The sequence below is a fragment of the Quercus suber genome, unplaced genomic scaffold (assembly GCF_002906115.3).
Source record: "Quercus suber isolate HL8 unplaced genomic scaffold, Cork oak 2.0 scaffold_425, whole genome shotgun sequence".
Classification (NCBI taxonomy): Eukaryota; Viridiplantae; Streptophyta; class Magnoliopsida; order Fagales; family Fagaceae; genus Quercus; species Quercus suber.
Window position 1 is genome coordinate 81,880 of NW_027069876.1, and position 72,089 is coordinate 153,968.

At 37.5% G+C, this 72,089-nt stretch overlaps 6 protein-coding genes across 6 annotated transcripts; 4 read left to right on the top strand and 2 right to left on the bottom strand.

The window, feature by feature from the left end:
- Window positions 1-212: 212 nt before the first annotated feature.
- On the top strand, window positions 213-11,284 carry LOC112039156 (aspartyl protease family protein At5g10770). The gene is made up of 3 exons (XM_065761670.1): window positions 213-994; window positions 9,312-9,749; window positions 10,247-11,284. Exons 1-3 carry the CDS (start codon window positions 814-816, stop codon window positions 11,071-11,073), a joined length of 1,446 nt encoding a protein of 481 aa, XP_065617742.1. The 5' UTR covers window positions 213-813; the 3' UTR covers window positions 11,074-11,284.
- A 4,207-nt stretch (window positions 11,285-15,491) lies between these two features.
- On the top strand, window positions 15,492-17,363 carry LOC111990629 (uncharacterized). The gene is made up of 4 exons (XM_065761671.1): window positions 15,492-15,779; window positions 15,862-16,033; window positions 16,123-16,553; window positions 16,644-17,363. The coding sequence occupies exons 3-4, from the start codon at window positions 16,125-16,127 to the stop codon at window positions 17,154-17,156; spliced, it is 942 nt and encodes a 313-aa protein (XP_065617743.1). The 5' UTR covers window positions 15,492-15,779; window positions 15,862-16,033; window positions 16,123-16,124; the 3' UTR covers window positions 17,157-17,363.
- Window positions 17,364-22,260: 4,897 nt separating this feature from the next.
- Window positions 22,261-23,175, bottom strand: LOC136062542 (uncharacterized). Its single transcript, XM_065761701.1, has one exon. The coding sequence runs from the start codon at window positions 23,173-23,175 to the stop codon at window positions 22,261-22,263; it is 915 nt and encodes a 304-aa protein (XP_065617773.1).
- A 17,215-nt stretch (window positions 23,176-40,390) lies between these two features.
- On the bottom strand, window positions 40,391-41,350 carry LOC111990628 (uncharacterized). Its single transcript, XM_024022414.1, has one exon. It carries the CDS (start codon window positions 41,348-41,350, stop codon window positions 40,391-40,393), a length of 960 nt encoding a protein of 319 aa, XP_023878182.1.
- A 3,325-nt stretch (window positions 41,351-44,675) lies between these two features.
- Window positions 44,676-46,721, top strand: LOC111990627 (putative disease resistance protein RGA4). The gene has a single exon (XM_065761715.1). It carries the CDS (start codon window positions 44,856-44,858, stop codon window positions 46,719-46,721), a length of 1,866 nt encoding a protein of 621 aa, XP_065617787.1. The 5' UTR covers window positions 44,676-44,855.
- A 16,303-nt stretch (window positions 46,722-63,024) lies between these two features.
- Window positions 63,025-67,388, top strand: LOC112026291 (putative disease resistance protein RGA4). Its single transcript, XM_065761654.1, has 4 exons — window positions 63,025-66,746; window positions 66,842-66,961; window positions 67,133-67,210; window positions 67,374-67,388. The coding sequence occupies exons 1-2, from the start codon at window positions 63,182-63,184 to the stop codon at window positions 66,928-66,930; spliced, it is 3,654 nt and encodes a 1,217-aa protein (XP_065617726.1). The 5' UTR covers window positions 63,025-63,181; the 3' UTR covers window positions 66,931-66,961; window positions 67,133-67,210; window positions 67,374-67,388.
- Window positions 67,389-72,089: the final 4,701 nt, after the last annotated feature.

Sequence of the window (72,089 nt, forward strand, 5' to 3'; positions counted from 1 at the left end):
AGACTCCACTATCAATGTCAATCGAGCATAAAGAGAATTAGATGCAAGCTGTCATGCATGATTGGTACTATTAAATTGTATCACCTTTTTTTATTATTATTAACTATATTAAATTGTATGATGATAAGCAATTAACCCATCAAATCTCTCTCTCTCTCGCACTTTCTCCAGAAAAATCTCTCTCTCTCTCTCTCTCTCTCTCTCTCTCTCACAGACACAGAAACACACACCATGTCTCATTTCCAACTTTATTGTAATCACAATTCTCCCTCTCTCTCTCTCTCTGCGATTTCATTAATAGTCGCTTTAAAGTATCAGAAGTGAAAACTTTAAAAAAAAAAAAAAATCAGAAGTGAAAACTTAAAAAAAAAAAAAAATATCATGCGACCAAATTAAACTCAGTTAAACCCAATGACTTAACCGATGGTATACGATCTATGTCACTTGGTTTGAGTTTACTACTTAGGCGTTTGGATTTGTTCTTTAGAACTAAAGTTTACTATCTACGCATTTGAATTTATTCTACTGAGTCAGGCTTTACTACTTAGACGTTTGGATTGGTTCTATCAAAGCCAAAGTTCGTTATCTAAGCATTTGCAATCCCCACTTGTCTAAGCAAACATGTTATAAACTAATAATTACAATAACAAACAAGAAATAGAAAAAAGAAAAAGGAAATCCAGTATCAGTTAAGAGCCAAAAAGTTAGATGTACTAATCAACCCTAGCAGTAGCAGAATGTGAACCCATTCATTAGGCCAACCACAATAGATAGGACTGAAGGAGTACGTGGTTTTGAGCTAAAAGCTAATCCATGGCCATGGCCATCTCCTCCTTCCTCAGGTGTATCCTCTATATCTATTATTTCTCTGCTTTTCTATGCCTTTATGCCGATGAAGTTAGAGAGACTACAGAAATCCACCACCTTCATCATACTCAAATTGTTCAACTCAGCTCTCTACTGCCATCAACTACTTGCAGTGCTTCTACCAAAGGTTAATTTATCTCTCTCTCTCTCTAGAATAAATTCAGTTCTCATGATTGTTTCATAATTATATCATCATCATTATTATCACCGTCATTATTCTCGTCATCTCTTTACTATTATTTTCATTATCATTAATCCTCATAAAAAAGTAAGAAGCAAAAACAAGAAAAAAAAAATGCTTTAATTGTTTCAGCACCTGTAAAACTATAAATGTATGCAATGCATTATTTTGAGAAACCTACCCATAAAAGAACATAAACAAAAGAATGTTACCAAATAATGCAATAAGTCAAAGGAAATGACATTTTTTACAATTTTTTTTTTTTCACAACTCTTAACATAGTAAAACAACTTCACAGGTTGTAAAAAGCTGTTGTGAAAAATGTTTTGTCATATCATTACTGAAAACAATGGCCTAACTAAGATTTGATTTAAGTGGATAAGATTGAAACGCGAAAAAAGAATATCCAGAAAAAATAAGAAACTCATTATAAGCATTTTATATAAGATTAGAAGTGCACAATTATGAAATAGAATGATTTGAAATTATTATGTAGAATAAATCAATCCCATAATATCAGATATTGTAAAAACATATCTAATATATCTTCCATCAAAAATTTCATGCGGTCTTTCTAACTATATAATGAAGCCTCTGTTAGATTTTTCTTTTCTTTTCCCTTTTTAACCTTTCATCTGTTATTCTTCTTACATATATATTAAAACCTTTGTCTCTTTCATGTGTAATAAGATATAAACAGAATCTGTTTTATTTAAATTGTCTAATTAGTAATTATTATAGGAAAAAGTTTAAATGATTTTTTTTTATTTTTTTATTATGCAATGATTAGAGAAACAGCTGTCAGATAATAAACGTTTTATGTGATGTTGTCTTATCAGTTTTGCATGCAATTTGTCCATATATGATATACGCAGTGTTGTGTATTCCATCCACTAGCTCAATAATTGACACAATCCAACCTAATTTTGATGTATCAGGTTGGTTTTTAGTGGGTTGATGGATTGGGTTTGGTTATGATTTTTACCTTTTTTTTTCAAAGTTGGGTTGAGTTGGAAATTTTTTTTATTCAAGTAATTAAACAATTGTGCCATGCTATTAATGATTATAATTCTTTTTTCAAATTTATTAGTTTGGTTTATTTTGGATTTTGAGACTTTGTTAAAATTTATTACTTTAATTTAGTTTATATTCTGAGTATTAATTTGATAAAATTGGAATATTATGCTCAATTTTATAAATTGTAATCATTTATTCGATAATGAGTTTAAATAGTTGAATGAAAACTCAATTTTTTTAACACACATGATAAAATGACCTAATGCCGACAACCCAACCAAACTCAACTTGACTCTACGAGTAACCCTATAGGCTAGGTTGGATTAGTTTAAAATTATGATGGATTAGGTTGGGTTGAAAATTTTCAATCTAAAAATGTGAGGATAGATTGAAAATACATCAAATCCAACTCTATACAAACCCTAAATATAAGATATATTGGAGGATATGTTAATTTTTAGGGTAAAATATCATTTTCGTCCCTAAACTATCACAAAAGTTCATTTTTCGTCCTTAAACTTTCAAAAGTTCTATTTTCGTCCCTAAACTTCCAAAAGTTCTGACGGAGTGCTGACGTGGCTTGACAGAGTGCTGATGTGGGAGGGACAAAAATCAATACGTTTGGAAAAGTTTAGGAATGAAAATAGAACTTTTGAAAGTTTAAGGACAAAAAACGAACTTTTGTAATAGTTTAGGGACGAATATAAAACTTTTGAAAGTTTAGGGACGAAAAACAAACTTTTGTGATAGTTTAGGGACGAAAATGATATTTTACCCTAATTTTTATAACCTAACAAAATGAGCCCCATGAATTTTATATTTTAAACTTTAAAATAATACTAACCTCACAAAAGTTTGGACATGAGTAGAAATTGCTTTTGTCCATAGGGTTGTTTGGGTTATGCCGTTATGATGGCATGGTCCATCATTATTAAGGGGGTACATATATAATTAATAATTCATCCACGTTCCATTGATGATGGATGCCCCCTGCCAACGACATTTCATAATTACGACAAAATTTCTAAGTAGAAGACGCCAAGTTAGCTCGTTTTCCTACTCATTTTTAATTAATTAATCTAAAAGAAAGAGTGGGAGGAAAGTTTCTTTTTATTTACTACATTACAATTCAAAAGACCATTCAAGTATATTTTTAGTCAAATGATGCAATTTGTTTAAATAATTTAATGAATTATGTGATTTAATAGTTAATACACGTGGTTGAACAGTCTTATTAAGAGAAAAAATTTATGAGTTATAAAAGATTCATTCTACCTAATTAAGAGCAAAAATTTATCCCAAAGGATATAAAAAAAAAAAGTAAAATAGGTTTATTTTATTTTATTTTTTTATTATTCACAAGGGGAAGCTCAAGTTCTCTTAATTAGGTACATCTTTGATAATGTCATTCAACCATAAACCCCTAACAAATTGTAAATTAGGTTTTCTCTCTTAAAAAATGCGTAACTATTTTATCGATTTGTCACTGGTACATCTTTGAGCAACATAGATGCTCTACTAGTGAGGACCTACTACATAGCCTTCCACTTGGAATGTGTGTCGTGGTCGACGATTATGGGCCACCTTGTTGCCTTATTGCTTTAATTAAACCATTTTAAGACATATTGTATGTTACCCATATAAACTGTACATTTTACCCATTTATATATCTGAAGGTGACACTTTAAAATTTTTTTTTTTTTTTTAGAATACTAAAAAATTTATTAGTTTGGTTTATTTTGGATTTTGAGACTTTGTTAAAATTTATTACTTTAATTTAGTTTATATTCTGAGTATTAATTTGATAAAATTGGAATATTATGCTCAATTTTATAAATTGTAATCATTTATTCGATAATGAGTTTAAATAGTTGAATGAAAACTCAATTTTTTTAACACACATGATAAAATGACCTAATGCCGACAACCCAACCAAACTCAACTTGACTCTACGAGTAACCCTATAGGCTAGGTTGGATTAGTTTAAAATTATGATGGATTAGGTTGGGTTGAAAATTTTCAATCTAAAAATGTGAGGATAGATTGAAAATACATCAAATCCAACTCTATACAAACCCTAAATATAAGATATATTGGAGGATATGTTAATTTTTAGGGTAAAATATCATTTTCGTCCCTAAACTATCACAAAAGTTCATTTTTCGTCCTTAAACTTTCAAAAGTTCTATTTTCGTCCCTAAACTTCCAAAAGTTCTGACGGAGTGCTGACGTGGCTTGACAGAGTGCTGATGTGGGAGGGACAAAAATCAATACGTTTGGAAAAGTTTAGGAATGAAAATAGAACTTTTGAAAGTTTAAGGACAAAAAACGAACTTTTGTAATAGTTTAGGGACGAATATAAAACTTTTGAAAGTTTAGGGACGAAAAACAAACTTTTGTGATAGTTTAGGGACGAAAATGATATTTTACCCTAATTTTTATAACCTAACAAAATGAGCCCCATGAATTTTATATTTTAAACTTTAAAATAATACTAACCTCACAAAAGTTTGGACATGAGTAGAAATTGCTTTTGTCCATAGGGTTGTTTGGGTTATGCCGTTATGATGGCATGGTCCATCATTATTAAGGGGGTACATATATAATTAATAATTCATCCACGTTCCATTGATGATGGATGCCCCCTGCCAACGACATTTCATAATTACGACAAAATTTCTAAGTAGAAGACGCCAAGTTAGCTCGTTTTCCTACTCATTTTTAATTAATTAATCTAAAAGAAAGAGTGGGAGGAAAGTTTCTTTTTATTTACTACATTACAATTCAAAAGACCATTCAAGTATATTTTTAGTCAAATGATGCAATTTGTTTAAATAATTTAATGAATTATGTGATTTAATAGTTAATACACGTGGTTGAACAGTCTTATTAAGAGAAAAAATTTATGAGTTATAAAAGATTCATTCTACCTAATTAAGAGCAAAAATTTATCCCAAAGGATATAAAAAAAAAAAGTAAAATAGGTTTATTTTATTTTATTTTTTTATTATTCACAAGGGGAAGCTCAAGTTCTCTTAATTAGGTACATCTTTGATAATGTCATTCAACCATAAACCCCTAACAAATTGTAAATTAGGTTTTCTCTCTTAAAAAATGCGTAACTATTTTATCGATTTGTCACTGGTACATCTTTGAGCAACATAGATGCTCTACTAGTGAGGACCTACTACATAGCCTTCCACTTGGAATGTGTGTCGTGGTCGACGATTATGGGCCACCTTGTTGCCTTATTGCTTTAATTAAACCATTTTAAGACATATTGTATGTTACCCATATACACTGTACATTTTACCCATTTATATATCTGAAGGTGACACTTTAAATTTTTTTTTTTTTTTAGAATATTAAATATTTTAACACATATACACAGAAAGATTGAAAAATGTCTTAAAGAAATTAACAATGATATATATTTAAAATAACCTAACTTTGAACACGACACTTTATCCTTAATGTAAGCCTCAATAATGTCTATTATATGTTAGCGTCAAACGTACTATTCAACCAACAATCATAAACATGATTGATCGTAGGTAGAATGTCATATTTTTTAAAATCATTAGACAGATGAAGTGCTCATTTTCTAGGCCATAAGTGTCACATAAAGTTTTCATTGAAAATACTAAATAATGCTATTAAGCTATAAATTTTCCCTTTAAAAGTATGAATTTTCATGTTGTTAAAAAATATTGGAGTTAATCATATTTCATTGTCTTTATCTTATATTATAGGTTAAAATGCAAAACTGACTTTCTAAGTTTCACCAAAACTCATTTTAGTCCTCTAATTTTACATTCGGTCAATTCAGTCTATAAGTTTAAAAAAATGTTCAATCAAGTCCTTCCATTTGATTCTGTCAACTACACCATTAGTTTCATATTTTTTTTATTTAATTTTTTTGTTAATTTCTCCATTTAAAAAAATCCATAAGAAATTCTAATCTATCTCGGTTCTCATCTTCTCCTCTCTCTTCTCTTTCTATAATCTCTCACTCTCTCTCTCTAGGCCGGACCCAAGGAGCTCCTTTGCAAGCTTCATTCATGGCTGACCACCAAGGTCAGTCGCTCTCCACTCCTCCCCGATCACTGTCAATTGTCGTTTTTTGGCAGTGGTCGTCTTTCCCTTAGCTCGGTTTGACTAGGCCAATCTCCCTTTCTCTGCGTTTTCACTTTTCACGTCAAACCCTCATCGAAGTTTCAACCCAAGCTGGGTTGTTGTGTTTTGGTTGGTTTCAGAGTTTTTTGGATTTGGTAAACAATTTGATTAAGCTCTCTCTCTATGATTTGCTTTGGATATTTGGATTCTTTCTTTCCAATCTAATTTGGGTCTCCTTGAATTCTCTCTCTCTAATTTGATTTGATCTGATATCTACTTCTGATTTTGTTTGTAAACCACAAAAAAGAAAAACTCAGAAACATTGTTTCGTACTTTCATTGTTGAATGAATAATCATTGTTTGTGGGTAGCGAATTTGTAAATTATATGTATGTGGTTCTGATGGTTGATGTTGATCATCTTGTTCTAGTTGTTGCGCTTTGTTCTGAATTTGCGTATTGAAATTTTTTATTTGGATGCCATTTTTGGTTGTGATCAACGTAAAGAAATTTTTTGTTGTTCAGGTGTAGGGTTTGTTGTGTGTTCTGGGACTTTTTAAAAAAAAATGAATTAGTTTTTTGCATTTTTCTAATATAAAAATCTGGGAAAAAAATAAAAAATAAAAACCTTAACGGTAGAGCATTAACGGAAGTTAGGGAAATGTCTGAATTGAATACTTTTAAACTTAGAGAACTGAATTGACCAAAAGTAAAGTTAGATGACTAAAATAAATTTTGGTAAAACTTAGAGGGCCAGTTTTCTATTTTAACCTATATTATATATTCATATGTATGCACTCCAAATTCCACTTGATGATTTGTTTTAAGTTCAGGTTCTAAAAGGAAGGCATCCTTAACAGTGATACACAAGTATGGTCCATGCTTTCAAAGCAAGGAAGACCAAGTACAGGTTCTCAATCACACTGAAATCCTTCTTCAAGACCAATCAAGAGTGAACTCAATCCACTACAAGCTCTCCAACTACTCCAATGGCAACAAGTTAAGGGAATCTAAGGCCTCCACCCTTCCTGTTAAATCGGGTCTCATCCTTGGCACTAGTAACTACATTGTCACCGTTGGCCTTGGCAAATTTTGTCGTCGGCTTCGTCGATCGATAGCGCTTCCTTATTGAAGCGTGTTATGTAGGATCTCAGCGTCTCGTCCTCTCGTTGCTTGATACTCATCAAGCATGCCGTGGACTTCTTATACCTATGTCCCCCAATAAAGTGTGTAGTGAACTGAGCGCTTAGCTCCTTGAAAGTGCTGATGGAGTTCGGCGTCAGTCGGCTGAACCATACCCTTGCAGGGCCCTTCAGCGTTGTAGGGAAGGCCCTACACATGATTTCGTCCGCTACCCCTTGAAGGTGCATCAAGGTCTTGAAGGTTTCTAGGTGATCCAGAGGGTCATTCACTCCGTCGTAACTGTCTATATGCGGCATGCGAAATTTATGTGGTAGGGGGAAGGAATTGACAGCTACAGTGAACGGCGAGTCGGTGCGATTTACCAGATCGTCAAGGTCGCTGGATACTCGTCCTTTGAGGGCATTCATCATGACCTCCATTTGTTCCTTTATTTTTTGTATCTCCGTGGCAATGTGTGGTTGAGTTGCATCCGTGAAGGATGGCATGATTAGATTTTGACGCTCCGGTCTACTAGGAGCATTACTGCACTCCAGCCTTTCTCGTTCTCTTCTATCGGCACTGGTGCCTTCTTGGTCCTGCTCTTGAGTGCCGTGACCTGCATTTTTCTGGCATAACTATTCCTCCAGATCGTTGTTTTGCTTAGTGAGGCGTTCCACGGTTGCAATGAGAGTCTGCACCTGTCTCTCGAGTGCAGTTGGGCGTGGTTCGTCTCCTTGAACGTTGTTGGTGGTCGCCATCGAGCGAGTAAGTACCATGCAACTCTTTGTCCGGGAAATGATAATATGGCTTACAAGTCGTAAAAATCTTTCCCACAGATGGCGCCAACTGATGATGCCGAAAATCTCACCAGTGAGTTGCACGATGCTTGTATGCTCAAAACAACACCTACACAACAAAGAGAAATGACCTCACAGAGAGCACCAGTGTGGTGCTGGCCAAATACCCTCCGAAGGTCAAGTTAGAACTTCTTTCAACTCTAGAGTGCTAGAGAGGGGTTAATTATGCGTACCTCGGCTTATGAGGGTATTGGGGTTTTTATAGTAGTAGAAGGTGGACCTCTCTTCCTTGGAGTAGAAGTCTTTTCCTTATAGGAATCCTCATAAGCGTAGATTGCGGGATCCTTTCCTTATAGGACTCTGATACTGGGCGTGGAATACAAGCAACTTCCCATGCGTGGCGGCCAAGTCTTATCTTTTATAGAGCCGTCGGCCTTGAAACCGTAAGCCTTCTTTCTCCCCTTCAGCCAAGTTGACGTCAGCTTCTCGCTATACGAGCAACCAAGGAGTTTTGAATAACCGTCGGTTAGAACTGGAGCCTTCAACCCCAGTTTATCTTGGTCCCGTCAGCATGACTCTGTCCGTTACCCGTAATTGGCCCGTCAGCCGAAGCTCGTGCTGACGGGTTAAGCCCATGACACCTATGATTATTCTTCCATATCATTTGTAAACCACAAAAAAGAAAAACTCAGAAACATTGTTTCGTACTTTCATTGTTGAATGAATAATCATTGTTTGTGGGTAGCGAATTTGTAAATTATATGTATGTGGTTCTGATGGTTGATGTTGATCATCTTGTTCTAGTTGTTGCGCTTTGTTCTGAATTTGCGTATTGAAATTTTTTATTTGGATGCCATTTTTGGTTGTGATCAACGTAAAGAAATTTTTTGTTGTTCGGGTGTAGGGTTTGTTGTGTGTTCTGGGACTTTTTTAAAAAAAAAAAAATGAATTAGTTTTTTGCATTTTTCTAATATAAAAATCTGGGAAAAAAATAAAAAATAAAAACCTTAACAGTAGAGCATTAACGGAAGTTAGGGAAATGCCTGAATTGAATACTTTTAAAACTTAGAGAACTAAATTGACCAAAAGTAAAGTTAGATGACTAAAATGAATTTTGGTAAAACTTAGAGAGCCAATTTTCTATTTTAACCTATATTATATATTCATATGTATGCACTCCAAATTCCACTTGATGATTTGTTTTTGAGTTCAGGTTCTAAAAGGAAGGCATCCTTAACAGTGATACACAAGTATGGTCCATGCTTTCAAAGCAAGGAAGACCAAGTACAGGTTCTCAATCACACTGAAATCCTTCTTCAAGACCAATCAAGAGTGAACTCAATCCGCTACAAGCTCTCCAACTACTCCAATGGCAACAAGTTAAGGGAATCTAAGGCCTCCACCCTTCCTGTTAAATCGGGTCTCATCCTTGGCACTAGTAACTACATTGTCACCGTTGGCCTTGGCACTCCCAAAAGAGATTTGAAACTCGCATTCGACACTGGTAGCGACCTTACATGGACACAGTGTAAACCATGCACAGGACAGTGCTATAAGCAAGTAGACCCAATCTTTGACCCATCCAAATCAACATCATACGCCAACATTACGTGTCCTACACCCTTGTGCTTTCAACTCAGTTCTGCCACAGGTAAACCATATAATACAATCTCACTCACCAAAATAGATAAGGGTATTGCTACTATTACTACCTACTTAATTAGTTTTAATTAATACTATAGATCCCACGTAAATGTATTTTTTATGTAAATGAAACATGGTAGTGAAGGAATGATTAATTTAGACATTTTTCAAAATTTGGGATTAATTTGATTTTGACCTAAATTTGATGAGATTTTGTTTTTCATTTTTCACAGCATTTAATGTAATTTTGTTTACTCAGAGTTTAGAAAAATAATATTATTAACTCACTAAATAGGACTTCTCTAGTGAAATTAGTAGCATCCCAAGTATTTTAGAAAAATAAAAATAAATTGGAGAAGTTCTAGCCCAATTATTGAAAAATATATATATATATATATTGTTCAAAGATTAGGGATACTTTCACACAAACTTTTTTTAAGCAATTGTAAATTTGATAATTTGGAAGAATAATGTCAACTTTTTTTTTTTTTTTTCACAATGTAGGAATGTCACAACAGTGCTCTACCTCTAAGAAGTGCATATACCTTGTAGAATATGGTGATGGTTCGTTTACAACTGGATATTTCAGCAAAGAAAGGCTAACCATAACATCAGACGTGATGGACAATTTCATATTCGGTTGTGGCCAAGACAATGAAGGCCTCTTAAATGGCATTGCTGGGTTGCTAAGTCTTGGTCGCGCCCAAGTTTCCCTAGTGAAACAAACAGCTCAAAAGTATGGCCAATTCTTCTCATATTGTCTACCTTCCACAACTAGCTCAACAGGTCACCTTACTTTCGGAAAAGGCAATGGAGTTTCCAATACCATAAAGTTCACACCTATGTTAAAGCTTCCTCAAGGGCCAACATTCTATGGCCTTAACTTGATTGGAATAAGTGTGGGTGGGCGTAAATTATCAATTCCCACATCAGTTTTTTCGACTGTGGGTACTATCATTGACTCAGGGACGGTCATAACACGTTTGCCTCCTACAGCATACAATGCATTGCGAACAACATTTCGAAAACTGATGCGTAATTATCCGATGACAAGCCCAATTTCACTACTTGATACATGTTATGACCTTAGTAAGAGCAAGTCTGTTTCGATTCCACACATAAGCTTTTTGTTCGGTGGTGATGTGAGCGTAGATTTGGACAAAGTGGGAATATTTTACATGTTGAGCCCAACGCAAGCTTGTTTAGCCTTTGCTGGAAATAGTGATCCAAGCAACATTGCCATTTTTGGGAATGTTCAACAAAAAGGATTAGAGGTGTTGTATGATGTTGCTAGAGGGAGGATTGGGTTTCGCCCGGGTGGTTGTAACTAATGTAGTCAAATATATCAAATATGTATACTTATTATATAAGCTCAACCTGAGATCTTGCCATGTGTGATATTATAATTTGGAGCTTTCCATTCTTGACATATGGCAGATTCCTCAATAACTTCAAGCTGATATGGATTAATAATGCCACATGGCAACTCACAATTTGCACACGTCTTTGATATTTGACATGAATAAAGTTTATTGCCTATTAGGTACCATGTGTCAAGACATTTCATTACAGTATACATTTTTATTTTCTTACATTACTCCTCAAATAATTAGAGTTAAAAAAATGCAATGTTAATTTACCTCGAGAATGAATGTCAAATTCTATTCTAACAAATTATTGATTTAAAATGTATTGAGAACTTTTTTTTTTTTTTTTGCTTGGGTGTGAATGAATGCCTAGTATCTTGAATTTTATTATGTTTTCTCATTCTTGAATTAAACTTTCATTTTATTTATTTATTTATTTATTTATTTTCATGTTTTGGCCTCCTTAAACCTAAAATCTTGGCTCATTTGTGTGTCACTAATCACCGAAAAGTCATTCATGTACATATGCTTGTATGCAAGAGAGAACTTTAAGAGACTGTGAAGAATGAAATTGAGCAGTGTGTGTGTGCAAAAGAGTTGGTTGCTGATGACTTGACTGACTTACCATAATGGGTCAATGGATGACTTGACTAACTTATGGGTCAATGGATGCCCATGTCCTACACAAACGCAAATGGCGGAGCCATGCGGACTTGTGAAGCCTGCGGGGGCCATCCTTCCCCACAAGTTTGAAAAAACACAGAGGTAGCACGTTCTTTTGTAAAAATCGTGTCTAGCATTCCTCCCCCAATCATATACTATCGCCCGTTTGGTAAGGTGATTGAAAAGCAGTTTTGTGTGATTTATATGCTCAAATACGTAGGCCTTATTTTGGAATCGTGTGTTTGGTAAGAGAACTCTCAGTAGAATATTTAGATAACCGCTCTCACATTAGAGGATTCAAAACATGTGCTTTAAAAAACACTTTAAGAGATGTTTTCAGAACTCAAAAAACAGTTTTCAATGGCATTTTTGTAAAAATTTTAATAAATGTGCACTCCACATTGGGTCACAAAAAATAACTTTTGACAAGTCAAATTAATATTACCCCCTCCCCAAAAATTATTATTGGTGAGTAATGCTACAAATCTACTCCTTCCGTCCTATTTTTTTTTATCCTGTTTGAAAAGTTGAGCTTTTTAAGGAAACATCATTTATTGTCTTGTTTATCTTTTAAAAATGTATAAGTTTCCAAAACTACCCTTAAAAAAATTTATCAAAAAATTGAATTAATAAATTAGTAGGGGTATAATAGGAACATTAATAAATTAATGACTTTTATTTTTAAAAACATGACAATATTTTGGGACATCTCAAAATAGAATAGAAGACAAAAAAAATGGGACGGAAGTAGTAATAATTTTCCTAATATTTTTCATAACAGTTAAATTAGTAAGTATTTAATGTTTCTCATGTGGACTAATCTTTGGTATAATTTTTTTTACCTGCCAATATTAATTTGCTATCTTGACAATTATAAATTTTGTTGTGTATATTTTGTACTTTTAAACTTATTGGGGCAAATTATATGCTCACAATATGAAATTGGCCAAAGTTTTTAATAGTTTTCATATGGGGCTTATCATTGACACTACCTTTTCACTTACCAATAATAATTTGACGTCTTGACAGCTGTGAAATTTTTTTGTGAGGAAAATTATATGCTTACAAAATGAAGATTGGCCAACCCTTACATATTTCTTTCTTTGTTTATTTTTCATTTTGGTAAAAAATAATAATAATAATAACTTAATTTCTTATTCCAAATCATTAGATTAGTTAGGACGAGATTCTGACTACCTTGATTTTATACTGCAAATGAAATGCCAAAATATTTTTCGAAGATTATTGCGTTCAAGGCCGCGAGGTTGAGAGTTGAGGCTTGAGAAGAATCATTAGGTAAGACATACTCGGAAAGGTGAATTTCTATTTTTACTTTTAGCGTTTCGTAAGTTTCAATAAAAATTATATTCTTCAGTATAATATGTATTATGTGATTTAAACTTTTAATGCATTGAGGTTAGCTTAAGCTTTGCTATGTGTGATGAAAAGTGACAAACACTACTGGAGTTCACAAGTTAGTGGCTTTGATATCATGTTAAAAAACATAAATAGGGACACATTATGATAACTCTTAACTTGCCTTGCCTTGCCGTGAGAAGAGTCATCTATGGGAAGCAAAGAAACACTAAAGTGGAGCCAGTAATTAATATGGGAGGTTTTTAAATTCTAATTTCCTTCCAGACTTGCATAACCATATACAACTGTTGCTGCTGTGACAAAAGTTGATAGGGATGAGATCTTAAAAGCTTGGGCTAAACAACAAGAATAATGTGATTCTATTGACTATTGAGGCAAAGGTCGCTGCATTCACTTGGGCGTTAAAGTTAGCTTCTTAGGTAGAGGTTGCTGCATTCATGATTGAAAGTGCCTCGAAACTTTGTATAGATGCATTAATTGGTGACAATGAGAATAATTGCGGGAGCATTAAAACCTTGCTTGAAAATGTAGGAAAATTATTAAATACTCCTAAAGTACCATAAATGTATACTCTCTCCTCTCACATGAATTGTGGTTTCACCATAAATTTAATTAGTGAGATTCACAGTTATGTGAAAATGTGGGGTACACATTTATGGTACTCTGGGAGTACTCAATAATTACCCGAAAATGCATTATATCGATCTTAGGGGTTCTTTTCTTAGAGCATGTTTGGTAGACTGTAATAGCCTAATAGGCATCGTAATATAATAGTTATTCTTAAGATTTAGATTTAGTTTGGTTATATTTTTATTACAAGGAATAGTTATTCTTTATGAATAGTTATTCTTTAAAATGAAGAATAACTATTGATGAGTTCTAAAGGATCAGTGGGCTGAAAAATCTTCGGATGCTCTTGATCTTGAAGAATGAGTCTTGCAAAACCAAAGAAAATCAGAGAAGACCGGTTGAAGCCAGCCTTTAATTCTCCGATGGTAAAGTTAGTAGATTAAAGGAGAAAGAAGAGCCCTCAAAGACTTAACTTTTTATCTAGAATTCCAAAAGAGAGGAAAAGGTCCCCTTACCTCTGCGTAGAAGGGTCTTTATATAGTGTTAGAAATCAGTTATTTCTCCTAATCGTCGTAGAGTTTGGAGGATTCAGAGGGTAACTTCCTTAACTGTCATAAGAGTCACCTCATCGAGACTTATGTTGAGATTCAATCAATATGACTCTTGGTTGGAAGTGTGTCAAGTGTAACTCTTGGTGAACCTCACCCATCCATCATTAAGGAAGGACGAGGTTCATTGCTCACTCATCCTTCATTGGACGAGCAAATGGAGAATGAAAGAGGACGGTTATGGAAGGACGAGTATACCAACCATTCGTTCTCCGCTCTGTACATTGCTATGGACGACCATATGGACGAGTAATTGACTTGGTGTTTTTCTTGCACCATCAGTTACCCCCTTGTCCATGTGTCGTCCAAGAAAATATAGTAATTTACTCCTTTGGATAGATGAGCTTTTCTAACGATCAGAGATGCCACGTGTCACAATCTAATTGATGATTCATTTCGTAGATTCATTTTTTCGAGACGAAGACCACGTGTCAGCGTCTGATTGGTCGTGTCGTTTCATATGCTCAGGTCAACCATCTATAAATAGTGGAATGCCCCCATTACCCTCTTACTTCTGAGATTTTTCCTCCTTGACATTCATCGTCTAAAGCCTTGTCCATAGTTTCAGTGCGTCCTAAAGCCAGGTATTCCCTCTCTCCTCGTCTTTTAGGTTTTCAAAATTTTCTTTTTAGAAAATGTCAGGAATCACCATTTCCTTGTCTAGCGATAGTACAGAAAAAGCCATAGACGAGTATTATGACGAAAGTAGTGATAACTCTAGTGATACTAGTAGTAGTAGCAGTAGGGGAAACACTACTGACGAGAAGTATGTCTCAGGGGTCCCTGGGCTTCCTTTAGAAGAAGTACAAAAACAACTTAGGAAAACTATAGGGTCCCAGGTAGGTACCTCGTCTTCCATCCCTCCGTCCAGTCCTTTGGACGAGACGGAGGTAACTGTATATAGCTGTGCTGTAGATATTCCTTCAAAGACGGACGAGGAAAGATTAAATAACTTTAGGGAGTGATACCAAATCCCAGACGAGTTTAATCCTAGATTACCCGTCCGTGGAGAGTGGTGTTGCAACCCTCATTTTGGGATAGGTGTATACGAGGCCTACCTTCTTGGAGGTCTTAGATTTCCTTTAAATTCTTTTAGCAGAGAGCTGTTAGTTAGGTTAGGTTTAGGGGTATGTCAGTTCAACCTAAATGCATGGAGATTAATCATCTCTATGCAAATTTTGTGGAGGGAAGTGTTTGGAGGGGACCGTCCTATTATTGTGGACGAGTTCCTCTACTGCTATAAACCTTCAGAGATTCATCAATCTCTTGGCTTTTATCAGTTCACAGCCAGGAGTAAAGATTGTAGACTGGTGAAATCCTTGGCCTCGTCTGACAGAAAATGGAAGACGGAGTTTTTCTTCGTCTCTAGATTCTGGGCTGGAAATCCCATAGACGTGGGCCGAGATTCTTTTGGCCATTTTACTGGGGACCTAGGGAACCTTCGTCCTGAGGGTAAGTCCCTTAGCTTTCCCCTTCTTCTCTCTTACCTTTTACTTACTATTATCTCATTTAACCTTAGTTTATTCCATTACAGTTGTTGGACGACCCACTTTGAGCAAGTTGCACTGTGACCGCGTCCACAGGGCTCGTCTACACATAGACAGGGATTTCCATTCCTTGGTCAACCTCAGACGACTAGCCAAGTGGGGGTTAGGTCCTAACCCGTCCGACATTGCACTTGCACACGAGATTACAGTGAGAAAAAAGTAAGTATATGATTTTTGTATTCCTTGCATCTTTTATTTTCATCTTTTATTTTCATTTTTCTAAGTAAATTCTCTTCGTCTCTCTACAGGAATGGCAACCATGAGAGGTAATAAGGGAAAGGAGGTAGGTGTTGAGGGGAGTCGTCCTGTTTTTGGGGAGAAATGGAAAACCATCTCCAAACACTTGGATTTGGAGAACCTCCCCAACAGGCATGGTAAAAAGGTTAAGCACGGCTCGTCTCAGGTAAACAAGCCCACTCCGTCGTCCAAGCAACCTACCACCAAAGTCTATGACGTCGACTCGTCCACTCCTGTGGAGTCTACTCCGTCCAAGACTCCACCGTCCAAAACCGCGCCCACCTTGTCTCAACCATCCCACAGGGCCCTTTCAAACATCATTGAAAATGAAGACTTGGCCTGGGAGCGTTTTAAGAACTCTGTGACGGACGAGGATATAAACGTCTGCTATGACATGTCTCTCAAGGACTTCGAACACTCTGGTGTTCATGACCTTTTCAAGGTAATATTTCTTCCTCTGTCTTGGCCAAATGTATATATATATATATATATATATATTTTTTTTTTAACTTATATTTGTTGACTTTTTCAGGGTATGTCTAAGTTTATAGCCGCGTCCAGACAGGCCACTGGGTTGGACAAGACGAGGATCTTGCTAGAGACGAGGATACAAGAGTTGAAGGAAGAGGCTAGGCAATGGGCTGAGGTGGCTGCCAAGACGACGGACAAGGTGAAGGACCTTAAAGCCTTGGTTGAGGAGTTGAAGGCTAATGCTGCAGAGAAAGATGCTCGTCTTGAAGACTTGCAAAGGAAGAGCGACGAGCAAAGCATTCTCCTCTCCAAAGCCAAGGAAGATGCAGTGGCTGAATTCAAAGCATCCAAGCAATACACAGATGCTATGGACACCAACTACGTAGCAGGGTTTGAAGATTTCAGGATGGACGCTGCTGAGAAGTTTCCTGATGTGGACTTCAGCTCCATCGTGCTCAATTTGAACCCTGCCACCACTAGCTCTCTCCTTGGTCTTGACTCTGAGGACGCCAACATAGAGGACGATGCCACAACTCAGCCTCAAGACAACCCCAATCCAGATGCCTCAATTTAGAACATACTTTGATGATTTAGTTTTTTTTTTTTTTTTTTTTTTTTTAAGAAAATATATGTAACTTAAATACATTCAATTCATCCATGTTTAAGGACGAATTTTGATAAAACAGTTAAGGGTGTTTAGGACATTTCTTGTCCGCCTTTGAAAAACAATTAAATGTATACTGTTTGTTTTATGTGCATGGACGAGTGTTTATTTTCTATACTTGATTTCCTGTTTTACTCGTCTACATTTTATACACAAACTCAAACTATTTTTATTGGAATTCCCACTTGAGTGTGATTTATCCGTGTGAAATGGTAACAAAAACTTCACTTGAAATGGTTTTAAGTAAATAAGCACTACTCGTCCTTAGACTTGCCTGTACTTTTGTCTCGTCCATGAGATGCCATCTTCTTAAAAGTAGGTGATTTAAACAAGTTCAAAACGCCCATGTTGTCCCTCGTCCATGGTATGGTTAGGTATTATCTTCTACCCTGCCCCATTTTATGGACGAGCATGCCTTAGTTTTGCTTGCAATTTGATCTGTGCCAGCTCTATCTCGTCCTTCGCTTTGGACGAGAATGCTTTATTTCATCATTTGCTTAGGAAAACTTGAGATTACATTTCTGCATCCAAAGAATTTTCTCGTTTTAAGCTTTTCAGCTGTTTTCAAGTCAATATGAACAAAAAGCAGTGCTTGAATTATGGATTTACACAACATTATGTACATTCCACAAATATTGTTCACAATACATTGTTCATAGACGAGGCATGTTTTAAGAAACTAATGCCTGCCTTAAAAGAAAACCAAACACAAGCCAAACCATAATCTTGTCCTTAACATAATAATAAGACAAATTAAATAAACAAAGTCTTTTATGTAGAATAGTTTTTTATGGTCTCCAGACTCGTCCGAAGTCATGTTCATCTAAGCTTGCATTTTATTGATAGTACTTCCTTAAGTGCTCCACATTCCAAGGATGCTCTAGCTTCCTCCCATCAAGGGCTTCCAAGTAATAGGACCCCTGTCTTTTGCAGTTGACGACTCTGTAGGGGCCTTCCCAATTTGGTCCCAACTTCCCATGAACTGGGTTCTTTGTTGCTAAGGAAACTCTTTTTAGGACGAGGTCTCCTATGCTGAAACGTCTTGGCTTCACCATTGCATCATATTGCCTAGCCATAAGGTTTTTGTACCTTGCCATCCTTTGTTCAGCGTCCATCCTTATCTCGTCTATAAGATCAAGGTTCAAACGGAGTTGCTCGTCATTATCTTTGTCTTGATACGCCGCCACTCTATGATTAGCCATATGCACTTCTGCAGGTATGACCGCTTCTGTTCCATAGGCTAGCTTGAAAGGAGTTTTCCCTGTAGGAGTTCTTGCTGTCGTTCTATATGCCCACAAAACACCTGGTAGCTCATCTGGCCATACTTCCTTAGCCCCCTCAAGCCGAGTCTTAATTAATTTTAGCAAGGATCAGTTTGCAACTTCTGCTTGGTCGTTAGCTTGTGGGTGGGCTGGTGAGGAGTAATGATTTTGAATTCCGAAATGTAGGCAAAAATCTCTAAAAAGTGCATTATCAAATTGATGTCCGTTGTCCGATACCAGCACCCTGGGTACTCCAAACCTGCACACAATGTTCTTCCACACGAAGTTTTTGACATTCTGTTGCGTAATGTTAGCCAAGGATTCCGCTTCTACCCATTTGGTAAAATAATCAATACCAACCACGAGGAATTTCATTTGTCTCATGCCTAGTGGGAATGGACCCAGAATGTCTAGTCCCCATTGTGTAAAAGGCCGGGGGGCCATCATTGGAGTCAAATACTCTGATGGTTGCCTGGGGACGTTGCTAAACCTTTGGCATTGATCGCAGACTTTGACATAGGCTTTACCATCAGCTTGCATGCTTGGCCAATAATATCATGCACGGACGATTTTGTGGACGAGTGACCTGGCTCCTGAGTGATTGCCACACGCTCCTTCATGAATTTCCCTTATTATGTAGTTTGCTTCGTCCGGTGCCAAACACCTGAGATAAGGCTGGGAAAAACCTCTTTTATAAAGAATCTTGTCTATAAGAATGTACCTGGCCGCCCTTACTCTCAGCTTTCTTGCTTCGTCCTTCTTTTCTGGGAGTCGTCCGTCTTTTAGGTACGACACAATTAGAGTCATCCAACTTGGCCTACCTTCCACCTGTTGTACTTCTGGGATGTCTATACTTGGCATACATTGAATTTCATCAACTTCATCTACGGCTTCACTCGCTGAGGCTTCTTTCGCCAAGGCATCAACTTCCATGTTTTCCTCCCTTGGGATTTGAACGAAGTTAACTTCCCCAAACTTTTTAATAAGGCACATCACTCTATTTAGATACTTCCTCATCCGCTCTTCCTTGGCTTCAAACACGCCATTCACTTGGCCTATGATTAGCTGAGAATCTCCCAGGACGAGGAGTGACTCTGCTTCAACGGACTTGGCCAATTCCATCCCTTTGAGAAGAGCTTCATACTCAGCTTCATTATTAGTTATCTGGTACTGCAAACGAACTTTGTGTTTTAATTTGTCCCCCTCTGGAGATTGTAAAACCACACCTACTCCTCCTGCGTACTGTGTAGATGAACCATCCACATAGACTACCCACTTAATATTTACCTTCTTACCCTCCTCGTCACAATTTAAAGTAAATTCTGCAATGAAATCTGCCAGAGCCTGAGCTTTTATGGCATGCCTCGGTTGATACTTTATGTCAAACTCACTGAGCTCGACGGCCCATTGGATCAAACGTCCTACAGCCTCTAGTTTGTTCATTGCCTTCTTGAGTGGGTGATCTGTCATGACATTAATGACGTGAGCCTGAAAGTAATGCCTTAGTTTTCTGGAGGCTGTTATCAGTGCAAAAGCCAATTTCTCCATCAACGGGTATCGTCCTTCTGCTCCCCTCAGTGCTTTGTTGGTATAGTATACAAGACTTTGTACCTTGTCTTCTTCCCTCACTAATGCTGAACTCACGGCGTGTGGGGTGACTGCCAAATATAAATACAACTCTTCCCTTTGCACGGACGGGCTTAACAAAGGGGCTTTGGTAAGGTATGTCTTCAAATCTTCAAAAGCTTTTTGACACTCATCAGTCCATTCAAATGCTTTTTTAAGAACCTTAAAAAATGGCAGGCATTTGTCAGTAGGTTTAGAAACGAACCTGTTGAGGGCGGCGACTCGTCCGGTTAAGGACTGGACTTCTTTGACACTACTCGGAGGCTTCATATTCAATATTGCTTGAATTTTGTCAGGGTTTGCTTCGATTCCCCTGTAGGAGACCATAAACCCCAGGAATTTTCCTGATGATACTCCAAAAGCACATTTGGTAGGGTTCAACTTCATGTGATACTGCCTTAGTGTATTGAATGTTTCCTACAAGTCTTCCAGATGCCTATCTTCGTCCTGAGTTTTCACCAACATATCGTCTATATAGACTTCCATATTTCGCCCGATCTGTGGACGAAACATATGATTGACCAACCGTTGGTATGTTGCTCCAGCATTTTTCAAACCGAAAGGCATCACTTCATAACAAAATAATCCCTGACTGGTGACAAAGGACGTCTTCTCTTGGTCCGCTTCGTCCATCCTAATCTGATTGTATCAAGAGAAAGCATCCAGGAAACTGAGTAATTTATGGCCTGCAATAGAATCTACCAGCTGATCAATGCGTGGTAACGGGTAACTATCCTTGGGACAAGCCTTGTTTAAGTCAGTGAAATCAACGCACATTCTCCACTTGTCATTCGCTTTCTTGGCCATGACTACGTTGGCCAACCACTCAGGATAGTACACCTCTCGAATGAACTTCGCCATAATTAGCTTCTGAACTTCCTCCTTGACTGCATTGTCTCTCTCCGGAGCGAACACCCTCTTCTTTTGCCATACTGGTTTGTAGGAAGGGCATACACTCAGTCAATGGGTAATGACACTAGGATCTATACCCGGCATGTCTTCGTGACTCCATGCAAACACATCTCTGTTTCTTTTCAAAAAACAAATGAGATCTTTCTTGATCTTTACTTCCAAATCTGCTCCAACCTTGGTATACCTCCCAGGGTTATTATCATCTAAAGGAATATCTTCTAACGCTTCAATGGGTTCTGCCATAACTTTCTTTTCTTCGATATTCATTGTTTGAATTTGCTCGTCCGCAGCCAGCATGGCCAGGTAACACTCTCTTGCTGTTAGTTGGTCTCCTTGTACTTGGCCTACCCCATGTTCTATTGGGAACTTGATTGACAAGTGGTAGGTAGATGTAACTGTCTTCCACCTATTTAGGGTTGGCCTTCCAATTATTGCATTGTAAAAGGATGAACAATCGACCACAAGGAAGTTCACCTCCTTGGTAACTTGCTGCGGATATGCCCCCACTGTCACTGGTAATAAAATGCTACCCACAGGTTGTATCTTCATTCCACCGAAACCCACTAGAGGGGAGCTCGCTTGTCGCAGCCGATCTCATCCTAACCTCATCTGCTGAAAGGCTGGATAATACAAAATATCAGCCGAGCTTCCATTATCTATCAACACCCTTCTGGTCTTGTAATCAGCAATAAGGAGAGTGATGACAATAGCATCGTCATGAGGATGGTGAATTTTCTCTGCGTCCTCGTCCGTGAAGGTGATCGCCTGCTCATCCATAGTTCTCTCGCTTAGTAATCGTCCAGAGAGTTGAACGTTCTGTACTGCCTTCAAGTATGCTTTCTTCGACTTGGACGACTGTCTTGTAGGACTTCCCCTAGGATGATTGTTATTTCTCCAAGCGGTGGTTGTGATGACTCCTCTACCTTCGCTTTCAATTTCTCATCCTTGTGGTCTCGTCCAAGGAAATTTTTCAACTTTCCTTGCCTGATGAGATTCTCAATCTGCTGTTTCAAATCAAAACATTCGTCCGTATCATGCCCATGATCCCTATGGAAGCGACAATACTTATTCCTATTGCGCTTGTTGGGATCTCCCTTCATCTTCTCTGGCCACTTCAAAGAAGGCTCGTCTTTAATTTGCATAAGAACTTACTCAAGTGACGCGTTCAAGGGGGTATACTGTTGATTTCGCGCTGAAAGGCCTGCTTTCTTTTCTCAATCCCTCTTGTCTTCCGTTCGTCCCTTCTTTGGACGAGGGCCTTGCTCCGACTGACGCATTGTGTTGGCTTTAACCTTCTCAACTCTCTTCCTCTTCTTGGCTATGATATCATCCTCTGCATTCATGAAGTTCTGGGCTGAATGGACTAGCTCAACCATGGTTTGAAGCGCCTGTTCATATAGCTTATGGATAAATAAATCAGAATGTACTCCATTATAAAATGCTGCCAGGAGGACTTTATCATCCACCTCGTCCACCGCCAAGGCATCCCTGTTGAAACGCGTGATGAAGGACCGTAAACTTTCATTCTCCCCTTGCTCTATGGTTAGCAAGCTAAACGAAGAGCGTTTGTGCCTCTGCCCTCCAATAAAATTGTTGACAAACAACTTGCTTAACTCTTCGAAAGACGTCACTGTTTTAGGAGGTATTTTGCTGAACCACATTCGTGCAGGTCCTTTGAGAGTTGTAGGAAAAGCTCTGCACATTATTTCATCTAGAACTCCTTGAAGATGCATAGTAGTTTTGAAGGTGGCAATATGGTCAAAAGGATCTCGTGTCCCGTCATACGAATCTAAAGGAGGCATCTTGAACTTAGGTGGCAAAGGATGAGCATTGATGGACACCACAAAGGGGGAATCAGTCCTGTGAACTAAGTCTTCCACAGGGTTTGTTTTCCTCATGTTTTCCCTCATCTCATCCATGACCAGTCTCATTTGATCCATTTTTCTTTCTAAATGAGGTACCCTCTGTGAAACGGTACCTTTTGACTGATTTTCAGTTTCAACATTCCTTTCCTCCTCTTGACTCTGGGCCCGTTCTCCAGCATTCCATTCACGAGGCTGCTTCCTTAACTCAAGTTGTCTAGCCAACTCTTGGTTTTGACGAGTTAACTCTGCCATAGCAGCAGCCATGGATTGCATATGTTGGAATGAGGGTGGTTGCATAGTAAGTGTTGACTGACGGTCGCGGTGAGGGTTATTAGAAGCGTCCCTGCTTTGTTGAGGGCCTGGACTTGTAGCCTTAGATCTTGTCCGAATCATTTCAACCCTTGATTGGAAAAAGAAACTATAGAACTTAATAAACTAAGTTCCAAAGACAACAAATTTCTTCCGTTTCTGTTCCCCACAGACGGCGCCAACTGATGAGTTCTAAAGGATCAGTGGGCTGAAAAATCTTCGGATGCTCTTGATCTTGAAGAATGAGTCCTGGAAAACCAAAGAAAATCAGAGAAGACCGGTTGAAGCCGGCCTTTAATTCTCCGATGGTAAAGTTAGTAGATTGAAGGAGAAAGAAGAGCCCTCAAAGACTTAACTTTTTATCTAGAATTCCAAAAAAGAGAAAAAAAGTCCCCTTACCTCTGCGTAGAAGGGTCTTTATATAGTGTTAGAAATCAGTTATTTCTCCTAATCGTCGTAGAGTTTGGAGGATTCAGAGGGTAACTTCCTTAACTGTCATAAGAGTCACCTCATTGGGACTTGTGTTGAGATTCAATCAATATAACTCTTGGTTGGAAGTGTGTCAAGTGTAACTCTTGGTGAACCTCACCCGTCCATCATTAAGGAAGGACGAGGTTCATTACTCACTCGTCCTTCATTGGACGAGCGAATGGAGAATGAAAGAGGACGGTTATGGAAGGACGAGTGTACCAACCATTCGTTCTCCGCTCTGTACATTGCTATGGACGACCATATGGACGAGTAATTGACTTGGTGTTTTTCTTGCACCATCATGTACTGATATATGAATATCCTCTAGGCCTGGCTTCTTCCTACAAGAGTGCATTTTTTGCTGGTTGAAACTAGTAATGTCGTATTTTTCATTTCTTGTCTTATCTTGGGGTTGTCTATACAGCTTCAGATAGGGAGAAAGGAGGCCCGGCTACCTCAGATTAGTCAGATATTTTTTCTTTTCATTAGTATGGGAGGGATACGTAGTTTTTTCATTGAATCAAAGCTTTTTTAGTTGGTGGTGGAGGAAGGAGGGAATTTCTTTGCGTTACGAATCTTTGAACGGGGCAAATACTTCATGAAATCAGTGTTTATGGGCAAAAGCGTGGCATTATGGTTGATGAAAAATATAGAACACACGGTGATTGGGGTAAATCCTAAACAATTTTTCACGCTTAGGGAAGGTGATTCTGCCTACACCTTGCAACGGGGATCAAACTCTTTTGGTCAGTTCTTGCTAGTGTCTGAACTCAAAGTTGGTGGGCTTCGGAGGTTTGTCATAATCCCTGAAGGGAAAGAAAAACATGGTTGGAAGGTGTTTGGACTAGAATTGAGGAAGATGTTAGAACCCAATCAATATGCTCTTGGTCACTCAGGCCATGCAAACTTTATCCCTCAGAAACAAAAGAATAATTCCACGGTTCATCCATCTCGGTCTTTTGTCCAGACAGTGAAGGGTCAAGTGCAGGCCAAAGGTGGTATTCAACCGATCCATAAAACCAAGGATGTAGGACAGAATATTATAGAAGGGGCGATGGGGGAGAATCAGTAGAACAGGACAAATGAAACGACGGCAGTGCCTCTGAAACAATCTCGAAATTAGATTGTGGATGCTCTAGTGGGTCAGCCTGGTACAACAGCCGTGAGGGGAGGGGAAAGGAGAGAGAGGAGCATTAATTTGGGTATTAATTTAGGTGAGAAATTACCGGTGCGTAATAAAACAAGATTTCCATTAAGTTTCAGTTTGAATTCAAATAAAGCTGAAAATAGGAAGGGGCGTGATTTGAGGGATTCACGTGGGATTGGGAGGGGATTAATTGTGGAGGTGGCTGAGAATGGGAAACGGCGGGTCTCTTGGGATAACTCTGAGGGTGGAAAATCTTCTTTTAAATGGGTGATACGGGCTCCTATTGAACAAAAGGAAGAGGTGGGTATTGGTTTGGGCCCAAAACATTTGGAAGCCCACTATGTTTCTAATTTAAGCCCGATGAATGCAAGCCCATATCACTTAGAGGCTGGGGAATGTTCCAACACTTTCTTAGATCCAATCCCCTCTACACTTAATCCCGATGGGCTGGAAGAGAATCCCACGGTCTCTCCATTTGGTGTAGTGATGCCGATTGAGTTGTCGAGGAGTGAAGGGAGCTTTTTGGTCTCTCAGTTGCATGTGGTATCGCCGGCGACGGAGAGGCAGTTCGATTTGTTTACTCAGTTGTGGAGTGCTTCGCTGAAAGGAGTGTTGGGTTGCACTGAAAATATTCAGCATATGGTTTTCAGATTCAGCCCTGACCGGAACAGTATCTTGGGCTCAAATAGGCTGTCGGGTGGTTTGATTTTTGAAGGTAAGTGGTCGATTACTCTTGAATTTGTGCCGTGACTACTCGGGCCCTCTTTTCCCGATCTTTTTCTGGAATTTTTGCGAGCTAGATCGCTGGGTTTTGGTGTGTCGGGTGGGGAGGCAAATTCCTCCTCTAGTAAGGATCTGTTAAGCCTTTCTAGGGAGGTCATGATTGTAGAGGATGTAGCTGATTTTTCTGTGGGTTTTGGTGATGCAGAAATGTCGGATTATTTACCTTTGCAGTCTATTGCTCCGAGTTTGTCAACAATTTCAGCGGAGTTGGAGGAGGCCACTGAGGTATTAAGCATTGAGCCTAAGTTAGATATCTCTAGGTGGGTGAAACAAAGAATTCTGGGGTTGAGTAAACTGGTTGGGTTATCATCGACTCGACATGAGAAGTTGTGCATTGCTCTCTTACAGAGGCTAGAAACTGTGATGGAGGCAGCCAATGTGTTACACAGGAAAGAAACGAGTAGCAAAAAAGTGGCTAAGTCCAAAAACAAGGGACGTAGAGAGTTGCAAAACTTGATCTGTTCAGTGAATTATGACAAGAGATAGAGGGTGGTTTTGTGCTGGTGTTAGTAGTTGGGGGATATTTTTGTGTCTATGAAGATAAAAATGATTTCGTGGAATGTTAGTGGTTTAAATGATCCTCGGAAACAACTTGTGGTGAAGAATCTGTTGCGGGAGTGGAAGTGTGATGTTGTTTGTTTACAAGAGACGAAAATTGCTAGTATGAATAGACAGCTGGTTTGTAGCATATGGGGTTGTCCATATGTGGATTGGGCTGTTTTGGAGGCTGATCGGACTGCTGGTGATATTTTGCTTATGTGGGATAAAAGGGTTTTGGATAAGGTGGAGGTTATGGTTGGTACTTTCTCAGTTTCGGTAAAGTGGCAAGGGGTGGGGGACGGTTTTATATGGGCATGTTCAGGGGTTTATGGCCCAAATGAGAATATCAAGAGGGGTCACATGTGGGATGAGTTGGTGGGTATTCAGCAGTATTGGAGGATACCATGGTGTTGTTTTGGAAATTTTAATATTGTTCGTTTTCCTAATGAGCATAGGGGTGAGACACGTTTGACCCTGGCTATGGAAAAATTTTCTGAGTTTATTGAGGATCTTAACTTGGTTGATTTGCCTTTGGAAGGAGGTAGCTATACATGGTCAAGTGGGACTGAACAACCAGCAATGTCTAGGATTGATAGAGCTTTGGTCATTCCAGATTGGGAGGACCATTTCCTAGATGTTATTCAAAGGATTTTACCCCGTCCTATCTCAGATCATAGTCCAATTCTTTTGGAGGTAGGGGGAATGGCAAGGGGGAAAAGTCCGTTCAAATTTGAAAATATGTGGTTGAAGATGGAGGGATTTGTGGATAGAGTTCAATCTTGGTGGAATCGGCACTCTTTTATAGGTACACCTAGTTTCATGCTTGCAAAAAAATTGAAGGTTCTAAAAGACGACATTGTGCAATGGAATCGCCGAGACTTTGGTAATGTAGAGCGTCAAAAGAAACAATTATTGGAGGAGTTGAAAAAATTAGACGCTAAGGAAGGGGGCTTTGGTCTCACTGATGGGGAGAAAGGTCATAGGGCAGCTTTAAGGTCCCAGGTGGAGCATCTTCTTTCCTTGGAAGAAATTTCCTGGAGACAAAAATCTAGAATGTTATATATTAAGGAAGGGGATAATAACACCAAGTTCTTTCACAAAATGGCTAACTCCCATAGAAGGTTTAATCATCTAAGGACCTTGGAGGTGGATGGGGTGGTTTTTGAGGAGGAATCCGAGGTAACTAATAAGGTAGTAATATTTTATAAAAATTTGTACAAGGAGTCTGAGGGGTGGAGGCCTTTTGTGGAGGGTCTGGAATTTGATCGTATTGGAGATATGGAGAGGGTTTGGCTTGAAAGGAAGTTTGAGAGAGAGGAGATACTTCAAGTTGTAAGTGACTTGGAAGGGGACAAAGCTCCAGGCCCGGATGGGTTTACTATGGCATTTTATCATCATTGTTGGAGAGTAGTAGAGAAAGACGTCTTAACGGTCTTTGAAGAGTTTTTTCAACATTGTAAGTTTGAAAAATCCCTTAATGCTACCTTCATTGTATTAATTCCGAAAAAAATGATGCCTCCAATATTAGAGATTTCCGACCTATTAGCTTGGTGGGGAGTGTATATAAAATCTTGGCTAAGGTTTTGGCAAATCGATTGAGAGTGGTTTTAGATAAGTTGATCTCTGAGACTCAGAATAGCTTTGTGGGTGGGAGATAAATTCTTGACTTGGTTCTTATTGCGAATGAATGTGTGGATAGCCGAGGGAAGAGTAAGGTTCCTGGAGTCATTTGTAAACTTGATATTGAGAAAGCCTATGATCATGTGAATTGGGAGGCTTTGCTAAATTTGTTGCATAGGATGGGCTTTGGAGTGAAATGGTGTAAGTGGATCCGTACTTGTATATCCACTGTTCAGTTCTCTGTTTTGATTAATGGGTCTCCAGCTGGTTTTTTTGGTAGTTCAAGAGGTTTAAGACAAGGGGATCCACTATCTCCTATGCTATTTTTGATAATGATGGAGGTGTTGAGTAGGATGTTGAGAAGAATGGAGGAAACTGACTTGATCCATGGTTTTAAAGTTGAGGGTAGGAGGGGTGGTGGGGAATGTGTTACACATCTACTGTTTGCAGACGATACTATCCTATTTTGTGATGCGGATGTGGAGCAAATTCTTTATATTCAGTTGTTGTTACTTTGTTTTCAGGCGGTAACAGGTTTGAAGGTTAATGTGCATAAGAGTGAAATGGTTCCAATAGGGGAGGTTGATGATGTGCATGCCCTGGCTGAAATTTGGGCTGTAGAGTTGGAGAATTGCCTATGTCTTATCTTGGCATGCCGTTGGGGGCTTCACATAATTCCCCTTCAATTTGGAATCCTATTTTGGAAAAATTTAAGCGAAAATTAGCTGGGTGGAAGAAGCTATATTTGTCTAAGGGGGGTCGTCATTGGAGTCAAGTACTCTGATGGTTGCCTGGGGACGTTGCTAAACCTTTGGCATTGATCGCAGACCTTGACATAGGCCTTAGTGTCAGCTTGCATGTTTGGCCAATAGTATCCTGCACGGACGACTTTGTGGACAATCGACCTGGCTCCTGAGTGATTGCCACATGCTCCTTCATGAATTTCTCTTAATATGTAGTTCGCTTCGTCTGGGGCCAAACACCTGAGATAAGGTTGGGAAAAACCTCTTCTGTAGAGAATCTCGTCCATAAGAACATACTTGGCCACCCTTACCCTCAGCTTTCTAGCTTCGTCTTTTTCTTCTGGGAGTCGTCCGTCTTTTAGGTACAACACAATTGGAGCCATCCAATTTGCTCTATTTTGCACCTATTGTACTTCTGGGATGTCTATACTTGGCATATACTGAATTTCATCAATCTTGTCTACGGCTTCACTCGCTGAGGCTTCTTTTGCCAAGGCATCAGCTTCCATGTTCTCCTCCCTTGGGATTTGAACGAAGCTAACTTCTTCAAACTTCTTTATAAGGCGCATCACTCTGTTTAGATACTTCCTCATTCGTTCTTCTTTAGCCTCAAACATTCCATTCACTTGGCCTATGATTAACTGAGAATCTCCCAAGACAAGGAGTGACTTCGCTTCTACAGATTTGGCCAATTCCAGCCCTTTGAGAAGAGCTTCATACTCAACTTCATTATTAGTTGTCTGATACTACAAACAAACTTTGTGTTTTAGTTTGTCGCCCTCTGGAGATTGCAAAACCACACCTATTCCTCCTGCGTATAGTGTAGACAAGCCATCCACATGGACGACCCACTTCTTGCTGTTTTCCACTTCACCTTTATCATCACAACTTAAGGTAAACTCAGCAATGAAATCTGCCAGAACTTGAGCTTTTATGGCATGCCTTGGATGGTACTTTATGTCAAACTCACTGAGCTCGACGGCCCATTGGATCAAATGTCCTGTAGCCTCTAATTTGTTCATTGCCTTCTTGAGTGGGTGATCTATCATGACGTTAATGACATGAGCCTGAAAATAATGCCTTAGTTTTCTGGAGGTTGTTATCAATGCAAAAGTCAATTTCTCCATTAACGGGTATCGTCCCTCTGCTCCCCTCAATGCTTTGCTGGTATAGTATACAGGTCTCTGTATCTTGCCCTCTTCCCTCACTAGTGTTGAACTCACTGCGTGTGGGGTGACTGCCAAATATAGGTACAACTTTTCTCCTTGCACGGACGGGCTCAATAATGGGGCTTTGGTGAGATATATCTTCAAATCTTCAAAAGCTTTCTGACACTCGTCGGTCCATTCAAATGCTTTTTTAAGAACCTTAAAAAATGGCAAATATTTGTCAGTAGCTTTAGAAACAAACCTGTTGAGGGCGGCAACTCGTCCGGTGAGGGACTGGACTTCTTTAACATTGCTCGGAGGTTTCATATCCAATATTGCTTGAATTTTATCAGGGTTTGCTTCGATTCCTCTATAGGAGACCATAAATCCTAGGAATTTCCCTGATGATACTCCAAAAGCACATTTGTTAGGGTTCAACTTCATATGATACTACCTCAATGTGTCAAATGTTTCCTGCAAATCGTCCAAATGCCTCTCCTCGTCTTGAGTTTTCACCAACATATCATCTATGTAGACTTCCATATACCACTCAATCTGTGGACGAAACATGTGATTGACCAGTCGTTGGTATGTTGCTCCAGCATTTTTTAAACCGAAAGACATCACTTCATAACAAAATAATCCCTGACTAGTGATAAAGGACGTCTTCTCTTGATCTGCTTCATTCATCCTAATTTGATTATAACCAGAGAAAGCATCCAGGAAACTAAGCAACTTGTGGCCTGCAGTGGAATCTACCAACTGATCAATGCACGGCAACGGGTAACTGTCCTTGGGACAAGCTTTGTTTAAGTCAGTGAAATCAACGCACATTCTCCATTTACCGTTCGCCTTCTTGACCATGACCACATTGGCTAACCAGTCAGGATAGTATACCTCTCGAATGAACTTCGCCTTAATTAACTTCTGAACTTCCTCCTTAACAGCATTATCTCTCTCAGGGGCGAACACTCTCTTCTTTTGTCGCACTGGCTTGGAGGAAGGGCATACACTCAGACGGTGGGTAATGACATTACGATCTATACCTGGCATGTCTTCGTGACTCCAAGCAAACACATCTCTATTTCTTTTTAAAAAACAAATGAGGTCCTTCTTAATCTTTGCTTCCAGATCTGCTCCAACCTTGGTACACCTCTCAGGGTTATTTTCATCTAAGGGAATATCTTCCAACGCTTCTATAGGTTCTGCCACAACTTTCTTTTCTTCAATATTCATTGCTTGAATTTGCTCGTCTGTAGCCAGCATGGCTAGATAACACTCCCTTGCTGCTGCTAATTGGTCTCCCTGTACTTGGCTTATCCCATGATCCGTCAGGAACTTGACTGATAGGTGGTAGGTAGATGTAACTGCCTTCCACCTGTTTAGGGTTGGCCTTCCAATTATTGCATTGTAAGATGACGAGCAATCTACTACTAGGAAATTCACATTGGTAGTCAACTGTCGTGGATATGCTCCTACCATCACTGGTAATGTAACAGTATCTACAGGCTGTACCTTCATTCCTCCAAAGCCTACTAGAGGTGAATGCACTGGACGGAGCTGGTCTCGTCCGATCCTCATCTGTTGAAAGGCTGGGTAATACAGAATGTCCGCTGAACTTCCGTTGTCTATTAGCACTCTTCTAGTTGTGTAATTAGCAATGAGTAGGGCGATGACAATAGCGTCATCATGAGGATGATGGATTCTCTCAGCTTCCTCGTCCGTGAAAGTAATCGGTTGTTCATCCATGGACTTCGCCCTTGGCGATCGTCCTGAAAGTTGGACGCTCTGCACTTCCTTCAAGTATGCTTTCTTCGTCTTGGATGACTGTTCTGCCAAACTTCCCCCAATGATAACTTTTATCTCGCCCAGTGGTGGTCGTGATGACTCCTCTACTTTCCCTTTCAACTTCTCATCCTTGTGATCTCGTCCAAGGAAATTTCTCAACTTCCCTTGCCTTATGAGATTCTCAATCTGCTGCTTCAGATCAAAGCACTCATCTGTGTCATGGCCATGGTTTTTATGAAAGCGACAATACTTGTTCCTGTTGCGCTTGTTGGGATCTCCTTTCAATTTCTCTGGCCACTTCAGGGAAGGCTCGTCCTTGATTTGCATAAGGACCTGTTCAAGTGGCATGTTCAATGGAGTATATTGCTGGTTGCGTGCTGATGGTCCTGTCTTCTTGTCCCGGTCTCTTCTGTCATCCGTCTGTCTCTTCTTTGGACGAGGGCCTTGTTCTGGATGGCGATTTGTCTCCATTTTCTCCGTCCTCTTTCTTTTCTTAGCTATAATCGCATCTTCCGCGTTCATGAAGTTTTGAGCTGAATGGACGAGCTCCGCCATGGTTTGTGGCTCTTGCTCATAGAGTTTGTGGATGAACAAATCCGAATGGACTCCGTTGTGGAAAGCTGCTAACAGCAATTTGTCCTCCATCTCGTCCACTATCAAGGCTTCCCTATTGAATCAAGTGATAAACGATCGCAAACTCTCATTTTCCTCCTGTTCTATTGTTAACAGACTGGAAGTAGAACGTTTGTGTTGCTGACCCCCTATGAAGTTATTGACAAACAACTTACTTAATTCTTCAAAAGAACTTACTGAATTTGGGGGTAATTTGCTGAACCATACTCTAGCTGGACCCTTGAGAGTGGTAGGAAAGGCTCTACACATTATTTCGTCTAGAACTCCTTGAAGATGCATAGTGGTCTTGAAGGTGGCAATGTAGTTAAAAGGATCTCGATTCCCATCTTATGAATCTAAAGAAGGCATTTTAAACTTTGGTGGCAGGGGATGGCCATTGATGGATGCCGTAAAGGGAGAATCAGTTCTATGAACCAAATCCTCTACTAGGTTCGCCCTTCTCATATTCTCCTTCATTTCGTTCATGGCCTTCTTCATCTGATCCAACTCTTTTTTCAATTTAGGTACCCTTCGTGAGGTGGTATCCCTTGATTGACTCCCATGTTGAAAGTTCTCTCTGCCCTCTTGACTCCGAATTTGCCCTTCTTCTTCATGCTCTCTATGTGTCTACCTTCTTAAATTAACCTCTCTCCGTAGCTCCTGATTTTGGCGAGTTAACTCCGCCATCGCAGCCGCCATAGAGTGCATATGTTGGACAGATGATGCCTGCATATCCGGTGCAGATTGGCGATCGCGATGAGGATTACTCGATGCGTCTCTACTCTGTTGAGGGCCTAGGCTAGTTGCCCTTGATCTTGTCCGAACCATTTCAACCCTTTATGAGAGAAAGAAATCGTAGAACTAAACAAGTTCAAGAGCGACAAATATTTCTTTCCCACAGACGGCGCCAACTGATAATCCTGGAAAATCAGTGGGTTGAAAATCTTCAGGCTTCGATGATCTTGAAGGTTAAGTCCTGAAAAAACCAAATTTAATCAAAGAAAGACTAGTGGAGGCCAGTCTAGGGTCCTCCGATGGTAAAGTCAGTGGGCTGGAATAGAGAGAAAAATATTTCTAAGACTTTCTTTTGTTCTGTAAAAAAAAAAAATCTGAATCCCTTACCTCTTCGTAGAGAAATGTTTATATAGTGCACATGGAACGGTTACTTGCTCTGATAACCGTTCCTATTGTCGAGGAATTCATCAAAGTCAGAGGTAACTTCCATAACTTCCATAGAAGTTACTTTATCTGGACCGGTGCTTCATCACGAATAATGGAGGCCTTGGTTCATGGATAAAAACTAAACTTGCAAGTTCAAAATGTTTGCCTCGTCCGTCCTTAATTAAGGACAGACGAGCCTTGGCTCAAAGTTGAATGTTTGCCTCGTCCGTCCTTAATTCACGATGGACGAGGCTTGATGGGGACGGACGGCTTTTTTGTTGCGCCCTTCCTCCGTTCTTTTTCCACGGACAAACCATATGGACGATTTTGGAGGTCACATTTTATAACATCATCAGTAGCTTATATGGCCTTGGAAATATTGTGATAGCTAATTTTGTACAACTATAATTAACTGTGAATTTTTGTTAGAAAATATATAGAAATTGTAAAATTATACATAAATCAAGTATAGAAAGCTACAATCTTAGTAATGATTACTCTAATTACTACATTTTTAATCCATCGGAGTATATTGCGATATTTGCATTAAGATTAACAAAAAGGTAGCAATAGTATCACATAATAACAACAACTCACACACATAAACGTGTGTGCATACACAAAAAATAGGTACAAATGCATAAAGGTTGTATTAAAACTCTTCATTTTATCCCAAATTTTTTTTGGATAAAAACAACTTTCTTAGCTCAAGAGCTCTCCTAAGTCCTAAACACTACCAAGCTACACGTCATGGTTCTTCTTATTCTCTACCACCAAAAAACTACACATTAAAATGATCAGTAACAATATAAAAGGATTAAAGTGCATGTATTTTCATTAGGTTAAGGAAACGATCTTTTAATTTGCGTGGTTTTTCTGTTAGATATTTATCTTTTTTGCAATCTTCAAAGTGATTTTCTTTTTGTAGAAGTCTTCAAAGTGTTAATGTTTGTGGTGACTAAAACTTTTTAAAACTTAAATGAAAATCAAGCAAATAACAACAACATTTTTATATGTTGCCTTTGCAAAAGTTTCCCTTTTGGATGTATCAAATCAATCAAGAAAAAATAATATATATGAATCAAGCTGTATATAACAATTCTGAAACATCAACTTAACAACTACAAAAATTTTGAAAAAAAAAAGGAAAAAAATAATTATGTTGATATCATTGAAGTTGCAATGATGTTTCTTTCTCTACAAACTGTGAAAGACATTGAGGAATTCAGAAAATAAATTAATTATTTGCCAAAAAAGAAGAAGGAAGATGTGGCACCATAATGTTAGACACAAATAATTAGTAAAATCCATAATTTAATATTCTGCTTTCCCAAAAGGCCATACGAATCGTAATTAGGCAATAAAAAGTACATGTAATAAAGGAAAATCTTAGTACCTGCCGGAGAGAGAGAGAGAGAGAGAGAGAGAGAGAGAGAGAGAGAGAGAGAGAGAGAGAGAGAGAGAGAGAGAGAGAGAGAGAGAGAGAGAAGAAAATTGGACCATGGGCAAGTACGTGCAAGATGGGGAATATTGTTGATTACCAACCCAAGTGGATGAACGTGTGCTTCCATAAAAGATTCTTTTGCCCTTGGATATTCAGCACAAATTTCATGAGATGAAGATAATATTTTCTAGCAACGCAATAAGACAACATGTTATTTCAATTTGAGTAAACTATACAACACATAATTATAATCTTAGCAAATAGCAACATAAGCATAGCACAAGCAAAATGCATATGGTAATTAACTGATGAAGAGGAGTGGGCGTGGTGTGTCCTTCAAAATAATAAATAAAATAAAAAGACCAAATGGTGTTGTATGTTTTGGGAATTGGAGAACTAAACATATGAAAATTAAAAAACAAAGAAGCTGAAGAAATGATGGTCAATTTAAATCCTTTGGAAAGTGGTTAATTTGGAAAATGAAGAGTCATTAACTTTCTATTACTTGAAATTTAATAAAATGAAGAGTTTTTTTTTTTTTTTTTGAGAAGATGGTGAGAGTTGAATTCTCATTTTCAAGTAGTGTACCACTTGGCAAAACCTTAAACCTTATATATATATATATATAGGAAAATGCTAACGGATGCTCTTAGGACAATAGTTAATAATATTTTTTTTTTCGAGAAGAAGTTAAATCCACTTAAAGAAAATTTTTATGGAAAAAGAAAAAAAATTAATTAATGTTTTGATAGCTTTTTTTATTTCCCATTAGAGTGGTGTCAAACTTTCTTAAAATAAATTGTTAACAATTGCCCTAAGAGCACCCGTTAGCATATATATATATATATATTGATTTGCACTTTCCTTTGCTTTTGACTGTTTTCAAATTTCAATTACATAATGTCAAAAAAGAAGAATAACGCTAAAGACATAATAATTTTTACAATATTTTTCACAACAATATTATATTTTTATCTACCAATACCGACTTGGCAGTTGTGAAATTTCTAATCTCTTAAATTTATTGAATACAAATACCATTAGGTAGGCTAACTCTTAAACTTATTGAATACGAATACCATTAGGTAGTTTAAGTAAAAAAGATATTAGGTATCATGTATTTTCAGAGTTCCATAGTCAAGTTTGAGAGTTACTTAATACAACAAGTTATTTCGTATTTGGTAGTACGAGTTTATATTTGGTCCGGTCTTTGCGTAAAGTTAACGCTACTTTTGATATAATATGGGAAAATAAAAAATAAAAAAATAAAAGTTAAATTATAAATTACACCTTTTAACATATTTTCAATTTAGTTTTTTGAATTTCATTTTTTTTTTTTCATTTCAATACTTTAACTTCCATTTATTTTTAATGCAATCCTTCTGTCCAATTTGCATTATTAAGTCCACCTAAACGACATTTTGCAAAATGGAAAATATTAAAATCAACCAAAAAAAAAAAAAAAGAATGGAACTAGACTAAATGAGTAAATTGAAAACAAGTCAAAGTAGATGGTATAATTTGTAATTTAGCCTAGAAAGAAATAAGGTGGAAAGAGAATACAAGACTAGGTCCATGTAGATTTCTTTTGGTTGCAAGGAATCAGGGAGCTTTGTTTGATAAGGAAGATAGAAAACAGGAAAAAAAAAAAATGTAAGGATAAAAAATTATAAATGTTTTGTAGGGGCTTAGAAAAGTGAATGGCTAATATAACTGTTGTATGTATAGGTATATACAAGAATAGGTTGTAATAATGATATAAGTTTGGAGAGTATTCATTTGTAAAAAGAATAAAGTGAAAATTCGAAATTCAGGTTTTTCGATCGGTCGAAGCTTTTGCTCGATTGATCAAAGTGATGAGGAAAATAATCCTAGAAGTTCTGTTTGACTCGATCTATGTTCGATTCCTATTCGATCGATCGAAAAGAACTTTCGATTGATATTCGATTCCTATCAATTGATTGAAACACATGAAAACTGAATTCTGCAGAATATTCTAATGACTGTTCTGAACATTTGAAAATGTTTCAAGCCTTATGAACAGTTTATAAAACATTGTAACTCTCTATTGGTGCCTTTTGAAGGGCTATAACCCTATGGGTATAAAAGCTGGTTAATATTCAGTTGATAACTAATTCTATTCTCTCCTAAAATAGTTTCTAAGAAACACAATAAATTTTGTGGGTATAATCCAGAATTGTTATCTATAGAACCCAATAAACTTGGTCGTATCTCGTGGACAAATTTGTAGTAACCCTTTAGCAACTTGCATATGGCGACAAATATAGTCTAAGGATAACATTTAATAGTGCCTCCAAGTCAATCATAATTTCTATTTACTTGTGTTCATTTTGTTCTTTCATTATTACTCTTGAGATTGAAAATCCCCAACAAAAACATCATGTATTAAAATTTAATTATATTTATGTCCTTGTACATAATTATTCTATTGAATTAAAGGGATAAGATATTGTCAAATAAGTTATTTACAATATTTTTCTCCTGTTTTCCTCCAATTTTGAGAAGATTTTTTTTTTTTTTTTTTTGTTTTTAGAGGGAAACATATCAAGCTTTATTAAGAAAAACCAACAATATCATCTTGAACAACAGAACGTATGGGTGGTAGAACATCCTCCATCCACACCGAAAAATCTGAAATACTAAGAGCATGTCTTGCCAACTTATGCGCAACCTTATTACCTTCTCTCTTTACATGAGAGTAAAGTAATTGATTAAAAAAATTAGCATTAATTCTAATATCCTCCATTAGCAAACCATCCGTGGAGAGGTAGGGGCTATTCTTGATCAACGCCGTAGTCAACACCATCGAATCAGACTCCAAGATGCCACTGTGAAATCCCACCTGTGCTGCAAAGTTCAAAGCTTTTGAAGCTACCATGGTTTCAATCTCCAAAGCCGTATATAGTTGAGGAACCTGTTCAGCCATTGAAGCCAAAACCATACCATTCTCATCTCGGATTACCACGCCAATACCTGATTTGTTCTGGTCTGTGCAAGTAGCGCCGTCGCAGTTAATCTTCACCAAACCTTGTGAAGGAGGACGCCACCTGGTTTGAGATGGAGTGGCTGTTGCCCGCAGAGCTGAAGAGGATGGTCTAGGATTAATCTGCACAAACTCAGCAATGCGTTCTCTTGCCGTTGCAGCAATTTGATGAGAGCCAATGGCTGCTTTGTGCAGACGTAGCAGGTTCCTTTGAGTCCATATGAGCCAGGCCGAAGTGAAGAACAGCTCCAGGTCTTGCTGGTTGGTAATGAGCCATGATAATAGCTCTTTGAAGTCCACAAAGTTGTGGGTTCTTCTGCATTGCCACTGTCCATTCTCCTCCCAAACCACGTCTAATTCTTTACAAGACCATAGAGCATGTAGCGCAGATTCAGGGGCTTGTTTGCATCGGTCACAAACAGGGCTGTCAATGACCGTTCGACGTACAAGGTTCTCCTTTGTGGGCAGAGAGCTGCGGCATGCCCTCCACATCAGGTTTTTAATTTTATTTGGCACGTGGACAGACCAGATTGTCCTCCACAGGTGACTCTCCTCCTCCCTTTGCTCTTCTTCAATTCCGGATTGCACTTCAGCTTTCAAGAATCTATACCCTGACTTGGAGGTGTAGAAGCCATTGTTAGTGAAGGGCCAAAACAAGGTATCCTCTGCCACACACCGTGACAAAGGAATGGCTTTGATCAGCTATGCCTCCAAAGGGGTGAAAATACCATCAATCATCTCATGGTTCCACTTCCTAGAGGTTTCCTCAATCAATGTTGCCACTTTAGCATCAGCCAATGTTTCAATTATAGGAGAAAGGACCTTTGGTGGATGTTTCCTTGGCAACCAATGGTCTTGCCAAATGCTAACTGCCTTGCCATTCCCAATCCTCCACCGGCAACCCCTTAGTAAGACATCTCTTCCATGTAAGATACTATTCCAAGCATGTGAGCCCCCACTAGTGTGTTTAGCCTCCATTATTGTACAATTTGGGAAGAAGCGAGCCTTAAAAACTTTGTAAAATAAGGACTCGGGATTTTTCAAAGTCTCCAAGCTTGTTTTGCCAACAAGGAGTCATTGAACATGGCAATGTCTCTAAAACCCATACCCCCCTCCAATTTTGATTTAGTTAGCTCATCCCACTTCAACCAATGTATCTTCCTTTTATCCCCCCTTTGGCCCCACCAAAATTTCTTGATCATGGTCTCAATTTCATGGCAAAGACCTAATGGGAGTTTAAAGCATCCCATAGCATATGTTGGTATGGCTTGGATGACTGCTTTTATGAGGATCTCCCGTCCAGCTTGAGATAAGAGCTTTCCTTCCCAACCTTGAAGCTTACGCCATACTTTTTCTTTAATAAAATTGAAACCTTCCTTCTTCCTCCTTCCCACCAAGGATGGCAGCCCAAGATATTGTTCAAAGTGTACAATTTCTTGTACTCCCAATGCAGCCTTGATTATTTGTTTGGTTGCTTCATTGGTTGATCTACTAAAAAATAAGGCCGTTTTGTTTTTGTTCACCTTTTGCCCCGATTCTTCTTCATAAGTCCCAAGGATATCAATGATTTTTCTGCATTCATCCTCCGTTGCCCTACAAAAAAGGAGGCTATCATCTGCAAACAAAAGATGGGTTAGTGCTGGACCCCTTCGGCAAAGAGAAATCCCCCACATCTGCGGCATGTTGGATGAGACCATGTAAACCTTCCGTGCAAAGGAGGAAGAGGAAAGGAGATAAAGGGTCTCCTTGGCGAATTCCTCTAGTAGGATGAATTAATCCTTGGGGTTCACCGTTGACCATGATGGAGTAAGTGACTGTTTTCACACATACCATGATCAAACCAATCCATCTCTCATTGAAGCCCATTTTCCTCATAACATTTTCAAGATACCCCCATTCCACCCGGTCATAGGCCTTGCTCATATCAAGTTTAATGGCCATATAAGCTGTTTTTCCTGTACTCAAATTTTTCATGCTATTAAGTGTCTCAAAAGCAACAAGTATATTGTCTGAAATCAACCTATTCTTGGCAAAGGCAGATTGGTGTTCAGTGATGATAGTGGGTAAAATTTTCTTAAGTCTATTTGCAAGAACTTTAGAGAAAATTTTATAGAGGACATTACACAAGCTAATGGGACGATATTGAGTGACAAATTCAGGGTTATTTATCTTGGGAATGAGCGTAATGAAGGTGTGATTTAGAGGGTATGGGAGAGTACCTGAATTTAGCCATGAAAGTACCGAACTCGTCACGTCACTATCAACTAAACCCCAAAAATGCTGATAGAACAATGGTGGCATGCCATCGGGTCCAGGTGCTTTAAGAGGGGCCATTTGTTTAAGGGCTTCTTTGACTTCATCACCATGAAAAGGAGCAATTAGGGCTGCATTCATTTGCTCTGTAATGACCGGTTGGATATGTGACAAGGCTTCCCCTTGTGTGTTCGAGTAGGAGGAGGTGAAGAGTTCGTTGTGATAATTGATCAAGTGAGCTGCAATTTCATCCGGTTCAACTCTCCAATTATTTGCTCCATCCATGATTCCACGGATTAGATTTTTTTTAAATCTTTTGGTGGCTCGGCAGTGAAAAAATTTGGTATTATTATCTCCATTTTTCAACCAAAGTGTGTGTGATCGTTGGCTCCACATACATGCTTCCTTGTCTAAGAGAGAATTAATCTCTTCTTTGAGAGCCCTAACTTGTGCATTCTACCCATGTACTTGTACTTCATCTTCGGCAATTTTCAACATCTCATTCTTTTTTGCCAATTCCTTCCTAACATTGCCAAAAACATTATGGTTCCACCATGCAAGGTCTCTACCACATCTTTCCACTTTTTTAACGATTGCACCATCCCCATGCTCATGGTAATAGGATGACCATGAAGCCTCCACCAATTCGACACACCCAACATCTGAAAGCCACATCTCCTCGAATCTAAACACCTTTTTCCTTGGGGGGATTATTAATCCTGACAGGTTAATACATAGAGGCAGGTGATCAGATGAATTACAGTGAAGGTGATAAACAGTTGTACCTGGAAATTTTAGGAACCAATTAGCATTAGCCACACCCCGGTCAAGTCTTTCCCAAATAGAGTGTCCATCAGTGAAGTGTTTACTCCATGTGAACCTGCTACCCACAAAACCAAGATCAAGGAATCCACACTCATCCAACACGTCCCGGAATAGTTGCATCTGCCCTTGGTGCCGAATTGCTCCACCAAGTTTTTCTTCCTGGCGAATAATTTCATTGAAATCACCTGCACACAACCATGGCACCTCCGGGTGATGGTTCAAAGTTCTCAAGCTATCCCACGCTCCTCTCCGTTTTGAAGTATCTGGTTCGCCATAAAAACCAGTGAACCTCCACTCCTTATCAGTGCCTTTATCAATCCAAGTATCAATGTAATAATTGGATGAGTCCATCACTGCCAAATTCATCGACAACTTCCAAAACAACACTAATCCACCTCCATGGCCAACCCTTGGTACCACCCACTTGTGTTCGAAGTCTAAATTTGCTTGAATCATGTCTAGCCTTGCATCATCTGCCAGTGTCTCGGCAATGAACACTACAGAGGGATCTTTAGCTCGGATAATATCACCAAGCTCTTTCCCTGTACGCAGGTTCCCAAGCCCGCGACAGTTCCACACTAAGCAATTCATGGCGACTGGCAGGGCTGAATCTCAGCCTCCGCCAATATAGTATAATCATCTTCCTCGCTCCTTGAAACCTGACAACGTTTGTTGGGTAACTTGGAGTGATCATCATTGAGGGTAAAGGGTCTTTTTCCATAATTCGGATTACCTTGGGACACTTCTTCCTTTGGTGTTGAAGAGACACGACGAACCCTACTCCAACGTGGCTTGGGTGCAAGCGTAGAAACCCTAGGACTTTGGTTGTCACGTGCTGAGTTAGTTGCATCATGCGTGTTTAATTCTGGTTGTAAACCGGAATTTAATGCTGCTGATCCGTTGCCTATTGAGGCTGGGATTGTGGAGTTACTCTTCACGGCTGCATGTGGACCAGACTCCATAAAAGGGAGGTTTACATGGTTACCAATATGGGAGAATTCCTTATTGGGATCAACCTCATTTAATGCCTTGCCAAATTTTGGTTTTAAACCAAAATTTAATGCCTCTGAACCGTTGCTTGCTAGAATTGTGGAATTATTCTTCACGGATGCATGTGGACCGAATTCCGTAGAAGGGAGTTTTGACTGGGTATCAAAATGGGAAAAATCCTTATTGGGATCAAACTCATTTAATGCCCTGCCAATCTCATTAAGGTGGAAATCAGTGCTTTGCGCAATTAAGGGGGCAGAGTTATTTCCCTTATTTGGATGTAATTCCTTTGCCGCCGTTGGACAGTTATTACATGTAACGGATTGCAATGAATGTTGGCGCTCCTCCAAAGTAACGGTCACACCTGGACTCTGTCTCTCCGTTCCAGACTCACGGTTGTTCAGTGGTGGTGCTTGAGGTTCCTCCGCCTGAATCCTGCTGTCTCCGTCTCCCTTGCTCCCATCAGGGCCCTTTTTCATTAATCCTGGAGCGTGATTCGATCTGGTCTTGTAGAAGCCAGGGACCACTATGACCTGCTTACGTGAATATGAGAATGGAGCAGCCCTTAAGTTTGGTCCAAACTGTTTCATCGTCGGAGTAAGTGAACCTTTGCTATTCAACCAAATCTCACAGTCCCTGTCATCGTGGTCAAAGCAACCACACCAATAGCAGATGTTAGGAAGTCTCTCATACTTGAAACTTATCCAAATCTGTTTCTCACTCCCTACTGACACCAAACGTCCGCGGCAAAGAGGACTCGTTATATCCATTGCAACCCGAACTCGAATAAAATTCCCTCCTTCCGATTCAGACAGGTTTGTGGTAGGTATTACCGTTCCAAGGACCTCACAAATCTTCTCTACTGCCTTCACATTCATGAATTTTATGGGTAGACCGTGCACTTGCACCCAAAAAGTAGTCTTGTTCAATGTGAGATCATCAAGGGATGAAGTAATATCATACCTCTCCATTACTATCAAATGCTTATCAAACGTCCATGGTTCACTATGGATTACTTTATCAGCCTCCTCTTTGTTATCAAAAACAAATAGAACCTTATGATCACCTAAATTACGCACCCTAAATCCGTTTTTAGAGCGCCAGAGAGGGGTGAACGTTTTTGCAATAGCATCAATGTTCAGTGCTCTCTTTGTGAGGAATTTTGTAGCAATGATGAACTCCGGAGAGCTTAGTTCCTCGTCCAAAGAACAACCTGGACCTTCTTTGTCTGACAAAGTAAGGCGATTCCAATTAGTGGTCAAATCCTCCATGACAGTGAGATACAAAGAGGAAGGATCGAAAAACACCTACACTGTTTCCCAACAACCCCTGAAAGAATCCCAACAAGCCTTAAGATAACTGTGTTATCCCAAGGAATACTATCACTCCTTCACAAGGAAGGGACGACTATTCTACTGTACAAGAGAGCTAAATTGAGAGCTTTCTTAGGAATGATGAGTCCGATAGAAAATAATTGTCCCTCATTTTTTTTTCCTTATGTTTTGTACTTTACCAAACAAGAAAAAAAAAATAAAAAAATCAATCTTCCATTTTCTTTCCACAATCTTCTATCCTCTTACTTTTACAGTTTTACCCCCTACAAAACACACTTTAAAATTTATTTAATGAGATTTTAAACCAGCCATAAAAAGAAAGATCATACAGATTTTTGTTTTTTAAACAGTTCGTTTGAACCACAAGGCAGTGGTTATTTAGCTTCTATGAAAATATTCAATACAATTTCAATTTACAAAAGTAATATATATGAAGAACAAGTCTTACAAGTTACTCATTTTGCCAAACTAAATACATTTAAAATATAATAAATTATTTACAGCCTGCCCAATTTTGTCGTTTATCAAGAGGTTCCCATCTTTTATGCTTTCCCACCCTTCACGAAAGTAATCACGAATGTATCTATGTGTTTCGAATGCTTTTACGCAAGTGGAAGGAATGAAGCATAAACACCTTGCTTCATATATGAGCTTAGTGGGCATCGGTTCCTGCTTCTCTTTTATAATTTTAGTGGGTCTATTTGGTACTGATTCTCTATAGATTTCGATTGCTTTTGCCTTTTGAAGTGGCTTATAAAAGACAGATCCTCTATTATTAGATTACACTATTATGCCAATTTGCATTTTCCTTTGCTTTTGACTGTTTTTAAATTTCAATTACATAATGTGAAAAAAGAAGAATAATACTAAAGACATAATAATTTTCACGATATTTTCACAGCAAATAAGTCATCAAAGTTTTAATCATTCTCATTTGGGCTCACAGCAGATATCATATTTTTTTTTCTACTAATAACGACTTGATACTTTGGCAGTTGTGAAATTTCTAGTCTCTTAAACTTATTGAATATGAATACCATTAGGTAGTACCTACAAACATCTTTTTTCAATAAAACTTTCATTAAAAATGAGTCTCATGATACTATTCACACATTTAAAAATTATTTTTCTACATTTAAAAATTATTTTGCTACAATGTTTTCAGTTTTCAGTAAAATAAGTTGTATCCAAATGGACCCTTAGTCTGTGCCTCTGCGAGTCTCTTGAGGCATATATGGCCTGTATTGCTTTATCTAGTTTTGTTTAATAAATTTATATTTTGTTAAAAAAAAAAAAGAAAAAAAAAAGTACCTCAATCTGCAAAGTTATAATTATTATACGGATTGTATTAGTTAGAAGGTCATGAAAATATGGCAACTATGATGGTTATGCGAATAGTTTTGCAAGTACTTCAAAATATTGTAACTGAATGGCAAAAAAAAAAAAAAAAATTAATTTAATAATAATTGTTGTAGCAATAAAACAAACACACGCACACACACACATATATATATATACACATAAATAAATTCTTTGGGAACATCCCAAGTGATGCTTTGTTTTTTGACAAGAGTCATACATGGCATATAGGCATCTAACCGCATTAGTATTGTTTGTTCATATCAGAACAAATCTGCACTCAGTCTGAGCGGATTCGGGATTCTTGTATTTATTGATCACCCTTCCTAAGCCATCCTCCTCACAAACCTTTGCTCTCATCTTACCTACCTTAAACTATTTCAAGAATTCATTTCATTCACCTTCATTGAGAAATGGCTGAAGGAGCTCTCTTCAACGTAGCTGAAGGAATCATTGGCCAACTGGGCAAACTAGCTCTCAAAGAGTTTGGACTGCTCTGGGGTTTCAAAGAGGAGCTTCAAAAGCTCGTGGACACTGTTTCAACCATCAAAGCTGTCATTCTGGATGCAGAGGAGCAACAGGCGCAGAATCATACCATCAAGAATTGGCTGGGAAGGCTGAAAGATGCACTTTTTGAAGCGGACGACTTGCTGGATGACTTTTCCACTGAAGTTTTACGACGGGAAGTGATGACTAGGAATAAGAAGGCAAAAGAGGTACGCATCTTCTTTTCCAAATCGAACCAACTTGCATATGGTCTTAAGATGGGTCATAAGATTAAGGCAATTAGGGAGAGTCTAGATGCTATTGCAGCGGATAGGAAGTTCCACCTAGAGGAACGTCCTAGGGAGACACAAGTCACAAATCCGATTAGGGAGACTGATTATTTTGTACGTGCTGAAACTGTTATTGGAAGGGAGCTTGATAAGAGAGTGATCTTAGAACGTTTATTGGATTCCAATATTGAAGAAATTGTTTCAGTTTATTCAATAGTTGGAATCGGAGGGCTAGGCAAAACCACATTAGCTCAATTAGTATTCAATGATGAAGAAATCAAAAAAGAATTTGAGAGAAAATTTTGGGTGTGTGTCTCTGAAGATTTTGATGTAAATATAATTGTTAAGAAAATCCTAGAATATGCAAAAGGTGAGAAACTAGAAAACCTTGAAAGGAATGCATCAATAAATGATCTTCAAAAAGAAATTGATGGAAAGAAATTCTTACTTGTATTAGACGATGTGTGGAATGATGATTCAAAAAAATGGGATAGGTTAAAAGAAATTTTACAGGGTGGTGCAAGAGGCAGTAGAATATTGGTGACTACACGTGAGGAAAAGGTTGCAGAGAGTTCAAAAACTATTGAAACACACCGTTTAACGGGTTTAAATGATGAGGACTCTTGGTCTTTATTTAAGCAAAAGGCATTTAAAAAAGGACAAGAACCAGAAAATTCAAAATTTAAGGAAATTGGAATGGAAATCATTAGTAAGTGCAAAGGAGTTCCACTTGCCATAATGACTATAGGAAGCCTATTGTACTTTAGAAAATCTGAAGAGGAATGGTTGTCCTTCAAAAATAATGAATTTTCAAAAGTAAATGAAAGTGATATCCTACCAACCCTAAGGTTGAGTTATGATCATCTCCCACCACATTTGAAACAATGTTTTGCTTATTGTAGTTTATTTCCAAAGGATTACGAGTTTGAAAAAGAGGAATTAATTAAGCTATGGATGGCACAAGGGTTCATTAGGCTATCAGGTCAAAACGAATGCTTAGAAGATGTTGGTCATGAGTTTTTTATGGAATTACTTTGGAGATCATTCTTTCAAGAAGACACAAGATCTATATTCAAAATACATGACCTCATGCATGATCTTGCGATATTAGTAGCGGGACTAGAGAGCACCAATTTTGAAATAAATGGGAAAAACATTGAAGAAAAAACCTATCACGTGTCATTTGGTTTTAATTTAGACTCATCAAAGCAAATTCCAACCTCGTTGTTTAAAGCGAGTAGAATAAGAACATTTCTTTTGCCATGTCAAGATTGGTATCCAAATAAAATGGTATGGAACAAGTCAACTTGTGATGCATTTGTTTCAAGTTTCAAGTTCTTGCGCTTGTTAGATTTGAACAGGACTGGCATTAGGAGTGTTCCACATTCTATTGGAAAGTTGAAGCATTTAAGGCACCTTGATCTTTCATGTAATGACATAAAGATGCTTCCTAATTCAATTACAAGGTTGCAAAATTTGGAGATACTAAATCTCTATTATTAGGAATCACTACTTGTCATCTGCACACCCACAGGCCAATGGCCAAGTCGAAGTCACAAACTGGTCCTTGCTCAAGATCATCAAGACTCGGCTCGAAGGGGTTAAAGGCATTTGGCCTGACGAGCTACCAAGCGTCTTATGGGCATATCGTACTATTGCAAGGACACCTACTGAAGAAACACTGTTTAGACTAGCATATGGAGGTGAGGCTGTCATTCCAGCAGAGGTAGGGCTTACGAGCTATTGGTTGGAAAACTACAACGAAGATAAAAACGAAGAGGCCTTGCGGCTTCAGCTGGACTTAGTGGACGAGGTCCGGGCTACAGCAGAGCAGAGGCTGGCGTGATACCAGAACCTCATGGCAAAATACTACAACTTCAATGTCAGACATAGAGACTTTCAGATTGGAGATCTTGTGCTACGGAAGGTAATGGGAGTTGCTAGAGATCCTTCACAAGGAAAGCTTGGCCCCAACTAGGAAAGACCATACATGATCTCATCATGGCAAAGGAAAGGGACCTATCACCTCGAAACTCTGGATGGACAGAAGCTGCAACACCCATGGAACACGGAGCACCTACGGAGATATTACCAGTAGAGATGACGTGAAGAGCATCGATGCTCCCCCAGTTTCCAGTTTATTACTGAGTTTTTGGTAGTTTTTACTTCGAACAATTTTATTTTTTCGCTCGTTTTTGCTTTGAACAATTCTTTCTACAAGTGGCTTTTTAAGCCCAAGGGGGCAGATGCTTTTTTAAAACATATGGTTTTCTTTCAATAAGAGAAGTATTCAGACACGATTGTGTTTTTCCTACTTAATTTGCCAAGTTCAATATTGGACGGGTATAAACTAAGTCCACAAAGTGGACGGACCATACCAAGTGGATGAATTTACTAAAAATGGATGGATCATCCCAAAAGGATGAAACATTCAATCCAAAAATGGACGGGCAAAATCGTTCAACCGCAAAATGGACGTATTATCCCAAGAGGATGAAAATTCCAAGTCCAAAAGTGGACGGATCAAACTAAGTCCACAAGATAGACGGATCATCCCAAGAGGATGAAACATTCAGTCTAAAAGTGGACGGATCAAACTAAGATGGACGGATCATCCCAAGAGGATGAAACATTCACTCCAAAAATGGACGGGCAAAATCTACGTCCGCAAAATGAACGGATCATCCCAAGAGGATGAAAATTCCAAGTCCAAAAGTGGACGGATCAAGCTAAGTCCACAAGATGGACGGATCATCCCAAGAGGATGAAACATTCAGTCCAAGAATGGACGGATCATCACAAGGGGATGAAATATTCAAAGTCCAAAAGTGGACAGGTAAAATCTAAGCCCACAAAATGGACGGATCTAACCCCCACAAAATAAACAACAGTCCAAAAGTAGACGAAAACAATCTACGGATGGCTAAGTCCTAAGTAGATGGATACTATCTACATCCACAAAACAGGTTGTTTAGTCCAAAAGTGGACGGACACAATCTTCGTCCAGGAAATGGATGGGTCACCCCGTGGGGATAAGCAATTCAAAGCCAAGAGGTAGAACGGGTACATCGTTCGACCACGAGATGGACGGATTGATTGATCATCCCAATTTGATGAAAAATTAAGATCCAAAATGAAGACGGATACAAATTAAATCCACCATCTAGACCACACCAATAAGCAAAACTCAAGTCCTAAAAGTGGACGAGCACCAACTAATAGTCCACCAGTGGACGGGTCATCCTAAAAGGATGAAGGCACTTTCGATTGGATAAAAAAAAAAATATATATATATATATATATAGACAGAGTCTATCATAAATCAAAGGATTACTTGTCAAGTCATGCAGACGGATACAAAATCATTGAAAATAAAAATGACAGAGTCATTCCTCAAAAAATATCAAACATTGTTATAGTAGACGAACTAAGAAAAGAAATAATAAAAGCCCTATAAGGGAAACATCTACATAATTCCAAAAGTATGACAGAGGAATCATACAACTGTTCTCCAAATGTTTTTTTTTTTTTAATAATAATAATAATAATCTCAGTCCGCAGGTGGGTCTGCTTTCTCCTCATCCTGATGAACCTGACCATCTGTAGGATTGATTTCAACCATGGTCCGATCAATGGGGGCATCATGAACAGGTGCTTCATCACCAAAAAAGCTCATCAGTATCTTCTAATTGGGCAGGCTGGACGGAGGTTTGCTCGGGGATGTTGATGATGACAGTAGACACATCAAGATCTGGATTAAGTATCTTCACCTGACGGAGTGCATCATCAAATCCGTCGTTGTATGAAACACCTAGCTCCGAGATAAGGGCGTCGGAGTCACGGTACTCTCTTATTGCCACCTCCTTAGCCTGACGGACTTCCTTCTCTTTGTCTTCCAAAGCTTTCTTCATTCCCTCCGCCAGCTTTTGATACTCGTCCCTGGCATCTTCTGCCAGTTTTAGCTTCTTCTCGTGTGTCACCCTCCAGGCTTTAAGCTCAATAAGCTCTTCCTCCGTTAACCTTGCCTTGTCCCGGACGCGACCCAGAGCAGTCTCATGACCGAGGCACCGTCCCATTAGACCCTTCATTATCACCATGGCCTAAAAATAAAAAAGAAATATATGTTAATTATTTTCAAACAAATAGACATGGACGGACGATTAAGTGACGAACCAAATACCTGCGCAATGCTGAAGAGGCCTGTCTCCCCTATAGCCTCCGTCGAGTGGTTACTGAGGTCCTCGTAATCCTCGGCTGTTATGAGGGACGAGAGCCTTTCCAGAGCATATTTAGAGTCTTCGCAGATTAGGACGGGTGGCTTCTTTTGGCTGCCAGACGGGCCAGTCATTAGGCCTTTGCCGACCCTATGTTTTGAGGGGTGACCGTCTTAGCAGAACCAGCCATTAACCCCAGGACGGGTTCTAAGGGAACTTTGGGTTTCTTCGATGCACGGTCCCCTTTGGCCAGCTGTTTTCTTTTGGCAGACGGGATATTTGAGACCGTCCCCTTGAGGTCCGCGCTAGTCTCTTTGTTTTTAGCTGCCTGTAATCTGATCGCTGCTCTTCTCTTGGCGTCGTCCGTTTTTGAAAAGGTGAACGGGTAAACAAATGAAGAAATGAATATATAAAGCCATTAAGACAAAGTGAGAACGACAAACTTACGTTGTCGAATTTGTTTTTCGTATTTGACGGTAGCAGGGGTTGGTTCAGGACCATCACAATACTAGTGGACGGTATTAAGGGATACTAACTTTTCCCACGTTTGCTCCTCTTTGTCGGACTTGGCGAAATTTTTTTCAAGAAAGTGAAATTCTTCAAGATCGATTTGGGGACAGCGTCGTACTAAAAAAAAAAGAAAAAAAAAAAGAGAAGACAGTCAAAATGTATTGAAGGAATCTTTAAACCAACTGGATGGTCACAAAGTCTTTAAAATAAGCCTCAACGGAAATACCAGACGGATGTAGTATGCCCTATGTTTTGTCAACTGGCATATACTTCGTCTCCCCTGGGCGACACATCCACCTGTCACCCTCAAGGAAGAAGTAATGGCTCTTCCAGTCTCTGTTCGAGTCAGGTGTTTCGTATATGACCTTCAGCAACGGACTCATGGGTACGAAAGTGTACATCCCCTTTGACTTGTCTATTTCGTCAGGATGGTAGCAGTGAAGGAATTCCCTCACCGTCAGCCTTCTAGCACCGTCTGACATGGCGCCATATAGGACCTCCATAGCAATGAAGACCCTCCAGGCATTGGAGGCTAATTGGTCAAACCTAGATATTTGAGAAGCTCATGGTGGAGGGTGCTTAGCAGAAACCTAAGACCTGCCTTTAACATTTGTTCATACACTCCGACACCGTCTACCCCCTGATAATAGCACTTCTCTGACTGATATGGTAGACGGATTGGAATGTAATCTGGAATCTAGTAATTGGCTCTAAATGTGCCAAAGTGATTCTCCTTAATTTTGGATGTAAACTCGTTCACCGTCCATTCTGGTAGCATAATGAACTCCCTGAGTCCATCAGCACCTACGACGGGCCTATTTGATTGATCTTCATCGTCATCAGGACCCTCTTCTTTGTTAGCCATCTCCGAATCCTCATTTGTTAAGGACGGGGAAGATGCGGACGGACTCCTCTCCTCGCTTTGACTTTCTTGGTCTTTATGATCGGACGGGTATACTTTCTCGTAATCCGCCCCATCGCGAACTACTGATTGGTTACTTGACACACTAGACATTGCCTACATGTAACGACAAAACCTAAAACTCTGACGGGTCTATAAAGGATGACGATGGCAAAAAGTCTAAGAATGGGATAAAGGAGATTAGGAGAAAGAGTACTCACCGAGATAAAGAGTAAACGGATGAGAAAAGTTGACGGCTGTAAAGGAACTTGACGGAGTGATCTCTGACAGTGATGATGGACATGCTCTGACAAGATTTTTTCCTCAGAAAGTAGAGAAGTGAGGGGAGAAGGGGGCAGAAGGGGGCAATATTTATAGGGGAAGTGCACGGAAGATGAAACGACGCTTAGATCCGAGATAACGACCAATGGAAGAGCGACGCGTGTCATAAGTCATAAATGCCTTCCGGACAACCTGTCAAAATGTGAGCGTAGTTCACGGAGTCTAAAAATCAAACCGTCGACCCACAGGGTTTTGAATCGTCATCCCAGCCTTGAACTGTCATCCCACGGGTCCTTTTGCTCAAAGGGTGACGAACCCATGGGGTGAGGGGGCAACTGAAGAGGAGAAATATAGGTTTGCGGATCTCCATCTAGTGGGCCTAACGGTTCCGCACCCGTGGGCCGATAAAGGACGGATCCATTGCATGCAAGACTTGTTGTATACGGATCCATCATGAACGGGCTCAGCGTAGACGGGCCAATTGTCCACATGGTAGTCAGAGACCCTAGATGGGAAATACTTGCGGCGCATGCCATAGAGGCCTAACGTAAATAGAATCCTAGCGTGAAGGATATTCCAGAAGCTACGCACAATTATGGAGATCTTCTTTATAAGGAAAAGACTTGTCCATCACGTTTTGAATTGCTTAAGAGGATTCCTATAAGGAAAGGAATTCAACTCCAAGGAAAAGAGGTCAACCTTCGACTACTATAAAAGCTCCAATACCCTCACAAATCAAGGTACGCATAATCGACCCTCTCTAGCACTCTGAAATTGTAAAAGATTTTAACTTGACCTTCGGAGGATATTTGGCCGGCACCACACCGGTGCTCTCCGCAGGTTTTCTATTTTCTTGCTGTGCAGGTGACTCCTTGAGCGCGTGAGCAACGTGTGATTCATTAGTGATTTTTCAGACATCATCATATTTTATTAAATCCAATGATTAGAGTATTAGTATTGGTAGTGCTAAAAAGTTAAATTGCTATTTTTAGCACCACAATATACAAAAAATATGCAACATCAATGATGATATTGGTAAAAATTTTACCAACTCAGCTACAATTCACAACTATAGATAGCTGTGCACTGTAGCTCAAAGCTAAAATCAAATAATGTTTTTTATTCCCACCACTAACTAAAATAATATTTCTTTCTTTCTTTCCTTTTCACTCAATTCTCCATTCTCAACTCTCACCTCCCTCTATCCTTAAAAAAAAAAAAAAACTCTCACCTCTCTTTGAGGATTTCGGTAAATACTAGCTGAAACTCAAGTTTCAGCCGGTATGGATTTTGGAATTTTTTTTTTACCTTCAACTTCATATCTGACCATTTGAGCTGCTGTCCTTCACTACCATCAAACATTTCTTCTTAATCTCCATTTGGACCATAATTCTCTATTTCTTCCAGATCACCTTTCAAAACTCTTTGCCGGCACAAAACCCACATCAAAAGAACACTGAGGACCAGGTGTTAATGGAAGGGAATGCGAATTAATTAACTGAGTGAATAGAAGGACTGAAAATGTGGAGAGGCTAATTGAATAATGGACGGTTAGGATTTTAAATGGCAGATGACATATTCTATGGAATCTTTTAAGGAAGGGCCTAGATTGTCTTTGTGTGGAATGTGAACCCGGCTGGATTATTATTATTATTTTTATTTTTATCTTTTTTTTGAATATATTATTTTATTTTAGTGGATATATTATTTTATTATGTTATTTATGTTATTTTATTTTGTTGAAAGCTAAAAAAAAAACCACTAATGTTGAGTGTTTTGTAAAGTGAAAAGGTAAAATAGATAATGTAACATTTGGTGGAGCCAAATTGCTAAAATTATGGCTCTACCAATGTGGATGCTCTTAGTACATGTTTTTTTTTTTTTTTTATCAAATTGTGAGGAGTGTTGGGAATAATATCTGTACAATTTTAAATTCATACCTAGTCAATGTTAACAATATGACTACACCACCGCACACTTTTGGTGCAATGGTCACTTCACAAATATAAATGCTTGTGGGGTGTGCAGGGCAAGGGCCGAGGTTCAAGTCTCTAGGAAGGAGCTTCACACACATATACACTTAGATTAAATTAAAGTAAAATTTATATCTTGTATATAAAATATATATATATATATATATATGACTACGGATATTTTTTGGATAGATTATAAATACAATGGGATTAGGACGAATGGATACATAGAGAGGTTTTGGTATTGTCATGGGCCTTAGGTAGCTTGGGCTTTATAAATGGGCCTTTATCTCTTCAATAAGCAATTGAGCTTTAGTTAAGTAATTGAATGCAATCATTTTGAAAATGATGCTAAGTATGCATTTGGATAGCTGATTGCGTTTTAGCATCTGGTGTTTTTGCCTTTTTTTTTTTTTTTTTTTTTGACCAGCGCCTCTTGCACTGTTCATGGAACATGAACAATGCATTAAGGCAAATGAACAGTGTTTTCATTTATGAACAGTAATCGAAAATTATTTTTTTATTATTTTTAGTTTTCAGCAAAATAAGCAGTATCCAAACACAACCTGAATAGGAAACCCCAAAAGCAGATCAACTTGAATAGGTTATTTGCACATTGGTTGTTCAGGGCCTCCAAGCACAAGATTCACATTTCTGCAACACCTGGAAATCATAGGCCATTTTTAAAGTGATGAGTAGTATGAAATTGTAGACCATTTTCCAAGTAACCTAAAAAGATACAAATAGTTAATTGAAAGCTTTTGTTAATGGGTGTACTATTATTGCCCTCATAAAGGAAGAATTGAACAAGTCCAACTATACTGAAAAGTAAAAAAACTAATTAACAAATACATTTTTTTTGTTGTTGAGATAATTACAATTTGTTGAATCCCGTAGCTTGAATCATTTTCCCAGTAGACTCTAAATACTTTGTGCATGAAGAGGTGTTAATTTAGCTACAACGCTCATCTTTTAACTAAAAGCTAGAACATTCACACAAAGGAGTATCTACATTATTTATGCTTTTTTGCCGATTTTTAATTTGCTTAGAAAGAAGACCTTTTTTTAATTAAAATGTTGTAAAACTCCTTAAAGAAAAGGAATTAGTACTAGGATAAGTGAGCTCCTGGGAAGTCCTTGTGTTGCCCAAAAAGAAAAGGAAAAAAAAAAAAAAAAGAGTTAAGCATGCACCTACCACCTAGATTCAGTTTTTTTTTTTTTTTTTTTTTTTTTTTATCCTATATTCGTTATTTATATGAGATTTACACCAAACCAAAAGCCAGCCACCACATCCCACCTGTAGCATAATTTCCATATATAATCTTCAATCATTTTACTACCTCACTTGGTTATGAGCTCTAGATGTTACTAGGTTGGTTTTCATTAATAATTTCATATTTCTTATTATAGCCTTATAGGTAACTTAAATAGTTTCATTGCTTATATCAATTATTAACCAAAAAGCATCCACTGCTCTGAGCAGGGAATATCACACTGAATGATAGCTCTCAAATAGATAATTTTTGAACTTATATACCTCATATTGACACAATAAACTCTATCATATGTACTTTCTCAAAAAAAAAAAAAAAAAAAAGGCGAAAAGCACATTTTAGTCCCTACATTTTCAGGCGATTCCCATTTTAGTCCCTACGTTTTATTTTTACCGCTTTTAGTCCCTATCCTGAAAAAAGGTTTCCATTTTGGTCCCTACTATTAGTGCCCTAACGGTAAAGTCCTAGGTGGCAGACGGAAACTGACGTGGCGCTAATGTGACAATTAAAATATTATTAAAAAATATTATTTGGTTTTTTTTAATGCCACATCAGCTAATTAATTTTTTTATAAAAAGCCATGTCAGGAAATTTTAAAAAATAAATTAAATTAAAAAAAAAACCTTAAATTTAATTTAATTAAAAATTTTAATTAAAAAAAATTTCTTAATGTTCTTAGTGTTCTTCAACTTGTTCTTCATTTTACAACTTGTTCTTCAAATTCTTCCCAAATCAAACCTAGCATCTAAGAACTCATACCCATCACAAGATCACAAACCCAGCAGCCCAAGAACTCAAACCCAAATCACTAGGACATAAATGAAAACAAGAAGAAAAAATTAAATTAAATGCTAACAGGAAGAATGAAGAAATCAAGAACTCAAATCTCCAGCAAATCAAGAACTCAAACCCAGCAAATCAAGAACTCCCAAATCAAACCCAACAACCCAAGAACTTAAACCCAAATCTTCAGCAAATCAAAACCACAAACCTAGTAACCAAACCAATCTCCAACAAACCCATAAACCTATAATCAAACCCAAATCCCAAAACCACCACCACCACTACCACAATCAAACCCAGATCCCAAAACCACCGCCTCCACCACCGACCAACAGATCCCAAAACCATCACTGACCAACAGATCCCAAAACCACCACCACCACCACCCGTCGATCAAACCCATTTCCCAAAACAATAAACACCATGACTTCGACGAGAGAGAAAGAATCAGAAATGGAAGAAGAAGGAGGGATTTTTTGAGACCCAACAGTTCGGGGTAGCAGCGAAGAATGGGTTTGCGTTGGAGAAGCAGTAGCGGCGGAGGAGTTGGCCACGAAGGAGTCCACTGCCACCACCACCGACCAACAGATCCCAAAACCACCACCACCAACACCCCGCCGATCAAACCCATTTCCCAAAACAGCAAACACTATGACTCCGACGAGATAGAAAGAATTAGAAATGGAAGAAGAATGAGGGATTTTTTGAGACCCAACAATTCGGGGTAGCAGCAGAGAATGGGTTTGAGTTGGAGGAGTAGTAGCGGCAGAGGAGTTGGCCACGGAGGAGTCGTCGATGTCAATGTCGATGCCACCGTGCCGCCGCCGATGATGCAGATTGTAATGGACAGAGAGAGATAAATAGATCACACTACTTGTGAGTTTGACCCGAGAGGGAGAGAGAGATAAGAAAAATGAAATTTTGGTTTTATATTTATTTTGGTTTTAATGTTTGTTTTTAATTTATTTTATTTCTGGGATTGTGTTAGATCTGAGTTTGTGTTAGATCTGTCTGGGTTTGTGTTTTTAATTTAAGTTTTGTTTTTTAATTTATTTTCTTTTTTGGTTTAAATTTGCTGACATGGCTTTTTATAAAAAAATTAATTAGCTGACGTGGCATTAAAAAAAAAGCCAAATAATATTTTTTTAATAATATTTTAATTGTCACATTAGCGCCACTTCAGTTTCCGTCTGCCACCTAGGACTTTACCGTTAGGGCACTAACAGTAGGGACCAAAATGGAAACTGTTTTTCAGAATAGGGACTAAAAGCGGTAAAAATAAAATGTAGGGACTAAAATGAGAATCGCCTGAAAATGTAGGGACTAAAATATGCTTTTCGCCAAAAAAAAATTAAAAACTCTGTCATATGTACTTAAGAATAATGCACAAAGTGTAGCCATCCCATAATGCAAGTGGTACTTTTTTTTAATGAAATTTACAGAAAGTGGTTAGGGCATTTCCTCTATATTAATCATATCCCTGGAGTTGGTGATCTACTTGTTTGTCGAATTCCAAAAAAAAAAAAAAATTAATTATGTAGTTATTAAAAACCTATAATGTGAAATCTTGTATCTTTGACTGTTTTTTCTTGCTATTATTTTATATTTCCCTTACTAATTGTAATTTGAATGATAATCCTAGATAGCGATGCTTTTGTTATTTTGGCCACATTCATACATGGCATACAGTCATCTAACCTTTATTTATGTCCAAAAAAAAACTATTGTTTGTTTATTATTATAAGAACAGAACCGGGCAGGTTCAACCTGCAAGCATAGTATGGGGAGAAATCTAACATGGGGAAATAAAATACTGGTGTTTGGTAAACCATAGCTTTGTATGTGTTTGACACAGGGATATAAAAATGGAGATAAAAATAAAACATATTGTATTTCTTATTATATTCTTCTATTGGATTATATGTTTATCTTTCTTGCGAGAATTAAGTCATTCACATCTTCCTGACTCCATTGATTTTTTGTTTTATCGATTTCAGTTTCTCCTCAACAAATTGGACCAGATGATAATAATAAACTTCAAGCAAGAGCAAACCAAATCAAGATATCAAAAAAATAATCAAGTGTATCTAGATACAAGATCAAGCTTGTTTCTAGATTATGTTCGTTTAACTACAAAATAGGAAGAGATATATAGCAACCCAAATGTTATCTTCATTGTATTCTTCAACTATACAACTTCCCTATTCAATATTATGAGAGTGAGATCATTCATTAATCAAACACTTTGGCTTGAAACATTTTCTCCCTACTTTCCTCCAATTTTGGGAAGATAAAAGGTAGCAAGTCCAAATAGAATAATCATCCTTCCATTTTTTTTTCCCCTTTCTTCCATCTTTTACTTTAGAAAATAAGAGAAAATAGCTATTCATCTTTCATTATCTTTCCACCATCTTCTATTCTCTTACTTTTACACCCTACAAAACATACACTAAATTTATTTAGTCTGTTTTTAAACCAAATGTCTTAAAATTTTTTAAGAAAAACTCAAACATAAATTTTCTTTTTTAGGAAAATTTTGATAAACCCTCTTTATAGCACCCTCCATATAATGAAATCTTTATTTATTTTTTAATTTTTAAACACGATTTCAATTAAAAATGTGAAATTGTGTTTTAATATAAAACTTTAAAATCATTCTTTTATCATTGCTCTTTTGTTTTTATACGGTTTGTTTGAACCACAAGAACAATCATTATATAGATTTCTATGAAAATATTATATACCATTTTAATGAACAAAAATAAAATATGAAGAACAAGTCTTGTATTTTGCAAATTTACCAAACTAAGCAAATTTTTTGTTTTAAGAAAAACTATAAATTATTTATAGCAGCCTCAAATTTGTCGTATTCGTTTGTGAAGAGCTCTCTATTTTATTATTATTATTTTTTTTGTGGGGCCCAAGAATTTGATCACCCCGGCCCATCTTATATCAAGCCAAGGCCCACGCCGAGGAGGAAGAAATGTCCAAGGACGAATGAAGCGAGTCCAAGGTACCATGAAACATTGCTGAGGACGATCCTGTCCTCAGCCAACCAAGATTACAGAAGGGAAGAGCGGCATGCCATCGAAGGCAGCCTCCCAGAGCACCCCAAGGAAGAGGACAAGCACAATGGGTCAGCCATGGGCGCTTGGGGGAAGAGCAATTCGAGGAGAAACTGTCATCTCCGCATTAAATGCCCACAACTGACGTCCTGACCGCATTAATAAAAAAATGACCCCTGAACAGTGCTGTCTTGGTTGCTACAACTCACAGAAAGTTTGGCATGGTAGCTGATGGGACAAGCACTCAAGTAGTGACCTGTATGATCAATAAATGTAGGGCCAAGATCAATGGAAATGGGATATATAATGTAAGAGATCCTCCAGGAAAGGGGGATTGGAACGGAAGAACAAAAACACGAAAGCTATTGGTATTGTCTCTAAAACTTTTGTAATTGAGCACTGAAGAAGCAAAAAGAGCCGTAAGCTCCTCAGATAGTGGCCGAGGACAAAATTTCTTACTTCAGCCTATGTTCTTGCCATTCAAATCAACTCGTAACCATGTCTAGTTGTTGTAACCCTCACTAAGGCCCAGTTCTTAAACCCATTCTCTATAAATTCATTGTATTGGGCTAGTTGGGCCTGAGTTCACTCATCCAAAAGAGAAAGTGCCCAAACCCAGTCCCTACAATTTTAATTTACGGAGTAGTTGGACAAGTTGTCCAGCACTACCTCTTCAAGCAATAGAGCTTTAGTTGAGTAATTGAATGTTAAGTAGGAAACACCGAAAGCAGATAAACTTGAATAGGTTATTTGTACATGGTTGTCCATTGCACAAACTTCACATTTTTGCAAGGTTCAGAAATCATAGAAAATTTCTAAAGTGATGACTAGTATGAAACATAGGCCATTTTCCAAGTAACCCCAAAAAAATAACAAATAATTAATTGAAGGCTTTTGATTATAGATGTTTAATTGCACTCCTTAAGGAAGAATCAAGCAAGTCCAACTATATTGGAAAGTAATAAAAACTAATCAATAATTACATCCTTTTAATTGACAGCCAGAACATCCGTATAGATCAGAGGTATCTATATCAAACATGCTTCTCCGCAAATCTTTAAACTACTTAGAAAGAAGACCTTGTCTTTTTTATTTTTTTAATGTTGTGCAACATCCTTATTAAAAAAAAAAAAAAAAAAATTGATTGCCAAAAAAAAAATCTCAACTTTAACCACATTTATTAACTGGACCTTTAATTAAATCGAATGAGTCAAGCATGCACATATCACCTAGTTCAGTTGTTTTTTTTTTTTTTTTTTTGGGTGAGAATCCTATATTCTTTATTTAAATGTGATTTACAAAGCATGCACATATCACCTAGTTCAGTTGTTTTTTTTTTTTTTTTTTTGGGTGAGAATCCTATATTCTTTATTTAAATGTGATTTACACCGAACAAAGTTGGACAAACAAGCAGCCACGACATCTCCCACCTGTAGCTTAATTCCCACATATAATCTTCTTCTTCTTTTTTTGATTGCAAACTTATAACTGGAATTCATTGATACGGACCGAGGTCCATTGCAATTACATCATTTTGAATTTGGAGTTCAATAACAGGGGGAGTATCCTCCACCCATATTACACAATCATCAACATACAAGGCATTCCTACCGAGGTCCAGTGCTCTGTTGGCCACATATAATCTTCAATCGTTTTAATACCTCACTTGGTTACGAGTACAAGAAATTAACTAGGTTCGACTTCCTTAATTTCAATAGTTCTTAATTCTTATTATTTCTAACTTAAATAGTCTTTATTGGTATATCAATTATGAACCAAGAAGCATCCACTGCTCCTGGCCGGCAAGGAATATCACACTGAGTAGCTCTCAAATAGATAATATGTGAACTTATATATCTCATATTGAATATTGAATAAACTCTATCATATGTACATAAGGATAATGGACAAAGTGTAACCATCCCATAATGCAAGTGGTCCTTTTTTTAAAAAAAAGAAATCTTACAAAAAGTGGTTAGGGCCTTCCTCTTTATTAATCATATCCCTAGAGTTGGTGATCTACTTTTTTGTCGAATTCGAAAAAAAATTGATTATGCTGTTATTAAAAATATCTCTGAGGATTTTTTCTTACCATTATTTTATATTTCCCTTATTAATTTGAATGATAATCCTAGATAGCGATGCTTTTGTTACTTTGGCCACTGTCGTACATGGAATACAGTCATCTAGCCTTTATGTCCAAAGAACACTAATGGTTGTTTATTATTATCATAATAGAACCAGGCAAGTTCAACCTGTAAGCATAGTATGGGGAGAAATCTTCACATGTTGCGAAGAGCATGATTTTCAAACCGGGATTGTTCAAAGAATTGAAAATTAGAGGTTTAAGATTGTTAAGGTTTGACCGAGATCCAACTGTGATAATGTTATAATTAATTTAGTAATTAATTAAAATGCAAATAGAGGTATATTAAATTTATAAATACTAGATGAATATACTAAAAATAATTGAGACAAAATTTATAATAAAATTTCATGATATTATAAGGTTAATATAAAATAGTACAACATAAATGAGCATAAAAAAAAAAATTGTATAATAGTCAAGTCTAAATCATCTTGATTAAATAAAAAAATCATATATTATCATGCAAAGGAATTATTCTTAAATTGCAAGTAAATTTATCAAAGAAAAAAAATTTAGTAATATTTAATAAATTGAGAGAGAGGTAATAGAATAAGTTGAAAAATTATAAATAATATAAATTTAAAATAAATATAATAATACTTCATAATTGTTCGCAAGAAACCTAAATGGTGTGTTACTAGGTCAGAGCACCAGCTATGGTTCTTATATTAGGCCTGAGGTCTCATGTGTTTTCGATTGCATTTTCTTTTTGAAGTGCCTAATCAAAGTCTATAGCACAGTTATGATTTTGTTTTCATTTTTATTTTATTTTGTATATCCTGTTCTTACCAAATGATAGTAGAAAATTGAAAAGTTACATCATTTTTAACCAAAATTAAATAAAAGCCAGTAGGTCTAAGTACACTATAAAAGATATCATGTGTTTTCAAAGATATCATGTGTTTGTTTCGTCATTTAGGAGACTGGTTTTTAGTTTGTGATTCCCTTGAGGCGTATATGGCCTGTATTGATTTATCTAGTTTTGTTAAATAAATTTATTTTTCATTAAACAATGACAACAAAGTCTTAGTTCTAAAATTGGAAATCAACTATAATCCTTGACAGATTAGATTGAGTTGACCACATGAATTATTTTCTTTCTTATATTATATATAAAGTCACGCTCTCATTTTCTTTTCTAATTAACATGTCATTTTGAATTACTTTTACTAATGTTATTCTCGGCCTTCCTCTACTTTTTTTTTTTTTTTTCGTTCCTTTCGCTTAAATTAACTCACTCTTTCTAATTAGTTTATTTTAAAAAAAAAAGTACCTGCAAAGCAAAAAATATTATATGGATCGCATAACAAGGTGTGAAAATGTATCAACTGTAATGGTCATGCAAATAGTTTTGCAAGTACTTCAAAGTTTATATTCTTAAAAAAAAAAAAAACTATTAACAATAATAGCAATAAAATATCTTTTATATGTATGAGTAGTGTAAGGTACGTGAAAGGCGCACGGATATACACTTGGCAGTAAATATGGAAAAGTTCCATTCATGTAGAATTTATTTTTCTTTTTAATATACTTCTTAGATTAATTATAATTTTGCTATGAATTTGTTTGTTTATTTTCTATTATTCCCATTATATATTATATTTATAATCAGTAGTGAATTCAGACTATTTTCTTATGGGGTTAATGTGTAAAAACTAATATATAGTAATAATACGCTTGCAGGTTGCAACTACCTTTAGTTATTTTTAATTTCATAGTGCTACTTATGAATTTATTCTATTTATGTTTTAGTTATTCATTAAATTAATTATTATGTCCACATTAAAAATTAATAATTATTTCATAACAGCTTAGTTATCAATTTTGATGGAGATTTTTTCCGAGAGAGAGAGAATCATACCCAAAAAAGAAATCTTTCTTCATTAAAATGATAAGGAATTACGCGGGCACCATTATGTGTCTGTGGGGTGTGGTTGGCTATGATATCACACATGAGCCACCCTTTTTGATTCTCAAAAAAAAAATGATAAGGAATTAAGAATAATTAATGTAGACTATTTTTTTTTTTTTTGAGAAATGAATATAGACTAAAAAAATATAGAATTAAGAATAAATGATAAAATGATAAGGAATTAAGAATAAATCTTTGATCATAATAAAATGTAGATATTTTGCTATATATATATATATATTATCAAAACCTTTCTATTTATAATTTGTCACGGAATAATGACCAAGTGCATCTACATTTTCTTATTTTCACAAATTCCAATCACCATTCAAAGTCACCAAGTATGAAATCGCAGACTAAGTAAGACTATTTAAAGGATCATTAACCCAAAAATAATTTAAACTAATACAAATACATTGAACTAAAACGAGAGCCACTGACAAAGACCCATGTTATGCGTTAAGTTTTTTAACATTAGTCATACATACATGGCCAAATGGGCATCTTCTTACCGTTGAGCCAAAAAATATTGTTACACATTCAGCAATTTGTCGTAGAATGTGTAACAGGTGCACGCTGCACCTTTGTTTTCAAGACTATTATAATATGCATTATCCCAAAAGTAATTTGAAATAATACATAATGAATTGAATTAGTGAGAGCTAGCAAAGAAAGCCCATGTGCTGAATTGAATCTTACCATTATGCCCAAAGTGATGTTTAATATTATATGATAACAACGGTACTCGCAACTTGCTAATAAATTAAGCAGGGTTCTGCATAAATTGGCCAAGCTGCCTAAGCCATTCTCCTCTCTAGCAATTGTTCTCATTTTGCCTACCTTTTAACTGATTTCACTGTAACTGTTTGGCATTCATTCACCTACTACTACTAGCGTGCAATGGCGGAAGGAGCTCTCATCAAAGTTGCTGAGGGAATCATTGGCCAATTGGGAAAGCTTGCTCTCCAAGAGATTGTCCTGCTATGGGGTGTCGAGGGTGAGCTTGAAATGCTCACGAACACGGTTTCGACAATTGAAGCTGTGATTCTGGATGCAGAGGAGCAACAGGCGCAGAATCACACCATCAAGAATTGGCTGGGAAAGCTGAAAGATGCACTTTTTGAAGCCGACGACTTGCTGGATGACTTTTCCACTGAAGTTTTACGACGGGAAGTGATGACTAGGAATAAGAAGGCGAAAGAGGTACGCATCTTCTTTTCCAAATCGAACCAACTTGCATATGGTCTTAAGATGGGTCATAAGATTAAGGCAATTAGGAAGAGTCTAGATGCTATTGCAGCGGATAGGAAGTTCCACCTAGAGGAACGTCCTAGGGAGACACAAGTCACAAATCCAATTAGGGAGACTGATTATTTTGTACGTGCTGAAACTGTTATTGGAAGGGAGCTTGATAAGAAAGAGATCTTAGAACGTTTATTGGATTCCAATATTGAAGAAAATGTTTCAGTTTATTCAATAGTTGGAATCGGGGGGCTAGGCAAAACCACATTAGCTCAATTAGTATTCAATGATGGAGAAATCGAAAAAGAATTTGAGAGAAAATTTTGGGTGTGTGTCTCGGATGATTTTGATGTAAATATAATTGTTAAGAAAATCCTAGAATATTCAAAAGGTCAGAAACTAGAAAACCTTGAAAGGAATGCATCAATAAATGATCTTCAAAAAGAAATTGATGGAAAGAGATTCTTACTCGTATTAGACGATGTGTGGAATGATGATTTAGAAAAATGGGATAGGCTAAAAGAAATTTTACTGGGTGGTGCAAGTGGCAGTAGAATATTGGTGACTACACGTGAGGAAAAGGTTGCAGAGAGTTCAAAAACTATTGAAACACACCGTTTAACGGGTTTAAATGATGAGAACTCCTGGTCTTTATTTAAGCAAAAGGCATTTAAAAAAGGACAAGAACCAAAAAAACCAAAATTTAAGGAAATTGGAATGGAAATCATTAGTAAGTGCAAAGGAGTTCCACTTGCCATAAAGACTATAGGAAGCCTATTGTACTCTAAAAACTCTGAAGAAGAATGGTTGTCCTTCAAAAATAATGAATTTTCAAAGGTAAATGAAACTAATATCCAACCAATACTTAGGTTGAGTTATGATCATCTCCCATCACATTTGAAACAATGTTTTGCTTATTGTAGTTTATTTCCAAAGGATTACGAGATTGAAAAAGAGAGATTGGTTAAGCTATGGATGGCACAAGGGTTCATTAGACTATCATGTCAAGACCAATGCTTAGAAGATGTTGGTCATGACTATTTTATGGAATTACTTGGGAGATCATTCTTTCAAGAAGACACAAGATCTATATTCAAAATACATGATCTCATGCATGATCTTGCGATATTAGTAGCGGGACTAGAGAGCACCACTTTTGAAATAAATGGGAAAAACATTGAAGAAAAAACCTATCACGTGTCATTTGGTTTTGATTTAGACTCATCAAAGCAAATTCCAACCTCGTTGTTTAAAGCAAGTAGGATAAGAACATTTCTTTTGCCATGTCAAACTTGGAAATCAAATGAAATGGTATGGAACGAGTCAACTTGTGATGCATTTGTTTCAAGTTTTAAATTCTTGCGCTTGTTAGATTTGAACAATACTGGCATTAGGAGTGTTCCACATTCTATTGGAAAGTTGAAGCATTTAAGGCACCTTGATCTTTCATATAATTACATAAAGATGCTTCCTAATTCAATTACAATGTTGCAAAATTTGGAGATACTAAATCTCTATTACTGTGGTGAACTTATAGAATTGCCAAGAAATATTTCTAGATTAGTCAATCTTAGGCATCTTATCATTGAAAAATGCTATGGATTGACTCATATGCCATGTGGACTTGGGCAATTGACTAATCTCCAATCACTAGCTGAGTATGTGTTGAGTACGGACTCTAGGAGTGGTAGTGAGTTGAAGGAACTTCACGGATTAAACCAGCTGAGAAAAAATCTAAGGATTAAAAATCTGAGACACAAGAAAGATGGTGAATTAGAATATAAGGCATGTTTGAAAGAAAAACAACACCTTGAAGGCTTGGCGTTAGAGTGGATAGAAAGAGAAGGGGATATTGAGTACGATGAGATGTCAGTCGAAGCTTTGGAACCAAACCAAAATCTGAAAAGTTTGGAATTAAAAGGCTACAGGGGAGTGAAATATCCAAGCTGGCTTTCTTTACTCAAAAATCTTGTAAGCCTTAAGTTAGTTTCAATGAAGAATAGCCAAGATGTGCTACCATTGCATCAATTTCCTTCTCTCAAAACACTCCATTTGGCAGATGCTCCTTCTCTTGAGTACGTATCTCTGGTATCAGAGAGTTTTAAACTTCTACCCCTAGAATCCCTCGAAATTAGGGATTGTCCTAATCTAAAGGAATGGTGGAAGAGGAGGAGCGACTCTATCGAGGAGGACGAAGATGACGCCGATAATTACGGTGAAATATCGACGATAACAGCAAAGAATCATTCTCTGCTTTCATTTTCTCGTCTTTCCAATCTAGACATTTCTGGTTGCCCTAAACTATCTTCCATGCCTTTATTTCCTTATCTTGAAAGACTATATCTGCGTTACTCTAATTTGAGGCCATTGGAGCGAACAATATCGATGGGAATGATAAGTACGGGATCTCAGGAAAACCCAACAGCAGCAGCAGTAGCAGAGTCAACCTCTTCTGCTCCTTCTTATTCTTCTTCAACACTTGCCGCCTCATTCACCCCTCTCTCCAAATTAAAATCTTTGGATATTATTATGATAGAAGGCAGTGATGGTCATGTCCTTCAATCTATACAACATCTGACTGCACTTGAGGAATTTAGGTTATATAATTATAATGGGGATGGGATGGAATTGGAATGGCAAGGGCTGAGGAAGCTTCAGTATCTAACATTATCTGATCATCCAAAATTGGCCTCTCTTCCGATGGGGCTTCAACAGGCCACCTCTCTGCGATATTTCAATATTTGGAATTGTTCGAGTTTGACGACATTGCCGGAGTGGATCTGCGAAATCATATCTCTGCAATACCTCAGTATTTCTATTTGCCCCAATTTCACTTCATTGCCTGCCCTAACGTCTCTTCCATCACTCCGTATTTCTGGTTGCCCCAATTTCACATCATTGCCTGCCCTAACGTCTCTTCAATCTCTCCATATTTCTGGTTGCCCCAATTTCAATTTCACATCATTGTCTGCCCTAACGTCTCTTCAATCTCTCGATATTTCTCGTTGCCCCAATTTCACTTCATTGCCTGCCCTAACTTCTCTTCAATCCCTCCATATTTGGGATTGCCCCAGTTTGACATCATTGCCTGCCCTAACGTCTTTGAAGAGACTGGATATTCTGAGATGTCCCATCTTAGTAGAAAGTTGCAAGAGCCAGGCTTGGCTTGCTCGCATTGAAAAATTGGAAGGAGATTTAGCTCCACCAAAAGAAGAAGATCCAGGTATTGAATTTCATTATGCAAAACAAAATTATTCTTCTTCACCATCTTTAATTGTATATCTAATTTTTTCCTGGCTATTTAATTTCATTATGCAGAACAAACTGAAGCAAATGAGGAATATGAACTTAAAACTCGGGGCTTTACCAAAATTTTTGGGCGTTGCAGTGGTTCAACTAGTCAATAGCTCAGTGGTGAATAATTATAATTATCTAGAGGTGGTTTCTTGTTTTATTTATCTTTGCCAATAGAATTTTCATTCCTCACATGCATGCTTTCTTCACATATTAGGAGGAAGAATATGAAATTCTTTCCTCTGTTTCTTTTTGTATCTCAAACCAAGTTGATTTGGTGATGTATTTTGGGTGTTTTTCTTCTCATCTTGTCAGGTGAGGATCATCAATTGCTGATAAGGAGATAATATTTGTGGGGAGAAGTATATCTGGTAGAAGAATTAGCTTATGCAGGTATTTTTTATGCTTCAATTATAAGCTCCACCATTTTTTTTTCTACAATTGAATAAAAAATATTGTTTTATGTTTTTTTTTTTGGCTTGTGCAGGTATGAGTCTCATACTGAATCACTAATGTTTCTTTCCTATCTTTTTTTTTTTTTTTTTGTCTTGCTTAGCTTGCGTTGGATTTAACTCGAAAAGTTTTTTTTTTGGGGGGTGGGGGGCGGGCTTTTAGGTAGTTCCGGCCCTGCACATAATCTTACTCATACATGGCCAAATGGGCATAGAACCGTGGTGCCAAAAAGTATTGTTTGTTTACTATGTTTCTAGATGCGTTTAGATTCAGCAACTTTTGTGCAACAAGTTGTTGAAATAAGTGCACTCTGCACCTTTGTTTTTATGATTTCCCATCTTACGATCACCGGTCAAAGCCACCATGTACTTGACAATGGGTTTCACTCCTTGGAGTAGATGGTGAAATAGTCTAAACTTGCTCAAGTTATTATATATATATATATATATATTGTTTGAAAATAAAAATACCTCCAAACTATTTTGTTGGAAAATTCCTTCAATCCACTACATAATGGTTAGTAAAACCATCAACATATGCTTTAAGTCACATGAACCTATCAAATTGTATTATTCAAAAAGTAAATAAAAAATTATATCATTATCAAATTATAAATCTTTGAAGCAATATTGTAACAGGAATGTTATTGAAGTTTAAACCCACACTTCATTTGGTAATTTTTTTCCCCTTTAAATTAAAGCTATTTAATACTTAAAATAGTAAAATTTGATGCCATTTATGTCTTGAATGAGAAAATTAGAAAAGCACAAAACTAAAATAAAATAAAAAGAAGAAAAAGAAGTTAATACAAATTACGCCCTTTAACTTTACTTCAAATTTAATTTAGTACTTTTAATTTATTCATTTCTGATGATGTATGGGACCAACTGGTTGAACACTTCGGCTTCGGTGGACCACAGCACTGGCGGAGGCCTAAAAAAAAAAGAAAGCAGTCAAAGGGTGACCGGTGTGAGCCGGCCAAACACCCTCCGATGATGAAGTTAGTTTTTTACTTTAATGGAGTTCTGCTTCTTTGACCGCGAATAATTCCAAGAAATTTTTTCATACCTTTGCGTGGTGAAGACCGGGCCTTATATAGGGTACCCTTGGGCGGTTACTAGTTTGGTAACTTCCCCCAGTATCTCGGAATTCGGACATAACTTCCTCAACGGCTACGAAAAGTCATAACCGTCATGGGTAGTTACATGTAATAGAGGGATTCGTGGCGATGAACGCGGATTGATGAACCGCTACAAGGTTCGCCGATTATCCGTGTGGTCGTCCATGCGATTTACGCATGGACGACTCTTTGTCGTGTCGTGTGGTCGTCCATGCAACTTGTGCATGGACGACTCTCTTGACATCATTCCCTGGATCTGATCAGTTGTCCAATATTCCAAGGAGGTGGTACCTGGACGAATTGGAGACCGTCTAATGGTCTGATGTTTGACAAACCGCGACTCTCTGGACGACCCTTCTGGACGAACCAGAGATACGATTTTTTTGGCTACATCAATTTCAATCTTATAACTTTTACATGTGCGCATTTCACAAAAAAAATTAAGAATTTTATTTTTTGGACAAAATTAGAGGGTGTAATTTATAATTTAACAAAAAAAATTCTTAAAAAAAAAATGGCAAGGGAGAGATTGAACAATTTTTTTTCCTTTTCATTTTATATTTACTAATTTGAAATTTTAAATAAAACATTTGATTTTTTTTTTTTTGGGTTGATAATTTCATGAACAGCTGTGTACAAACTACGAATCTTTCTTTTAAATAACCAGTTTCTATTCATGTCTTCAGAACTCAATGTCTTGTAGTTGTAGATCGTTGACGAGTCATCAAACTTAATCAATATCCATATCCGTAACCGTATCCGAATCCGAATCCAATCCATATCCGTAACTGAATCAACATCCGAGCCCAAATTCAAACCCGAATCAAACCAACGAAAACGATTTGAGCCGAATTAAAAACTTAACCCGATACGGACCGAGACGAACAACAAGTATAGGACAAATTAAAATGGACCGGTCTACGCGGACCCAGATGGGTTGATCTTGTTGATGGATACCTCTTCCTTCTTGTTGATGGTCCACATCGTGTCTTTCTTCTTCCTCTAGAGGCATAGCGAATCAGCAAAGAGGACACGATCTGCGAACGCGGAGCCAATTTTGGATACACGCAGAATGAAACTTATGCTTACATGGCATCTCTCTAGCCTCACTACCGACCTCAAACTGTTCCAAACAGATCGAGCAGATGGAGAGAGAGGTGAGCCCAAAGATTTTAATAACTTAATGGTTTAATTAATGATTATGCATATTTAAGTGTATGAAATTTACTGTCAGTAACTTTTATTTGATAGAATAGTTTCCATCAAAACACAGCTTAGATTTTTTTCTAGAAATGATATATTTCAGGGATGGTATTCATTTTATGCCCCTGGTCAGTGAGAAACTTTGGGAAGACAATGATTATAAAATCCTAACTTAAATTTTTTTCTATTAAGCCAAAATTGATAAGCATCCTACTGAATTCATATTCGAAAAGAGGAGCTTAAACTCTGAAATCCAAAATGGCTACAACGTGCTTGGATATGATAGCCTTCCTTCTTAAAAAGAATGAGTGTCAGTGGCTATCCCACTTATTGCTACAATGGCAGAGGCAAACAGGAAAGAGTTGGCATAAGTATGTTCTCTTATATTTGATAGTGGAACTGTATTTATGAGAACAAGTTTCAGAATTTGTTGCATCTTTGACTTCATTTAGTACATATGTCAATCATTAACCGAGATCCTTCATAAACACATATATTCTAGTGTTATTTGTCATGGATAAAACACAAGAATGAAATCTCAATTTTATGCTTTCTTTTTATTATTCTTTACAAGCATTCTGACGTTTTGAGTATTTTAAACTTGTCTGATTTCATATGCTGAATTTCTCAATTTGTTGCCTTGAAACTCTGCAATACATTGAAATTACATTTCTTTACTTTCATATGATAATTATTCATCCTGAATTTGGTTTCTTCATGCATGATAAGGAAAGTATGCTGGCTGAATTAATACCTGACTACTTATTATTTGGATTACAAAATGATCTTTGCTGCATGATCTTTCTCTTATTGGGGGTAATCTATACTTATTGCCTATCTCGGATTTTTGTTGTGTTTAAATCCTGGTTTTTGTTTATCTTTTGTTGGCTTATCCAATCTGAAACAAAGTTCAATGTTAGTTTGTAAAGCAGTTAATGACAATGGTGGTGGCAAATATCTCTTTTTAATTGTTGTGGTGTTTTTCAAATTATTAGCTATTGAAGCTCTGACATCTCCAGCACTGTTACCTGTATGTTTCATATCTTATTTTACTTTTTTTTTTATTCTACAAATGGTTGCATCATCACATGTTAAATAAAAGAATAAGTAAGTTTTATTTGTAATAGACCACAAGATTCCTGCACTATAATTCCAACCTCATTCTCCTAAGTATTCAATACAAATCTTGCTTTACCATGTTAGGATTTTATAACTATCAAATTTAGATCATATTGACCTATATGGACATTACTGTGGTCTAGTTGGGTACTACGAGTGGTTGTGTTCATGGATATAAATTCAGTTTGTTTATTTGAAAGTTTTGAGCTGTTTTCAAGTTTATTCGCTTGTTTCTTTGATTATCAGAGGGAAATGTATAGACAAGTAGCAATTCAGGAGATGGTTGGGGAAATCAGGGGGGATTCTACAATATGCTTGATTATGATAACCTCACTTCTTTAAAGAGTGCTAAGATGGTAGAGTCAAACAAGAAAGATGTGGCATAAACCTGCACCCTTTTATTTGACAGTGGAACTAAATTAATGAGAACCAGATTCAGAATTTACTGCCACTTTGACTTCTATAGGTATGTATGTCAATCATTAACCTAGATCCTTCGTATAAGGATATATAGCAATCTTGTTTGTTCTGTAAAAAAAAAAAATGTCAGTGCTATTCTTTCTTTTCAATGTTCTAAGGAGGTGATGTATTTTTGGCTTGACTTTTGAGCCTCATTGAGAATACTAAGAAAAGAGGCAAAGTTGGAAGAGGTGCCCCCTAATGAGGTATTTGGGTAATCATTTAGATTGGATTAACACATAATTTTGACATTTCAAGTTAGCGTCAACAATTTTAGTGATTGATTATTTAAATTTAAGCTCCATTTGGTTACAAAAAAAATGTAGGAGGAAAAAAAAAAAAGAAAAAAAAATTGAAATTAAAAAGTCTTAAATTCTTTATCAGTGGAACAATAAACTACAGTGAATACTCACTTGTAATGATGAGTTCATTTTATTTTAGTCAACAAAACATTTTGTACATCTCTTTCTCTCACTTATCAGTAAAATGCCAGGCATTAATGGGCAAGGTTCATACATTACATGAATCCATGTGACTGCTCAAATCCTAGACATAGCAACTAAGACTATAAGGATCTAAAATTCCTAATACTTCCACATGTTCATTCATATCATTTTAAACTCAGTCCTCTATAAATTTATCAATTATAATTGAACAACTTCATTATTGTTTTTTGTTTCAAGTATTGCTGATTTTTATTGTATCTGATTATGCCTTTTCTCCAAACAGAGTTGGTTCCAAAGTTATATACGCAGCAATAGCAAAGTATTAGATACTTTAGTAGCTTAAGTTCCTTAATGAAGATGTGTGCAACCACAACATATGAATGTATATGTGTAATTATTATGCCTTTTTTTCTTACCACATGGATGGTTTAGTTTTGGTCTCTAGGCCTTGCGGCTTCCCACACAAGTTCAT

Bases quoted from the DNA above. Each gene is read 5' to 3' on its own strand.
- LOC111990629 (XM_065761671.1), top strand. From the start codon at position 16,125: ATGGCAACCATGAGAGGTAATAAGGGAAAGGAGGTAGGTGTTGAGGGG. The intron at 16,554-16,643 runs GTAATATTTCTT...TGACTTTTTCAG, and splicing joins GTGTTCATGACCTTTTCAAG to GGTATGTCTAAGTTTATAGC.
- LOC136062542 (XM_065761701.1), bottom strand. From the start codon at position 23,175: ATGGCTGCTGCTATGGCAGAGTTAACTCGTCAAAACCAAGAGTTGGCT.
- LOC111990627 (XM_065761715.1), top strand. From the start codon at position 44,856: ATGGCTGAAGGAGCTCTCTTCAACGTAGCTGAAGGAATCATTGGCCAA.
- LOC112026291 (XM_065761654.1), top strand. From the start codon at position 63,182: ATGGCGGAAGGAGCTCTCATCAAAGTTGCTGAGGGAATCATTGGCCAA. The intron at 66,747-66,841 runs GTATTGAATTTC...TTCATTATGCAG, and splicing joins ACCAAAAGAAGAAGATCCAG to AACAAACTGAAGCAAATGAG.
- LOC112039156 (XM_065761670.1), top strand. From the start codon at position 814: ATGGCCATGGCCATCTCCTCCTTCCTCAGGTGTATCCTCTATATCTAT. The intron at 995-9,311 runs GTTAATTTATCT...TTTTGAGTTCAG, and splicing joins TTGCAGTGCTTCTACCAAAG to GTTCTAAAAGGAAGGCATCC. The intron at 9,750-10,246 runs GTAAACCATATA...TTCACAATGTAG, and splicing joins TCAACTCAGTTCTGCCACAG to GAATGTCACAACAGTGCTCT.
- LOC111990628 (XM_024022414.1), bottom strand. From the start codon at position 41,350: ATGAATTGCTTAGTGTGGAACTGTCGCGGGCTTGGGAACCTGCGTACA.